This window comes from Engystomops pustulosus, chromosome 6 (assembly GCF_040894005.1).
Source record: "Engystomops pustulosus chromosome 6, aEngPut4.maternal, whole genome shotgun sequence".
In the NCBI taxonomy this organism is placed as follows: Eukaryota; Metazoa; Chordata; class Amphibia; order Anura; family Leptodactylidae; genus Engystomops; species Engystomops pustulosus.
The window spans coordinates 26,737,933-26,807,528 of NC_092416.1; the positions used below are offsets into that span (position 1 = coordinate 26,737,933).

The 69,596-nt window shown below is 47.5% G+C and overlaps 4 protein-coding genes across 7 annotated transcripts in view; 3 read left to right on the forward strand and 1 right to left on the reverse strand.

Moving 5' to 3' along the window:
• Positions 1-2,056: 2,056 nt before the first annotated feature.
• CAPZB (capping actin protein of muscle Z-line subunit beta) lies at positions 2,057-33,937 on the forward strand. Of its 2 annotated transcripts, XM_072155206.1 has the most exons (10): positions 2,057-2,225; positions 20,698-20,787; positions 25,317-25,438; positions 25,896-26,009; positions 30,239-30,380; positions 30,474-30,590; positions 30,674-30,739; positions 30,868-30,944; positions 32,275-32,382; positions 33,282-33,937. In XM_072155206.1, the coding sequence occupies exons 1-9, from the start codon at positions 2,223-2,225 to the stop codon at positions 32,375-32,377; spliced, it is 834 nt and encodes a 277-aa protein (XP_072011307.1). In that variant the 5' UTR covers positions 2,057-2,222; the 3' UTR covers positions 32,378-32,382; positions 33,282-33,937. The 2 variants fall into 2 exon arrangements, with proteins under 2 accessions (XP_072011307.1, XP_072011308.1); XM_072155207.1 differs by lacking the exon at positions 32,275-32,382 and having other exon boundaries at positions 2,059-2,225.
• Positions 33,938-39,536: 5,599 nt separating this feature from the next.
• SLC66A1 (solute carrier family 66 member 1) lies at positions 39,537-46,494 on the reverse strand. Of its 3 annotated transcripts, none has more exons than XR_011856376.1 (9): positions 46,348-46,494; positions 43,594-43,769; positions 42,915-43,044; positions 41,930-42,017; positions 41,682-41,827; positions 41,277-41,369; positions 40,571-40,756; positions 40,181-40,311; positions 39,540-40,020 (listed from the first exon to the last, which is right to left on the reverse strand). XR_011856376.1 is itself a non-coding variant. In XM_072155208.1 (8 exons), exons 2-8 carry the CDS (start codon positions 43,758-43,760, stop codon positions 40,231-40,233), a joined length of 891 nt encoding a protein of 296 aa, XP_072011309.1. In that variant the 5' UTR covers positions 43,761-43,769; positions 46,348-46,494; the 3' UTR covers positions 39,537-40,230. The 3 variants fall into 3 exon arrangements, 1 of the variants encoding a protein (XP_072011309.1); XR_011856375.1 differs by having other exon boundaries at positions 39,540-40,084; XM_072155208.1 differs by having other exon boundaries at positions 39,537-40,311.
• Positions 46,495-53,093: 6,599 nt separating this feature from the next.
• LOC140134708 (aflatoxin B1 aldehyde reductase member 2-like) lies at positions 53,094-57,163 on the forward strand. The gene is made up of 7 exons (XM_072155210.1): positions 53,094-53,374; positions 54,181-54,368; positions 54,645-54,749; positions 55,756-55,852; positions 55,994-56,093; positions 56,357-56,486; positions 56,872-57,163. Exons 1-7 carry the CDS (start codon positions 53,104-53,106, stop codon positions 57,031-57,033), a joined length of 1,053 nt encoding a protein of 350 aa, XP_072011311.1. The 5' UTR covers positions 53,094-53,103; the 3' UTR covers positions 57,034-57,163.
• A 3,697-nt stretch (positions 57,164-60,860) lies between these two features.
• The window catches only part of LOC140134709 (aflatoxin B1 aldehyde reductase member 2-like), a 17,125-nt gene continuing 8,389 nt past the window's right edge, over positions 60,861-69,596 (forward strand). The window contains exon 1 of the mRNA XM_072155212.1: positions 60,861-60,994. Coding sequence (XP_072011313.1) covers positions 60,983-60,994 — 12 coding nt within the window. The 5' untranslated portion in view covers positions 60,861-60,982. The remainder of the gene's footprint in view (positions 60,995-69,596) is intronic.

Consider the following 69,596-nt stretch of genomic DNA (forward strand, 5'->3'; position numbering starts at 1 on the left):
GTTTAGGGTAGTAAAAGGGAGTACAAGTAGCGCAAGGAAGGGGTCCTGAACAGAGTAGGGAAATAGCAGGAGTGTAACTTGAGGGGTGTAGGGGGCACATTTTTACATTGGCCAAGAAGTCTTGGGCGACCCATAGGGTGTCTCTTCCCGAGTCTCGACACATTATATGTGGCAACTTTAGAAAGCCTGTTAAGAGGAAGTGCAGGGTACAGAGAGAGCGCGTTGTGTCATTTTACATGAATGCGACCACACAATTTGTAAACCACAACCTCTTTTGGGGCACACAGCATGCTGACCACATAATAATATAACCAGCACATAAGGTGTCACATAGTAAATTTCCAACAATCCAGAAGGATGTGGGATCATCCGATGGTGCTGGGGGGGATCTGCTCTCTCTTCTGGGTCTCTGGGAGCATCCTGGATGTGTTAATATATGTGTATACAGCATTGTATAGAGTTTTTCTTTTGCATATTCTGGGGGTATGAGGAATTGAGAATATTTTCTGCATATGAGCTTTTTCACAACCAACATGTTGAGAAAAGACTGGTGCCCTATATACCAATTCTGGGCTCTTGGCTTAATCATATCGACCTACCCTGCCACCACCCTCCTCCAGGAAGTACTCAATGTATTTTCTTCTCTTGCGTTCACTCAACCTAAAGATAAGTGTGAACCCTGTGTCCTACTTCCTCTTGATTGTGCCGTGCTATGACTGTGCATCATTTACAGGACCGAGTTCACACGCTGCACTAGATACACCCCCATACATCCACTTTCCTTTACAAGAGGTGTGAGGGGCAAAAAGTCACAATTTCTAGTTGGTGATCCAGGAATTGTGACTTTTTCATGCCTTGTAGGTCCTGCATGTTACATAACTATTCAATGACCAATTTGACATGCTTGTGCAGCGCTGCGTAATCTGTGTGCGCTATATAAATAAAGAATTATTATTATTATTAATGAGTGGGTAGCACTTCTGCCTTGCAGCGCTGGAGTCCTGGCTTCGAATCCCACCCAGGTCAACATCTGCAAAGAGTTTGTATGTTCTCTCCGTGTTTGCGTGGGTTTTCTCCGGGTCCTCCAATTTCTTCCCACACTCCAAAATCATACTGGTAGATTGTTTAGATTGTGAGCCCCATGGGGACAGCAAACAATTTGACATGCTTTGTGCAGCGCTGCATAATCTGTGTGCCCTATATAAATAAAGAATTATTATTATTATGATGAGCATTATCATTAACCCCTGACTCTCCTCTCAATATTATAACATTATTATTCACATCGGACCTCTCATGTTACATTATAGTTAATGTATATAATTCTTATATAAATAGTTAGATTATAATTCGTATAATGATTTACCACTTTTTTGATCCTCAGTCTCCCTCATGGCCATGACGATGATATAAATGCTATTATCATCATGACACCTTCATTATATTATTTTGTTTCTCCGCGAGGTACCACGATTATTATTGTGAGAGTCAATATTTTACGGTGAATATTATGATATCTTCTAGTATGGCTAGCAGATATTTAAATTTATATTATATTTAATATTTAATTTTATATTATATTATGATTGCTGTCCCTCTCCTATTTGATTATTACAACATTATTTTAGTGATTATGATGTTATTGATACATTATAATAATGACATATATTATTTTATATTATTTATTTCCTGCTTATTATTATTGTATAGAGTATAATTATTCCCTGCCCCTCTCATATTGTTTTAGTGGTTATTATGATGTTATTGATACATTATAATGATGACATTTATTATTTGTTTATTTCCTGCTCATTATTATTGTATATAGTATAATTATTCCCTGCCCCTCGCATATATTATTGTAGTGGTTATTGTGTTGTTGGTATTACATTATAATTACAATGTCGGGGATGATTAGAGTTGCTGCTGGCTTTCTCTCTCTTATTACTATGAGGAGTCTGAGCCCCGCCCCTCTCCCGCTCAGCCGCTAGGCCCCGCCTCCCTGTCAGGTTACGTCACGCTCTCCATACTTGGTGATGGCTGGGAGGAGACGCTCTGATTGGCTGTCTGGGCCGTGCTGTAGGCGTGTCCAGAGCTGGGAGCCGCTGACCCGGATGTTCACTCCTAGGTCCTGAGGAAGTGGAGGCGCCGCCGGGCCTACGGGGCACAGCGATACCGAACCGTAACCGCACCGGAGAGCCCGGCCCTCACCCACCGCAGCCATGGTAACTGCAGGGGACGCCCTCTAGCGGGGGGAAGGGGGAACGCCCGCGGGTGAGAGCCCGGGATCTGGCTGTCACGCTGCGCCCGTGACGTCACCCTGCGGGCAACATGACGACACAGGGGATCCAGGGCGCGTTATAGGAGGCGCTGGAGGAGCCGCAGACTCGTATCATAACATCTGCGTGTGTACAACGGTCATATCTCTATATAACGCCCGGCCGCCTCCTCTGTACAGATCAGCACCTCTGTATTACCCCTGCTGCCTCCTCTGTAGAGATCAGGACCTCTGTATTAGCCCTGCCTCCTCCTCTGTAGAGATCAGGACCTCTGTATTAGCCCTGCCTCCTCCTCTGTAGAGATCAGGACCTCTGTATTAGCCCTGCCTCCTCCTCTGTAGAGATCAGGACCTCTGTATTACCCATGCCTCGTCTTCTGTAGAGATCGGGACCTTTGTATTACCCCTGCCTCCTGCTCTGTAGAGATCAGGACCTCTGTATTACCCCTGCCTCCTCTTCTGTAGAGATCAGGACCTCTGTATTACCCCTGCCTCCTGCTCTGTAGAGATCAGGACCTCTGTATTACCCCTGCCTCCTCTTCTGTAGAGATCAGGACCTCTGTATTACCCCTGCCTCCTCTTCTGTAGAGATCGGGACCTTTGTATTACCCATGCCTCCTGCTCTGTAGAGATCAGGACCTCTGTATTACCCTTGCCGCCGCCTCTGTAGAGATTAGGACCTCTGAATTAGCCCTGCCTCTTCCTCTGTAGAGATCAGGACCTCTGTATTAGCCCTGCCTCCTCCTCTGTAGAGATCAGGACCTCTGTATTACCCCTGCCTCCTCTTCTGTAGAGATCGGGACCTTTGTATTACCCCTGCCTCCTGCTCTGTAGAGATCAGGACCTCTGTATTATCCTTGCCGCCGCCGCCTCTGTAGAGATTAGGACCTCTGAATTAGCCCTGCCTCTTCCTCTGTAGAGATCAGGACCTCTGTATTAGCCCTGCCTCCTCCTCTGTAGAGATCAGGACCTTTGTATTACCCCTGCCTCCTGCTCTGTAGAGATCAGAACCTCTGTATTACCCTTGCCACTGCCTCTATAGAGATCAGTACCTCTGTATTAGCCCTGCCTCCTCCTCTGTAGAGATCAGGACCTCTGTATTAGCCCTGCCGCCTCCTCGGTAGAGATAAGGACCTCTGTATTAGCCCTGCCTCTTTCTCTGTAGAGATAAGGACCTCTGTATTAGCCCTGCCTCTTTCTCTGTAGAGATAAGGACCTCTGTATTAGCCCTGCTTCTTTCTCTGTAGAGATCAGGACCTCTGTATTAGCCCTGCCTCCTCCTCTGTAGAGATCAGGACCTCTGTATTAGCCCTGCCTCCTCCTCTGTAAAGATCAGGACCTCTGCATTAGCCCTGCCTCCTCCTCTGTAGAGATCAGGACCTCTGCATTAGCCCTGCCTCCTCCTCTGTAGATATCAGGACCTCTGTATTAGCCCTGCCTCCTCCTCCTCTGTAGAGATCAGGACCTCTGTATTAGCTGTGCCTCCTCCTCTGTAGAGATTGGGAGCTTTGTACCACCCCTTCCTCCTCTGTACTGCACGCTGTCCCTATGTAAAAATCATTATCTCTATAACGTCTTCCTCACTGGGACCCATGTATAATGTCCAGCTTCCTCCTTTATAGTGACCATGACCTCTGTATAACTCCCAGTACACCAGCCTCCTCTTCTGTATTACACCTCAATGTAATTCCCTGTCTATTCCTATATATAATTCAGGACCTCTGTATAACACTGTGCACTGCAACCTGGCCCAATTAAGAGATTATGTAGAGATCAGGGCCTCTGTATAACACTCTGTACATCATCCTGGCTTTTTATAGAGATAATGGCCTGTGTACAACACCCATGTCCTATATAGAGATCAGGACCTCTTTATAATGTCCAGCCTTCTTCTCTATAGAGATCAGGACCTCCATATAACACTCTGTACACTATCCTGGCCCTTTTTAAAGTGCAGGACCTCTGTATACAGAGAGGAGGCGAGCAAGACTGTGTGTCACCGGGCAGGGGGTGTAATATAACCCCTGTGCCCCACATGCCACCTGTCACCCTGTGCTTGGGTCACACTAGGCAGCTGAGGTCACGGTGGACAGGTGAGCTGACACTCACCAAGCGTTGGAGGGTCACTGATAATTTGTAACAAACCCTCAGCTTACCTTCCCACTCCCCACTAAGTTGAAACTTCCGTTTGCATCTGCTATGGATTTACCTGCCTCCTATAGCTTTATGTTACTAGCAGGTAGTGGCCGGCTATGACGTTTCGTCACAGTGTGTCAGGATCTCTCTCACTGGTTGCTACATTCTTGTTCTTGGCGTTGGTTTAATGTGACATGTTGTCTTCTTCATTGCTGTTCTTAGGACTTTGTTGTCTTTGTTTGCCACTCTGTTCCTGGCTGAGGGTTTGTTACAGTTGCATTCGACCTAAATGATCTAAATCAACTGTAGAAGTGTTAGTTTGCTGCAATGTATCTGAGCAGGGAAAAGTCATCAGTCTGGACTGTGTTTAGTGCACAGAGGATTGTGAAAACTAGATGCAACTGCAACTCCGCACAGTGTTTGTTACAATGTGCCAGGATAATGCATTTTCACAGGACTGATACAATGTTTCTCCGGACAGGAGAAAGATTTGCCATAATGATTAAATTCATTCATCAATGGATACAATGATAACAACTGCTCATCTATGTAAAGTATCGCCTCACTGTGTATAAACAAATGCTCTGTTCATTTACAGCAAGCAGAGATCTTCCGATTTGTGAGAATGGGAACGTTGTAGGATTTTGTAGGAGCACACCTCATGTATAAACTGATGGTTACATGAGTGGTATGGCCTCTGTGATTGGTTGTCCGGTACCAGGATGTGTATACAGGTGCAGGGCTCCTGTGATTGCTTGTCTTGCATTAGTGTTTGTGTATAGCGGTGCAGGACTGTAGTGATTGGTTGTCTGGTGTGTGTATATGCGTGCATGGCTGCTGGGATTGGTTGTCGTGAAGTAGTGTGTGTGTGTATATTGTGTATATGCGTACATGGCTCCTCTGATTGGTTGTCTGGTGGTAGTAGTAGTGTGTGTATATGCGTACATGGCTCCTCTGATTGGTTGTCTGGTGGTAGTAGAAGTGTGTGTATGCGTGCATGGCTGCTGGGATTGGTTGTCTGGTGGTAGTAGAAGTGTGTGTATGCGTGCATGGCTGCTGGGATTGGTTGTCTGGTGGTAGTAGGAGTGTGTGTATATGCGTGCATGGCTGCTGGGATTGGTTGTCTGGTGGTAGTAGTAGTGTGTGTTTATACGCGTGCATGGCTGCTGTGATTGGTTCTCTGGTAGTAGTAGTAGTGTGTGTATATGCGTGCATGGCTCCTGTGATTGGTTGTCGTGTAGTAGGAGTGTGTGTATATGCGTGCATGGCTCCTGTGATTGGTTGTCGTGTAGTAGGAGTGTGTGTATATGCGTGCATGGCTCCTGTGATTGGTTTTCTGGTAGTAGGAGGGTGTGTATATGCGTGCATGGCTCCTGTGATTGGTTGTCGTGTAGTAGTAGGAGTGTGTGTATATGCGTTCATGACTCCTGTGATTGGTTGTCGTGTAGTAGTAGGAGTGTGTGTATATGCGTGCATGGCTCCTGTGATTGGTTGTCGTGTAGTAGTAGGAGTGTGTGTATATGCGTGCATGGCTCCTGTGATTGGTTCTCTGGTAGTAGTAGTAGTGTGTGTATATGCGTGCATGGCTCCTGTGATTGGTTGTCGTGTAGTAGGAGTGTGTGTATATGCGTGCATGGCTCCTGTGATTGGTTGTCGTGTAGTAGGAGTGTGTGTATATGCGTGCATGGCTGCTGTGATTGGTTGTCGTGTAGTAGTAGGAGTGTGTGTATATGCGTGCATGGCTGCTGTGATTGGTTGTCGTGTAGTAGTAGGAGTGTGTGTATGTGCGTGCATGGCTGCTGTGATTGGTTGTCGTGTAGTAGTAGGAGTGTGTGTATATGCGTGCATGGCTCCTGTGATTGGTTCTCTGGTAGTAGTAGTAGTGTGTGTATATGCGTGCATGGCTCCTGTGATTGATTGTCGTGTAGTAGGAGTGTGTGTATATGCGTGCATGGCTCCTGTGATTGGTTGTCGTGTAGTAGGAGTGTGTGTATATGCGTGCATGGCTCCTGTGATTGGTTTTCTGGTAGTAGGAGGGTGTGTATATGCGTGCATGGCTCCTGTGATTGGTTGTCGTGTAGTAGTAGGAGTGTGTGTATATGCGTTCATGGCTCCTGTGATTGGTTGTCGTGTAGTAGTAGGAGTGTGTGTATATGCGTGCATGGCTCCTGTGATTGGTTGTCGTGTAGTAGGAGTGTGTGTATGTGCGTGCATGGCTCCTGTGATTGGTTGTCGTGTAGTAGGAGTGTGTGTATATGCGTGCATGGCTCCTGTGATTGGTTGTCGTGTAGTAGGAGTGTGTGTATATGCGTGCATGGCTCCTGTGATTGGTTGTCGTGTAGTAGGAGTGTGTGTATATGCGTGCATGGCTCCTGTGATTGGTTGTCTGGTAGTAGGAGGGTGTGTATATGCGTGCATGGCTCCTGTGATTGGTTGTCGTGTAGTAGGAGTGTGTGTATATGCGTGCATGGCTCCTGTGGTTGGTTGTCGTGTAGTAGTAGGAGTGTGTGTATATGCGTGCATGGCTCCTGTGATTGGTTGTCGTGTAGTAGGAGTGTGTGTATATGCGTGCATGGCTCCTGTGATTGGTTGTCTGGTAGTAGGAGGGTGTGTATATGCGTGCATGGCTCCTGTGATTGGTTGTCGTGTAGTAGGAGTGTGTGTATATGCGTGCATGGCTCCCGTGATTGGTTCTCTGGTGGTAGTAGTAGTGTGTGTATATGCGTGCATGGCTCCTGTGATTGGTTGTCTGGTAGTAGGAGTGTGTGTATATGCGTGCATGGCTCCTGTGATTGGTTGTCTGGTAGTAGGAGGGTGTGTATATGCGTGCATGGCTCCTGTGATTGGTTGTCGTGTAGTAGGAGTGTGTGTATATGCGTGCATGGCTCCCGTGATTGGTTCTCTGGTGGTAGTAGTAGTGTGTGTATATGCGTGCATGGCTCCTGTGATTGGTTGTCGTGTAGTAGTAGGAGTGTGTGTATATGCGTGCATGGCTCCTGTGATTGGTTGTCGTGTAGTAGTAGGAGTGTGTGTATATGCGTGCATGGCTCCTGTGATTGGTTGTCTGGTAGTAGGAGTGTGTGTATATGCGTGCATGGCTCCTGTGATTGGTTGTCGTGTAGTAGTAGTGTGTGTATATGCGTGCATGGCTCCTGTGATTGGTTGTCTGGTAGTAGGAGTGTGTGTATATGCGTGCATGGCTCCTGTGATTGGTTGTCTGGTAGTAGGAGTGTGTGTATATGCGTGCATGGCTCCTGTGATTGGTTGTCTGGTAGAAGAGTGTCTTGTATGTATATGGGTGCAGGGCTCTTTAAATGTTGTGTTGCTGTACATTATGAGGAATCCTATACGGTAACTTCCTGCAATGGGGGATGCTGGTAGGGCCGGGCGCTGTTCTTCCTCCTAGAACAGTGGTGGCGAACCTATGGCACTGGTGCCAGAGGCGGCACTCAGAGCCCTTTCTGTGGGCACCCGGACCATCACCCCAGACATGACTCAAAGAATCTTCCTGCAGTTCCAAGCAACTTAAAAGATGCTGCTTTCAGTCATATTTTGAAACTTACTTCGCTACTTGGGGCTGTAGGAAGAGGGAGAATGAATAGACAGGGCCGAATTGCTCCAGGACCTCTTGCTGGCCCCACGATTCTCTGTGTACAGAGGGACACTGGAAAGAAGCTAACATTTTCCATCTTTCTACTGTGTTGCTGTCCTCAGGAGGCCAGTATGATTGAAAATTGTTGAAGAACAGGGAGCAATAAGTTACTGCTTTAATTTTTGGTTGGCACCTTGCGATAAATAAGGGGGGTTTTGGGTTGCTTTTTTGGCACTTGGCTGCTAAAAGGTTCGCCATCACTGTCCTAGAACATGCTGGGGCAGAGCGAGGCCGAGTCCTGCAGTCAGAGCTGCATGTCTGCTCCTGCCTTCAGAGCCCCCAGCTATGTGCAGGACCTTCCTTCTGCGTGCCTCTTATTATGGTCACATGACCTAATCACTCCTCTCCCAGCTGTCGACATACACAGGGATGTGTCCTTACACTGCTGTTCTCTGTGCAATGAGTTGCATCACACGCAGGCTCAGCAGTGAGCTAAGAGCACAGCAGTGTGAGGAGAAGCTACAATCCAGGGATATACTGTATATACAAATGGGGGGGGGGGGGCTTTGCTGGGCAATATACTAATGGGGGGTGCTTTGCTGGGCAATATACTAATGGGGGGTGCTTTGCTGGGCAATATACTAATGGGGGTGCTTTTCTGGGCATTATACTAATGGGGGGGTACTTTGCTGGGCATTATACTAATGGGGGGTGCTTTGCTGGGCAATATACTAATGGGGGGTGCTTTGCTGGGCAATATACTAATGGGGGGTGCTTTGCTGGGCAATATACTAATGGGGGGGGGGTGCTTTGCTGGGCATTATACTAATGGGGGGTGCTTTGCTGGGCATTATACTAATGGGGGGGTGCTTTACTGGGCATTATACTAATGGGGGGGTGCTTTGCTGGGCATTATACTAATGGGGGGGTGCTTTGCTGGGCAATATACTAATGGGGGGTGCTTTGCTAGGCATTATACTAATGGGGGGGTGCTTTGCTGGGCATTATATTAACGGGGGGGTGCTTTGCTGGGCATTATACTAACGGGGGGGGTGCTTTGCTGGGCATTATACTAACGGGGGGGTGCTTTGCTGGGCATGATACTAATGGGGGGGGGTGCTTTGCTGGGCATTATACTAATGGGGGGGTGCTTTGCTAGGCATTATACTAATGGGGGGGTGCTTTGCTGGGCATTATACTAATGGGGGGGTGCTTTGCTAGGCATTATACTAATGGGGGGGTGCTTTGCTGGGCATTATACTAACTGGGGGGGTGCTTTGCTAGGCATTATACTAATGGGGGGGTGCTTTGCTGGGCATTATACTAACGGGGGGGGGGGGGTGCTTTGCTGGGCATTATACTAATGGGGGGTGCTTTGCTGGGCATTATACTAATGAGGGGGCCATTAGAGTAGTGTCTTCATTTCCCACACTAGGCTTATACTTGAGTCAATACGTTTTCCCATTTTTTTTTTTTTTTTTTTTTTTTATTTTGTGGTAAAATTAGGGGCCTCGGCTTATCCTGGAGTATATAAGGTAAATCCATTTTTCACAGTACTGCTGCTACTAACATAACTGTATGAGTACGCCGTGAGAATAACCTGCACTGGCAGCAGTACAGTATGTACAGTAACCCTATGCAATCCTCTGTACAGGTTCACATGAGGATCTGCGCCAAATTACCTGACGTCACATGACCTGATCAGTGAGCTAGGACAGGCCGGAACATAATTAGATACAAGATCTCTCTTGTATAATGAGCTAGGAAACCCGCTCGCTCATAACATGCGCACGTTAACCATTTAGAGTCCTGGGGCGCTGGGGTCACACCCCATTGCCTATAGATCCAGGTCGTCCCCTAATTTACATCAGTGTATCAGCATATGGATTGTAAGCTCTTGCGAGCAGGTCCCTCGCTCCTATTGTTTCATATACCAATGCTTTACCTCTGGTATATGTCCCCCATGATCTGTACAGCACTGCAGAATATGATGGCGCTATATGATAAAAGATTATTATCAGATTATTATTATTATTGCCAATCTCCTGCGTTGTTAGTTTGTTACAATGTATCACTGCCGTACGGTTACATAAGCCTGGTGTCTGATCCACTGTAACAAACTCCTATGGAATGGTTACATTATACATTCCGAATAATTATTTTTTATAGCGCCATCATATTCCGTAGCGCTGTACAGACAAAATAAGACAATAGGAATGAGGGCCCAGGTTACGTTTTTGGCGGTCACATGACTCCTGTGCAGTTAGTCACATGACTTTCCCCACAGGGGTCACTCTAGAGGTAGTGAATGGGGAGAGTCACCGGACTGTGCGGGATCCAGTCATCAGGTGTGACCCCTTGAGCTGGGGGGGCTGTATTGTTGGGATATATAAGGTTATATAGACATTTCGGTGCCCGGTGTGGTCTGGGTGTGCAGGGTGGCGTCGCCCTCCACATTCCATCACATTAGTGCTTTCACATCTGCCGTAACCCTATACCCCGGAGTCTCCGCTCTCGCCAGCTTCCTGCCACTTTCCATTCTGACCAGACAAAAATAGACGCGTTACGGAAAGGTGATGTGCGCCGGGCGGGGCCTGTACAAGTGCAACCAGAGGGAATAGGACTGTGCCGGATTATCCGATTTTTCTAGATGATCGGTATCTGGATCACGGAGCGACATGTATTTTCAGGTTTTGCAGTGTTTCCCCATTCGCCGCAGGGTCGTTTCCTCTTCTGCTTTTTCTCAGTATTGAAGGGCAGTGAGCTGGTGATTGTCAGCCGCAGCTTTAGATGTGACTGGTGGCGGACTCCTAATATGGAGGTACCCGATGCACCTGTGAGGGGCACTGCCTCCTTCTTGTGACTCATCTTGACTTAATTCACTGAACTCTGTACTACTGTTATTGTCTACTGCTACTCTAGTCACCTCCAAAGCTGCACTGGCATTTCTAGTTTCCTGTGTTGCAGGGTTAACATGTCAGTGTTGGCCCCTTGGGTCAAAGTTCATTGTGGGAGATGCTTGGAGAATATCGTCTTTGGTGACATTGGGTCTTCAACTCTAGTCACCTCCAGAGCTGCATTCAGAATTTTAATACCTCTGGCGAGGTGAGAGATGTAGTGTCTACTGAATTGTTTCTACTCCAGTCACCTCTAGAGCTGTATTCACAATTCATATGGCTCCCTATTAACTCTGATGTTAGAGGACCTAATCTACCACTTCTGACCCCTGCTTGGGAAATGTAATGTGCACTTCGTGTACCATTGAATGTAGTATTCGGTGACATTACGTCTTCTACTCTAGTCGCCTCCAGAGCTGCGTTCATAGATTTAATAGCCCCCTGCTATTCCTTGCTGCCTTTTTGTCTTCTGCATTTTATTATGGGAGGTGAAGTGTTGACACCAGAATTTCTTCTACTCCAGTCACCCCCAAAGCTGCATTTATAAATATAATTCTGTGATACAACATCTCAGTGCTGACCCCTGCTGGTTGATTGTTGCACAGTGCATTGTGGGAGATATGTGTTTCCCCATTTATTACATAATCTACATAAGTGCTGCCCCCTTCTGTTCCTATGTCCCATATAGTGACATTCCACATGTTCAGGCCCAGTATAGGGTGAAGTTATAGTAAATAGGGGAACATTGTAAGAACCTGCGGGTCGTTGATTATGTAACGCACAGATGGAAAAGCCTGCGCCACCGGTTTCCATGTGCCGCAGTAGCCCTCACATTCTTCTGGAGGCGCTATAAGCGGAGTGTCGCGATTTCGTAATAAAAGAATGCGGGCATCTCATCCCTGGAGATACAGTAGACATGGCTGATAACAGAGAACGATAGATTTAAAGGGGATCTAGAACCATAATTCACGGACACTCACTGATAGATTCAGGCACTGTGACTGTGGTAATCTTCTGACATTTGTTATCCATTGTCTCTTTCCTTCTAAAATCAACTTCCAAAATGATGCTAATGAGCCTGAAGGGCTTTGGGGGGGGGGGGGGCAGGCCTTACCAGAGCTTTTCAGGCAGCTACACTGTGCAGGAGCACTTTCCCCTCCCACTGTGAGAGTTTACTGCAGGCAGAGGGAGTGGGGAGGGGCGAGGAGTGTAACAGCCTGTGAATCTGCAGCACAGAGTGGTAACGTCCCCAGAGCTCTTGTGTGTCATTAGTATAATTTTAAAAGTTGATTTTCAAAAGAACAGACTCCACAGTCTGTGCCTGAATCTATGAGTGTCCCTGGATTGTGATGGTAGATCTCAGAGCCTGGGCCCCCCTCCGGTGTGTGATTACTTCCTAGCAGAAGGTCTTCACCAGTAGTGGTCAGTCACGTGATTTACGCCATGTTATAGGCCACGTGGGCGGACAGTGACCCCCACGAGAAGAGGGGCCTTGATGGGATTACCACCCTAAGTCCGCCAGCTCTGCATTTATCATCAGATCTGCTCCATTAGTTGCCGGCTGTTCTCCCAGAAGGGGGGGGGGAGCGCTGGGAACATAGACGTAGAGGAGACAGAAGGAGTGGCCCCGCTGCGGACCCTCGGGCTCTGACATTCCACACATCTCCCACATCCCTCACTTGCTCCAGTTCTTCAGCTGAAAGAGACATAAGATTTGGGTTATGTTTATTCATTATATGAATGATGTGAGTTATCGATTGATCGGTCTCCTGAACGAGAGGTTGGGGGCGATGGCTACTACATTGTGGGCCTGGGAGTGAAGCAACTTGGGGGGAAGCTGAGGCTAATGATGGTGGGGTACAGCACTGGAAGAGATGGCCTCCTTGCTGCTGTAGGGGGCTCATGGTCTTGCTGTGAGGCTCAGGGTTATGGAGGGGCAGCCCTGTGCACTGCTGGCCATGGCGGGCACCGTTGCTTTCACATCCACATACCCGGGCACATACCGCGGAGCTGTCGCCTCTCAGCTTTCACTGCTGTCCAGAGCTGCAGGGACAACCTGATACCTGACCGGCTCTGCTATTCCCAGCATCAGCACATTCCTGCATCCAAGGCCGAGGGGGAGGCACCGCAGGGAGCCGGGGTGGTACCAGCCTTAAAGGGCGGCTCCAGCTCCTCACATCACGGCCTTGACCTCCTACTACTGCGAGAGTGTATTGGGAGATGGATGTGGCCCTCTCTCCCGGAGTGGGGTGTATAGCGCTGACTTTGGGGAACCCTTTAATGTATGATTTATGAGCAGTTCAGAACTCGCCCTATCAACCATAAACCCAACAATATAAGTCCATTTTAATAGTCTGTTGTCTGCCAGTTACACGTTCTGTTGAGCTCACAGAGAATACAACTGTAACAAACCCTCAGCTGTGAGAAAGCAGTTTGTCTGTTTGTTATCCCCTGCGTACATCCAGGGACCCCTCTTATGCCCCCAATGAGATGGGATAGTCACAGAGCTGCAGGTTTGCATTCACTTAATTCATTTCTTCTCGGCAGGCTGTAACCTCTCTATGTGACCTAGTATTCTCTGTTATCAGCCATTTAAAGGAAACAGCAGCGCTGTAATGTATGGATTTCTCTTCCAGGATTGTTAAAACTGGGGTAGTTTGAGGAGGGATGTGTCCTCACACTGCTGTGCTCTGTGCAAGCAGTGTTATGTATTGGCCCTGGACAGATGTTTAACCGTACTTTTTGTGTGTTGTTAGTAGCAGCAGGACTGTGAAATATAGATTTATATTACAGTATTGTAGAACTGCGGGTGTGTCCTCACACTGCTGTGCTCTGTGCTCCATGCAGAGATTACGTATTGGCCCCGGAGAGATGTGTTCTGTTTCTAGCGGCAGGGCAGTGGTATATGGATTGATATGCTGGGATAGTAGTAGCACTGTACTAGGGGCGTATCCTCACACTGCTGTGCTCTCAGCTCTCTGTCTTGCGCTGTTTTACAGCAGATTCTGTTTAAATCGAGGTAAATGAGTGGTGCAGCTCTGGATGTGACTGGAGAAGTCGGGATGAAATCATTCCCCATACTGCAGGGAGAGCAGCAGGGTCGTTGTTTCTGTGCGTGACAATAGGGGGAACGTCTGGCGTCACTGGTGAATGTTTCCCAGCTGCTGACAGAGGCGAGCGCGTCCAGCCAGGATTCCGAAAATCGTCCAGAACGCATATTGCTCGCAGCGAGGCGTCCTGCCGACCTCAGCACGGAGGGGAGTGCTGGCAGCCGATGAAAGGGGAAGGCAGATTTCCTCACTGCCTTTAACTAGGGGAGAAAAATGATGCTTTAGAGATATAAACATCCCGTCCGTAAGATAAACATGGCGCTGTAATCGCTCGCCACACGTGCATGAGGCAGGGGGCGCCGCTGACACCCCCTCCTTCTGCCCTGTCATTGTAGTCTTGGTCCCGGTATCTGCCCCCCTGTATACAGCCCTGCTCTCAGTATCTGCCCCCCTGTATACAGCCCTGCTCTCAGTATCTGCCCCCCTGTATACAGCCCTGCTCTCAGTATCTGCCCCCCTGTATACAGCCCTGCTCTCAGTATCTGCCCCCCTGTATACAGCCCTGCTCTCAGTATCTGCCCCCCTGTATACAGCCCTGCTCTCAGTATCTGCCCCCCTGTATACAGCCCTGCTCTCAGTATCTGCCCCCCTGTATACAGCCCTGTGTATGGGAAAAATCACTAGGGCGCTTGTCAAATATCATTAAGTCTGAGCCTCCCCATCCATCACCACAGCACAGATCATAACCAGTGTATATACATTCCTGTCTTGTATATATATGGGCAGTGCACAGTACCACTTCTCCTGTCCTGTATATATATGGGCAGTGCACAGTACCACTTCTCCTGTCCTGTATATATATGGACAGTGCACAGTACCACTTCTCCTGTAATGTATATATATGGACTGTGCACAGTACCACTTCTCCTGTCCTGTATATATATGGACAGTGCACAGTACCACTTCTCCTGTCCTGTATATATATGGACAGTGCACAGTACCACTTCTCCTGTCCTGTATATATATGGGCAGTGCACAGTACCACTTCTCCTGTCCTGTATATATATGGACAGTGCACAGTACCACTTCTCCTGTCCTATATATATGGACAGTGCACAGTATCACTTCTCCTGTCCTGTATATATATGGGCAGTGCACAGTACCACTTCTCCTGTCCTGTATATATATGGGCAGTGCACAGTACCACTTCTCCTGTCTTGTATATATATGGGCAGTGCACAGTACCACTTCTCCTGTCCTGTATATATATGGACAGTGCACAGTACCACTTCTCCTGTCCTGTATATATATGGACAGTGCACAGTACCACTTCTCCTGTCCTGTATATATATGGACAGTGCACAGTACCACTTCTCCTGTCCTGTATATATATGGGCAGTGCACAGTACCACTTCTCCTGTCCTGTATATATATGGACAGTGCACAGTACCACTTCTCCTGTCCTGTATATATATGGACAGTGCACAGTACCACTTCTCCTGTCCTGTATATATATGGACAGTGCACAGTACCACTTCTCCTGTCTTGTATATATATGGGCAGTGCACAGTACCACTTCTCCTGTCCTGTATATATATGGACAGTGCACAGTACCACTTCTCCTGTCCTGTATATATATGGACAGTGCACAGTACCACTTCTCCTGTCCTATATATATGGACAGTGCACAGTACCACTTCTCCTGTCCTGTATATATATGGGCAGTGCACAGTACCACTTCTCCTGTCCTGTATATATATGGACAGTGCACAGTACCACTTCTCCTGTCCTGTATATATATGGGCAGTGCACAGTACCACTTCTCCTGTCTTGTATATATATGGGCAGTGCACAGTACCACTTCTCCTGTCCTGTATATATATGGACAGTGCACAGTACCACTTCTCCTGTCCTGTATATATATGGACAGTGCACAGTACCACTTCTCCTGTCCTGTATATATATGGGCAGTGCACAGTACCACTTCTCCTGTCCTGTATATATATGGACAGTGCACAGTACCACTTCTCCTGTCCTGTATATATATGGACAGTGCACAGTACCACTTCTCCTGTCCTGTATATATATATGGACAGTGCACAGTACCACATCTCCTGTCCTGTATATATATGGACAGTGCACAGTACCACTTCTCCTGACCTGTATATATATGGGCAGTGCACAGTACCACTTCTCCTGTCCTGTATATATATGGACAGTGCACAGTACCACTTCTCCTGTCCTGTATATATATGGACAGTGCACAGTACCACTTCTCCCATCCTGTATATATATGGACAGTGCACAGTACCACTTCTCCTGTCCTGTATATATATGGACAGTGCACAGTACCACTTCTCCTGTCCTGTATATATATGGACAGTGCACAGTACCACTTCTCCTGTCCTGTATATATATGGACAGTGCACAGTACCACTTCTCCTGTCCTGTGTATATATGGACAGTGCACAGTACCACTTCTCCTGTCCTGTATATATATGGACAGTGCACAGTACCACTTCTCCTGTCCTGTATATATATGGACAGTGCACAGTACCACTTCTCCTGTCCTGTATATATATGGACAGTGCACAGTACCACTTCTCCTGTCCTGTATATATATATGGACAGTGCACAGTATCACTTCTCCTGTCCTGTATATATATGGACAGTGCACAGTACCACTTCTCCTATCCTGTATATATATGGACAGTGCACAGTACCACTTCTCCTGTCCTGTATATATATGGACAGTGCACAGTACCACTTCTCCTGTCCTGTATATATATGGGCAGTGATCAGTACCACTTCTCCTGTCCTGTATATATATGGACAGTGCACAATACCACTTCTCCTGTCCTGTATATATATATGGACAGTGCACAGTACCACTTCTCCTGTCCTGTATATATATGGACAGTGCACAGTACCACTTCTCCTGTCCTGTGTATATATATGTACAGTGCACAGTACCACTTCTCCTGTCCTGTATATATATGGACAGTGCACAGTACCACTTCTCCTGTCCTGTATATATATGGACAGTGCACAGTACCACTTCTCCTGTCCTGTATATATATGGACAGTGCACAGTACGACTTCTCCTGTCCTGTATATATATGGGCAGTGCACAGTACCACTTCTCCTGTCCTGTATATATATTGGCGGTGCACAGTACCACTTCTCCTGTCCTGTATATATATGTACAGTGCACAGTACCACTTCTCCTGTCCTGTATATATATGGACAGTGCACAGTACCACTTCTCCTGTCCTGTATATATATGGACAGTGCACAGTACCACTTCTCCTGTCCTGTATATATATGGACAGTGCACAGTACCACTTCTCCTGTCCTGTATATATATGGACAGTGCACAGTACCACGTCTCCTGTCCTATAGATGTGTATGGGCTGTGTGTAGGTGTGGGAGCTGTACTATAGAGGTGTATGGACTGTGTGTAGGTGTGGGAGCTGTACTATAGAGGTGTATGGACTGTGTGTAGGTGTGGGCGCTGTACTATAGAGGTGTATGGGCTGTGTATAGGTGTGGGAGCTGTACTATAGAGGTTTATGGGCTGTGTATAGGTGTGGGAGCTGTACTATAGAGGTGTATGGGCTGTGTATAGGTGTGGGAGCTGTACTATAGAGGTGTATGAGCTGTACTATAGAGGTGTATGGGCTGTGTATAGGGTGTGGGCGCTGTACTATAGAGGTGTATGGGCTGTGTATAGGTGTGGGCGCTGTACTATAGAGGTGTATGGGCTGTGTATAGGTGTGGGAGCTGTACTATAGAGGTGTATGGGCTGTGTATAGGTGTGGGAGCTGTACTATAGAGGTGTATGGGCTGTGTATAGTGTGTATGAGCTGTACTATAGAGGTGTATGAGCTGTACTATAGAGGTGTATGAGCTGTACTATAGAGGTGTATGAGCTGTACTATAGAGGTGTATGAGCTGTACTATAGAGGTGTATGAGCTGTGTATAGGTGTGGGCGCTGTACTATAGAGGTGTATGGGCTGTGTATAGGTGTGGGAGCTGTACTATAGAGGTGTATGGGCTGTGTATAGGTGTGGGAGCTGTACTATAGAGGTGTATGAGCTGTGTATAGGTGTGGGAGCTGTACTATAGAGGTGTATGAGCTGTGTGTAGGTGTGGGAGCTGTACTATAGAGGTGTATGGGCTGTGTATAGGTGTGGGAGCTGTACTATAGAGGTGTATGGGCTGTGTATAGGTGTGGGAGCTGTACTATAGAGGTGTATGGGCGGTGTATAGGTGTGGGCGCTGTACTATAGAGGTGTATGAGCTGTACTATAGAGGTGTATGAGCTGTACTATAGAGGTGTATGAGCTGTACTATAGAGGTGTATGAGCTGTACTATAGAGGTGTATGAGCTGTACTATAGAGGTGTATGAGCTGTACTATAGAGGTGTATGAGCTGTACTATAGAGGTGTATGAGCTGTACTATAGAGGTGTATGAGCTGTACTATAGAGGTGTATGGGCTGTGTATAGGTGTGGGAGCTGTACTATAGAGGTGTATGGGCTGTGTATAGGGTGTGGGAGCTGTACTATAGAGGTGTATGGGCTGTGTATAGGTGTGGGAGCTGTATTATAGAGGTGTATGAGCTGTACTATAGAGGTGTATGGGCTGTGTATAGGGTGTGGGAGCTGTACTATAGAGGTGTATGGGCTGTGTATAGGGTGTGGGAGCTGTACTATAGAGGTGTATGAGCGGTGTATAGGTGTATGAGCTGTACTATAGAGGTGTATGGGCTGTGTATAGGTGTGGGCGCTGTACTATAGAGGTGTATGGCCTGTGTATAGGTGTATGAGCTGTACTATAGAGGTGTATGGGCTGTGTATAGGTGTGGGAGCTGTACTATAGAGGTGTATGAGCTGTACTATAGAGGTGTATGAGCGGTGTATAGGTGTATGAGCTGTACTATAGAGGTGTATGAGCGGTGTATATGTGTATGAGCTGTACTATAGAGGTGTATAGGTGTGGGAGCTGTACTATAGAGGTGTATGAGCGGTGTATATGTGTATGAGCTGTACTATAGAGGTGTATAGGTGTGGGAGCTGTACTATAGAGGTGTATGAGCTGTACTATAGAGGTGTATGAGCGGTGTATATGTGTATGAGCTGTACTATAGAGGTGTATAGGTGTGGGAGCTGTACTATAGAGGTGTATGAGCTGTACTATAGAGTTGTATATGTGTATGAGCTGTACTATAGAGGTGTATGGACTGTGTATATGTGTATGAGCTGTACTATAGAGGTGTATGAGCGGTGTATATGTGTATGAGCTGTACTATAGAGGTGTATGAGCGGTGTATAGGGTGTGGGAGCTGTACTATAGAGGTGTATGGACTGTGTATAGGTGTATGAGCTGTACTATAGAGGTGTATGAGCGGTGTATAGGGTGTGGGCGCTGTACTGTATAGGTGTGGGTGGTGTATAGTTGTGGGCGCTGCACTATGTGGGGGCATGATGCTGTGCAGGGGGTGTGGGGGCTGCACTTTCACGGGTCTCTCTGGTGCATTCCCTTCATATGATTATCGGGTCGGATCCGCTCCTCGGTGCTGCTCTAGTTCTTGTGTCCACACGATGGCTGTGAGATTAGAAGAAATTGTCCAGGAATGAACGCCCCATTTGATGACATAAGTGGCGGCAGCGGAGGGGGCACATACCACGGGCCGTGCACTTGGCAGGTCTGAGGGCTCCCGCTGCCAGGCCCTGGGGTCATCTACAGCAAGTGCTGACTCCAGACTATCCCAATCTTATCTCTGGAGCAAACCCCCCCCCCCCCCACTCCCCAAATCTTTCCAGGTGGCAAACCTCCATTGATTTTACTATTTACCCCAGATGAACAACCTACAGGGGCAGCGCTCATGACGTGGCCATCCAGCAGAACTGATGGCCAGATCTGTGTGATGTACGGTGGGCTCGGCTGCTCTGCTTGCCGTCAGGGGCTCACATTGTGTGTGGGGTGATAGTATTGGGGGACTTTTAATACTTTTTGTTCTTAAAGGACACCTGTCATCAGGTCTCTGCCACTTGTCCTGTCACCTCTACCTGTTGGAGCAGCTCACAAGGATCCCATCCCAGCCTTTATCTAGTTATTTCATACATTATTCATTGTAAAATCATCTATTCTTTATCATGTAAATGAGGCTGGTCACATGGTCAGAGGCAGTGATGTCACCCCTGTTCCCCCTCCCCTCTCCTCCCCCTGCTCATATCTGTGTGTAATGTATAGTAAAGCATTGCTAGTGTGTGTGCTGCATCTGCTGACATGCTGCATCCTCCTAATATACAGGTGAGAGACACAGACATCAGCTACACATGAATCTGACATGTCCTGCTGTAACATGGCTGCCTGGAGCTGCTGTATCTCTCCTAAACACACACACATGCACACACAGGCTGCAGGGGGCGTGGCCACCAGCAAGCACATCATTATACAGGCTGTCAGTCATGCACTGGGGGTGTGGCTGTGCCTCCCACTCATGAATAGAGTGGACAGCTTGAATATGCTAATGCTTCATTGGACATTTCACAGGTCATTTGCATACAGCTTTAGGACCTCATTGCTTAGGTTTACAGGCATGTAGAGGGACAATGAGGGGATAGAGGCAATGCTCTCTAATGGCAGTTTATGAAAATATATTTAGTTTAGGGGGGTTATTTTGCATGACGGGTTCTCTTTAAGTAATTAATATTTTTTTCATTTTTGTGTTTCAGAGTGACCAACAGTTGGACTGTGCCTTGGATTTAATGAGGCGTCTCCCTCCCCAACAGATTGAGAAGAACCTCAGTGACCTCATTGACTTGGTAAGAAGGTTTCTCTTTGTATATTATCCTATACTCAGATCCACTGCTCCAAGGTCTGGTTATAACCCGGTTATGGTTCCGGTCCACCCATCCTGTTGCTGGACCCTGGACCTTGCCCTTTGCACCATCTGTCTTTGGTGTAGTTGGTCTCCACATTTCCAAGTTCTGGATAAAGCCATGTGCTCCACCTGTGCCAGCTCTACTTTAGACCCCTCATGTTCTGAGTTTTTTTGCAGGCCCTCCACTTCCCTTTGTACAGGTCCTGTGCTCGGCCTGGCCACCCATTTTGGTCTATTCCAGGTCTCTTGTTTCTTTATATTGCAGTCCTATTCATTGTTCTACTAACCAGGTTCTTCTAGTAGGGTCTTCTCTCTGCTGCCCCCCTCAGGCAGGGCTTTGTAGTCCACCTATTAAGGAAGACGGTGAAAAGCCTGTAATACTATATGAGCCGCACCCCCCGCGCCGTATTCCCAGACTGTTGCGCATCATTAGCGGAGCCTCCTGGCGCTGCTGCCATCACGTTCCCATCGCTGATAATTAGATCACATTAGTCGCCCTGTCAGTCACACGTCGGCTCGGGCAGGGGCCAGGGCGAGACAGACTGGAATTAAGCCTGAGCGCTCACTCAGATCCTCTTAATGAAGCTGCGAGGAGTTGGGGAGGACCCCCAACCGTGACCTGATTACATGCGCCATGACATGTCCTAATGGCTTGTGTGGCCTTTTCTATACACATGAACAGATCTATGGATTATTCCTGCAAGTGCCATGGCCTCTACATTGCCTTCACAGACTCATCTGCCCCATTAACCGCTTGCCTTCCACAGTCTGATGTAAAATGCCCCCGGTGCACCCCCTGCTCCAGCTGTGCCCAGGTTTCTCTGCTCCTGACACCAGTCATGTAACTTTCCATCCTTAATAAAAATGATATTTTAACTCTCCTCTTCCAGCATTGCAGCTCCGATGTTCACTGATGACCTGCCATACTTCATAACTTGATGGGAGTTTGTTGTAGTGTTCCCCTTTTCCTGCTTGACCCCTCTCGTTCCCCTTTTCCTGCTTGACCCCTCTCGTCCCCCTTTTCCTGCTTGACCCCTCTCGTCCCCCTTTTCCTGCTTGACCCCTCTCGTCCCCCTTTTCCTGCTTGACCCCTCTCGTCCCCCTTTTCCTGCTTGACCCCTCTCGTCTCCCTTTTCCTCCTTGACCCCTCTCGTCCCCCTTTTCCTGCTTGACCCCTCTCGTCCCCCTTTTCCTGCTTGACCACTCTCATCTCCCTCTTCCTGCTTGACCACTCTCGTCTCCCTCTTCCTGCTTGACCCCTCTCGTCTCCCTCTTCCTGCTTGACCCCTCTCGTCTCCCTCTTCCTGCTTGACCCCTCTCGTCTCCCTCTTCCTGCTTGACCCCTCTCGTCTCCCTCTTCCTGCTTGACCCCTCTCGTCTCCCTCTTCCTGCTTGACCCCTCTCGTCTCCCTCTTCCTGCTTGACCCCTCTCGTCTCCCTCTTCCTGCTTGACCCCTCTCGTCTCCCTCTTCCTGCTTGACCCCTCTCGTCTCCCTCTTCCTGCTTGACCCCTCTCGTCTCCCTCTTCCTGCTTGACCCCTCTCGTCTCCCTCTTCCTGCTTGACCCCTCTCGTCTCCCTCTTCCTGCTTGACCCCTCTCGTCTCCCTCTTCCTGCTTGACCCCTCTCGTCTCCCTCTTCCTGCTTGACCCCTCTCGTCTCCCTCTTCCTGCTTGACCCCTCTCGTCTCCCTCTTCCTGCTTGACCCCTCTCGTCTCCCTCTTCCCGCTTGACCCCTCTCGTCTCCCTCTTCCCGCTTGACCCCTCTCGTCTCCCTCTTCCCGCTTGACCCCTCTCGTCTCCCTCTTCCCGCTTGACCCCTCTCGTCTCCCTCTTCCCGCTTGACCCCTCTCGTCTCCCTCTTCCCGCTTGACCCCTCTCGTCTCCCTCTTCCCGCTTGACCCCTCTCGTCTCCCTCTTCCCGCCTGTCCCCCCCCTCTTGCGTCTCCCTCTTCCCGCCTACCCCCCCCCTCTTGCGTCTCCCTCTTCCCGCCTACCCCCCCTCTTGCGTCTCCCTCTTCCCGCCTACCCCCCCTCTTGCGTCTCCCTCTTCCCGCCTACCCCCCCTCTTGCGTCTCCCTCTCCCCGCCTGAGCCCCCCCCTCTTGCGTCTCCCTCTCCCCGCCTGAGCCCCCCCCTCTTGCGTCTCCCTCTTCCCGCCTGGCCCCCTCCCCCCCCCCCCCCCCTCTTGCGTCTCCCTCTTCCCTCTGGCCCCTTTTCCTCCTCTTTCCTGACCACTGTGGAGCTGTCCGTCCATTACCCGCATTTCCTCTTCATGTAGTACACGAGGGGGGTCCACGTTCCCTCTTAACATGTTCCCTTCATCCATCAATGATGTACTTAAATGTTGTAGGAGGAGAGCGATTGTAAGAAACCTCAGGGGCTCCATTGTAAGGAGATGTAAGGATCCGTGTCTGAGCCCTCGCTGCACTTCCCACCTGTCAGCCGTGACCGCTTGGATGCTTTCATTTCCCTCTTGCTCCATATCCCGGCTCCCCATCTCTGCAGGTATCTGGTTTCTCCCCGGACAATGGCCGCAGTCTTGTGCAGTCGGTTTGGAAGTGGTTAAGTTTAATTAAGTTTTGTTCAGATACCTGATAGAGTGATGCGGGGAGGGGGCCGCGGCTCCAGGTACCACAAGAGAAACCTTGTTCCACACACGGCTATCAGAATCTCATTAACTTCTTTCAATTTGTCTTCTCTTTGTGATCCACCTCTTTGAATGTCCCCTAAAGACTTTCTGAAGTTTCATTGTTACACCCCCCCTCCTCCGCGCCGTCCACAGATTTCCGTACCGTCTACCAACCATTCTCCCAGCGCTGATAGCCGATCTGTCCACTCACAACACTCATACATGACCTGGACGTGATCTACAGCCCACCCAAGTGTAACCCCCACCCCCCACCCCAGAGCCAGGTGCTTACATCCAGTGTATAGAGAGAAGGAGCATTGTTTATTGGGTTATCAAACTCACTATTCTCCTGCGGGTGCAGTCACTGTGTACATACATGACATTACTTATCCTGTACTGATCCTGAGTTACATCCTATATTATACCCCAGAGCTGCACTCACTATTCTGCTGCTGGTGCAGTCACTGTGTATATACATGACATTACTTATCCTGTACTGATCCTGAGTTACATCCTGTATTATACTCCAGAGCTGCACTCACTATTCTGCTGCTGGTGCAGTCACTGTGTGCATACATGACATTACTTATCCTGTACTGATCCTGAGTTACATCCTGTATTATACTCCAGAGCTGCACTCACTATTCTGGTGCAGTCACTGTGTACATACATGACATTACTTATCCTGTACTGATCCTGAGTTACATCTTGTATTATACTCCAGAGCTGCACTCACTATTCTGCTGGTGGCGCAGTCACTGTGTACATACATGACATTACTTACCCTGTACTGATCCTGAGTTACATCCTGTATTATACTTCAGAGCTGCACTCACTATTCTTCTGCTGGTGCAGTCACTGTGTACATACATGACATTACTTATCCTGTACTGATCCTGAGTTACATCCTGTATTATACCCCAGAGCTGCACTCACTATTCTGCTGCTGGTGCAGTCACTGTGTACATACATGACATTACTTATCCTGTACTGATCCTGAGTTACATCCTGTATTATACTCCAGAGCTGCACTCACTATTCTGCTGCTGGAGGAGTCACTGTGTACATACATGACATTACTTATCCTGTACTGATCCTGAGTTACATTCTGTATTATACCCCAGAGCTGCACTCACTATTCTGCTGCTGGTGCAGTCACTGTGTACATACATGACATTACTTATCCTGTACTGATCCTGAGTTACATCCTGTATTATACTCCAGAGCTGCACTCACTATTCTGCTGCTGGAGGAGTCACTGTGTACATACATGACATTACTTATCCTGTACTGATCCTGAGTTACATCCTGTATTATACCCCAGAGCTGCACTCACTATTCTGGTGGAGTCCTATGTACATAGATGATATTGCATATCCCGTCCTGATCCTGACAGAATTATATATCTTCCTGTATAACAGAAAGAACAGTTGAGTGCCAAGTATTATACAAGATTTAGGAAGGGTTAAGCCTTCCCCCTTCACTTCTTCCAGACTGAGCTAATTAGGCATCTGCCCAGGACGGGGCAGGGAGCAGAGGAATGTGAGTGCGGGGCTCTGGGCTCGCTAATCGCAGAGCATTCCTCCTTTATTGGGAGCTGGAGGGAGCCGGTGGGCAGAGTGCCGGGGCCTTTGAAGTTTGTGCGCTGTACACAGATCAAAAAACCTAAACCCGCTATCGGTCTAGCAGCGCCCCCTGTGGACTCGGTCTGCCACTCTCTGTCCTTGTGAATGTCTGTCTATGTTTACAGTCCTGCTGCAAATCGGTCACCGGTTTATAAACGCAGTTGCTTTACTGCTTGCTGCAAAGTGTCACTGAGGATTGTGTGGTTTTCCTGCAGGTACCCAGTCTCTGTGAAGATCTCCTGTCCTCAGTCGACCAGCCCCTGAAGATTGCTAGGGATAAGGTGGTGGGCAAAGACTATCTGCTGTGTGACTATAACAGAGATGGCGACTCCTACAGGTAAGTCGGGATACCTTAAAGGGAATGTGTGCGCTGGTTTGTCCAGACAATGTTGGGTATTGATGCATAATAATACCTTTTGTGTTGTTAGTAGCAGCAGGATAGTGAAAAAATGCATTCATATTCCAGGATTGTAGCTTTTTTTGAGTGCATTTGGGACAAGCCCTCACACTGCTGTGCTCTGTGCTTTGGAATGCTCTACAATCGCTCATCTGTTCTGAGTTAAATTCGTACCAGGCTTTTAGTTAGATAACTCAGCAGGGTGATGCTGTTGAGCGGTTCAGTGCAGAGATCTAAGGGCACAGCAGGGTGAGGACACTGGAATGTAAAGGGCCACCACCTGACACGGTCTGCAGTACAGTTTGGTCATACTTGCTGACGGGTTCCCTGTAAGTTATCAGGTGTATTGATCTTCTCAGTCCCTTTGAATGGTCTCTAATCTGCCTCCCACCCACAGGTCACCGTGGAGCAATAAGTACGACCCGCCCTTGGAAGATGGAGCCATGCCGTCCGCTCGTCTGCGCAAACTGGAGGTGGAAGCCAACAACGCCTTCGACCAGTACCGAGACCTGTAGGTTCTCCTCCTCTTCTTCTCTAAGTGATGGGGGAGGGGGGGTCCGGAGCAGCTGCCTGCTCTGCTGCGTGGTATAGAGCCGAGCTCGGTGTGTGGGATGATGATTAAATCCAGATTCCTTTGTTTGGGACTCGAGCACCAGGGTAACACAGGAACGATGGGCTCGGGCCCGGCTCAGACAGTGTAATGTCATTATGAGGTCATGGCTCGCAGCGACCAGTGCGGTCTCCGCATCACACTCCCCCCTGCACATCGGACAAGCGTTTCTCCAGCTGCCTGGGCAGAGAGCGAGTGTTGTGCCCTGGGGAGAGGGCCGGGGTTAGGCAATGCTTTGTATTCATCATCGTCAGGCTCTTCTTCTTATTGTTTTTTGTTTCCTATGGAGATCTGAACACAACCTGCGGTTAGGAATCAGGCCACAGCTATGGGAATGACACAAGGGGAATAGGGGGGGTGATCATGTACCCCCAAATACTTGCCGGATGTCAGTAAGATCCATCCAATCCGCACTGGCAAATAAATTAAATCATAGATTTGTGTGAAAATAAGAAATGACACGAAGGGGAAAAAAGTATTGAACACGTGAAGAAAGTGCGGTGCAATAATCCATGGAAAGTCATGACACCAGCCGAAATCTGTAAGTAATTAGAAAGCAATAAAAAAATGAAATAAATGAAAAATATCAGCCGACGGCCTATAAAAAGGTGTCTCGTTACCAAGATGCCGCGCAAGAGACATCTCATGATGGGTAAACCAGAGCGATTGTCAACCTTGTCGCACCTTATGCTGAGCGCTACGGAATATGATGGCGCTATATAAGTAAAGATTATTATTATTATTATTGTGCTGATGGCATTGTGAAGATGGTCGGTTAAACGAATGGACCAAGAATTGCACCTGAGCAATGCACAGGACTGGTCTCTCCATACAGGAGACGTCTGGAAGCTTCATCACCAACAAAGGTTACTGTACAAAGTACAGTGACACCTCTATGAGCAGATGTCCCACTATTGCACATACAGCTGGTCTGCTCCTAGGGGGCGCCACTTCCACAGAGGATAATGGACATATGCAAATCAGACACCGAAAAATAACAGTCTTTTCTGAAGAGTCTTCTGGAGAGGTTTCACTTATACATACATTTCAGTAATGTGTTCAATGCTTCTTTCCTGTGTTATTTCTCATTGTTACACGTCATTTATAGACAGTGTATAAAAGTTGGAGACTTTTTCAGTACTTCTTTTACCCACTGTATATGTATGTATGTATATGTGTATATATGTGTGTGTGTGTGTGTGTGTGTGTATATATATATATATATATATATACACACCGGATCAGTACAGGATAAGTAATGTATATACACAGTGACTGCACCAGCAGAATAGTGAGTGCAGCTCTGGGGTATAGTACAGGATGTAACTCAGGATCAGTACAGGATAAGTAATGTCATGTATGTACACAGTGATTGCACCAGTAGCAGAATAGTGAGTGCAGCTCTGGAGTATAATACAGGATGTAACTCAGGATCGGTACAGGATAAGTAATGTCATGTATGTACGTAGTGACTGCACCAGCAGCAGAATAGTGAGTGCAGCTCTGGAGTATAATACAGGATGTAACTCAGGATCAGTACAGGATAAGTAATGTCATGTATGTACACAGTGACTGCACCAGCAGCAGAATAGTGAGTGCAGCTCTGGAGTATAATACAGGATGTAACTCAGGATCAGTACAGGATAAGTAATGTCATGTATGTACACAGTGACTGCACCAGCAGCAGAATAGTGAGTGCAGCTCTGGGGTATAATACAGGATGTAACTCAGGATAAGTACAGGATAAGTAATGCCATGTATGTACACAGTGACTGCACCAGCAGCAGAATAGTGAGTGCAGCTCTGGAGTATAATACAGGATGTAACTCAGGATCAGTACAGGATAAGTAATGTCATGTATGTACACAGTGACTGCACCAGCAGCAGAATAGTAAGTGCAGCTCTGGGGTATAATACAGGATGTAACTCAGGATCAGTACAGGATAAGTAATGTCATGTATGTACACAGTGACTCCACCAGCAGCAGAATAGTGAGTGCAGCTCTGGAGTATAATACAGGATGTAACTCAGGATCAGTACAGGATAAGTAATGTCATGTATGTACACAGTGACTGCACCAGCAGCAGAATAGTGAGTGCAGCTCTGGGGTATAATACAGGATGTAACTCAGGATCAGTACAGGATAAGTAATGTCATGTATGTACATAGTGACTGCACCAGCAGCAGAATAGTGAGTGCAGCTCTGGAGTATAATACAGGATGTAACTCAGGATCAGTACAGGATAAGTAATGTCATGTATGTACACAGTGATTCCACCAGCAGCAGAATAGTGAGTGCAGCTCTGGAGTATAATACAGGATGTAACTCAGGATCAGTACAGGATAAGTAATGCCATGTATGTACATAGTGACTGCACCAGCAGAATAGTGAGTGCAGCTCTTGGGTATAATACAGGATGTAACTCAGGATCAGTACAGGATAAGTAATGTCATGTATGTACACAGTGACTGCACCAGCAGCAGAATAGTGAGTGCAGCTCTGGAGCACCTGATACTGATCTTTTCTGGTGTAACCTTTGTGTATAGACAGTACAGAGCGTGTAGGATTTAGTGGTCGTGAGTCGGCTGCTCAGGTTTCGTTGTTCCTGTCTTGCTCGGATGTGCAGGTGTTTGGCCTTTGCTCTCTCTGTCCTTGTCATGTTGTCTGTGGGGGTGTATGGGAGCTGCACCTGCGCTGCCCTGATAGAATTTCATTGCTTTTACCTGATAAGGGCTGTTCTTAGTAGTAGCTGCTAGAGGGGGAAGTACCTAATGCATCCTGACCTAAGGGGAATTACATGCTGTAGCCGGGCTCTGTCTGCATTCAATAATGGATATGCTGGCACTGAGCAAGGATAAGAGAAGACTGACAGCTCACTACTGCTAGTGGTGTCAGATAGAAACACGCTGACACTTGGGGGACAGGGCAGGGACACGCTGACACTTGGGGGGACACTACAGGGTCACGCTGACACTTGGGGGGACAGGACAGGGACACGCTGACACTTGGGGGACAGGGCAGGGACACGCTGACACTTGGGGGCACAGGACAGGGACACGCTGACAGTTGGGGGGGACAGGACAGGGACACGCTGACACTTGGGGGACAGGGCAGGGACACGCTGACACTTGGGGGCACAGGACAGGGACACGCTGACACTTGGGGGCACAGGACAGGGACACGCTGACACTGGGGGGGACAGGGCAGGGACACGCTGACACTGGGGGGGACAGGGACACGCTGACACTGGGGGGGACAGGGACACGCTGACACTGGGGGGGACAGGGACACGCTGACACTTGGGGGGGACAGGGACACGCTGACACTTGGGGGGGGACAGGGACATGCTGACACTTGGGGGCACAGGGCAGGGACACGCTGACACTTGGGGGGGACAGGACAGGGACACGCTGACACTTAAGGTTCACTCTTAATGGAGGGGTAACCCCTTGTTACATAAATGCTGGGGTTGATGGGACTGATTGAATCTTTTTCTACTGTTACTCTTATATCTGTTTTTTGTTTTGTTTTTTTATAATGGTTAATTAAAAAGTTGCTGGGGTTCTGGGGACCCCTTCCCGTTCGCCCCTGTGTTATGTGGCGTTCCAGCAGTGAAGGGGTTGATGCGGCGCAGTGTCGGCTCTGCCATGTGGTTGCTGTTAGGTCTGGTCCCGGTCTCTCTCCGGGGGCTTTGTGCGGTTTCAGACATCGCTTTAGCACATTCCTCGAATACCCACAAAAGCCGTTATGTAAAAACTCATCAGCGGCGACCACATCAGACCCGCGCCGCTGTCCCCGCCTCTCCCCCGCGCCTCTCCTGTTGTTCCAAATGATGAAAGGTAGGACCAGAGCTGCAGCCGTTCCTGCTGGGAGCTGCGTGTAATGCGTCCCTTGGCAGGCGGAGGCCGTGCAGGCGCCGCACCACACCCCGCGCCCACACTTCAGGTTCAGCCTCCCCTATATTACACCATGAAGGGTCACACCATGCAGGTCCGTGCGGCAGCAAGGGGGATTCAGGAGGTTTGATGGAAGCCGTGGACCCTACTCTGATAATATCCATCTTATGTGTTTCTGCCTTGATATTGCGGTTTTGTTTTCGTGTCTTTGATCCCTTCTCTTGCACCCGCAGGTACTTTGAAGGTGGCGTCTCCTCCGTCTATCTCTGGGATCTGGACCACGGATTCGCCGGAGTGATCCTTATCAAAAAAGCTGGAGACGGTTCAAAGAAGATCAAGGGATGCTGGGACTCCATCCATGTGGTGGAGGTGCAGGTAACAGCTCCCCCCTGTGGCCGTGTGATGGGAGTGCAGATGAGGGTAGACCCTGGGGTGACTTTCTCATCCCTGATGTCTCTGTGTTCACAGGAGAAGTCGAGCGGCCGCACCGCTCACTACAAGCTGACCTCCACCGTCATGTTGTGGCTGCAGACAAACAAGAGCGGCTCAGGGACAATGAACCTGGGTGGAAGCCTCACCCGGCAGGTAAGTGGCTCTGCCTGTGGCACCATTGGCCATTCAAAAATATGACACAAATATTTACAGAATTTGTTTCTTCCCTCTTACAGATGGAAAAGGATGAGACTGTGAGCGACTCCTCCCCGCACATAGCAAATATCGGACGGCTGGTAGAGGTAAGTGTCTAGAGACTGAGGGGCAGTTACTGTGCCCATAGAGGGGCTTCTGTGAGATCCTAAGACTGCTGTATAGATGTGGGGGTTTTTATGGGCTTCTTCCTTAATAATCTGTTTTAATTTTTCAGGACATGGAGAACAAAATCAGGAGCACTCTCAATGAGATTTACTTCGGCAAAACCAAGGACATAGTCAACGGACTGAGGTATGGTATTGTGGTGCACGTGGTGCCGGGGCCCTCCAGCTGCGAGCCCATCCTCATACTTCATATCCATTATACCCTGTAACATCCCTTCCCCCTCTGTCTCCTCCATCACGTTTCTCCTTTCCCTCCTCAGTACTACCCTCCACTACTGCCTCCGCGGTCCCATTTCCACCTCCTTGGTTCCGTTTCTCCTCCTCCTCCACGCCCTCCTGGGTCCCGTTTCCCCTCCTCCTCCACCCCCTCCTGGGTCCCGTTTCCCCTCCTCCTCCACCCCCTCCTGGGTCCCGTTTCCCCTCCTCCTCCACCCCCTCCTGGGTCCCGTTTCCCCTCCTCCTCCACCCCCTCCTGGGTCCCGTTTCCCCTCCTCCTCCACCCCCTCCTGGGTCCCGTTTCCCCTCCTCCTCCACCCCCTCCTGGGTCCCGTTTCCCCTCCTCCTCCACCCCCTCCTGGGTCCCGTTTCCCCTCCTCCTCCACCCCCTCCTGGGTCCCGTTTCCCCTCCTCCTCCACCCCCTCCTGGGTCCCGTTTCCCCTCCTCCTCCACCCCCTCCTGGGTCCCGTTTCCCCTCCTCCTCCACCCCCTCCTGGGTCCCGTTTCCCCTCCTCCTCCACCCCCTCCTGGGTCCCGTTTCCCCTCCTCCTCCACCCCCTCCTGGGTCCCGTTTCCCCTCCTCCTCCACCCCCTCCTGGGTCCCGTTTCCCCTCCTCCTCCACCCCCTCCTGGGTCCCGTTTCCCCTCCTCCTCCACCCCCTCCTGGGTCCCGTTTCCCCTCCTCCTCCACCCCCTCCTGGGTCCCGTTTCCCCTCCTCCTCCACCCCCTCCTTGGTCCAGTTTCCCCTCCTCCTCCACCCCCTCCTGGGTCCCGTTTCCCCTCCTCCTCCACGCCCTCCTGGGTCCCGTTTCTCCTCCTCCTCCACGCCCTCCTGGGTCCCGTTTCTCCTCCTCCTCCACCCCCTCCTGGGTCCCGTTTCCCCTCCTCCTCCACCCCCTCCTGGGTACCGTTTCCCCTCCTCCTCCACCCCCTCCTGGGTCCCGTTTCCCCTCCTCCTCCACCCCCTCCTGGGTCCCGTTTCCCCTCCTCCTCCACCCCCTCCTGGGTCCCGTTTCCCCTCCTCCTCCACCCCCTCCTGGGTCCCGTTTCCCCTCCCCCTCCACCCCCTCCTTGGTCCCGTTTCCCCCTCCCCCTCCACCCCCTCCTTGGTCCCGTTTCCCCCTCCCCCTCCACCCCCTCCTTGGTCCCGTTTCCCCCTCCCCCTCCTGTCCCATGTTTTATCACAGTCTCATGCCGGCTTCTTCTCGCTTCTCTCTCTCCTAACCCCGGACATTATAGATCAATAGATGCAATCCCCGACAACGTTAAATTTAGGCAACTCCAGAGGGAGCTGTCTCAGGTGCTGACACAACGCCAGATCTACCTGCAGCCAGATAACTAGTCCAGGTACCCACTTGTCCGTCCATCCCGGTTCCTATGAGCCAGGAGCGGGTGGTCTCCGCATGGTGTGCCCGGAGGGGAGTCCTCACCACAGAGCTGCGCAGTGCATGGCAGCGGGCGCCTGGCGCAGCACCAGCCCCTCCCAGTATTGTGCATGCCATGAGATCATACCACCACCTACGCCCTCCTATAGGATAGCCCTGGTATCCGCAGCTTCTCGTGCCCGCTATGCAGTACTGCGCCAGGGTGATGGGTACCGATTCACACACGGGGGTGCATGGAGTGACTAATCCCGATGTGGAGTTCAAGATGCATGAAACCTAACAATGTTTAGTGTGTGTGGAGTGGGCAGCACAGGAGCATATACCCCAAGTGTACAGATCTACCCTTATACAGTGCCCTCTGCTGGCAACCACCAAACAGTACAGCCCCGGCCACTACCAAAATCATCATCATTCACCACCATTTCATCGTCTCCTGGTATTCCACCTCCTTACTGAGTGACAGGACGTGAGCAATGTGTGGTGACCGGCGTATAGCTCACAGCGCCCCCGAAGGCTGAGGGGATACCTGGAGGACTGCGCTGCAGAGCAGTGAGATGGGATCATCTATTACATAACCCGGGAGAGAAGGATCCACAAGTATATGTGTAGTGTCAGGCAGCTGCAGGTAAAGCCGTCACAACACACAGATTGAGTGGCACAAGGATGTGTGACGGGACGGACACTACTGCCCCCTACAGGGGGGATGCATTGTATCACAGTGCTCACTCCATAAAATTCAGTGGACGTCTTTTGTCTTTTGACCTGTCCATTGACTTCTATGTCGGCTTTCCCATCAGGCGGATGTCACAGCGCCCCCCACATCTAATACCCCCCCCCCTCTCTCTCTCTCGCCCCCTGCAGGTCCGTCCAAACGCTTGCAGACAAATCGAAACAGGAGGCTTTGAAGAACGACTTAGTGGAGGCTCTGAAGAGAAAGCAGCAAAGTTAAATGTCCCCCCCCCCTTTCCTTTTAATTTCTTATAATGTCTCCCGTTCAGTCCTGGACCCCCTCCCCCTCTCTATTTTTTGTTTCTTTTTGCCCCCCTCCCCCATCCGTTTGTTGTCCCGTCTCTTGTCTGCATCACTTACATAGCCATTCAGCACCGTCTGCTCCTATCCAATAAAGCTGTATGAACCCGTCACAGTCTGGGGCTCGTTTCTCCAGCTCCTCCTGCCCCCCACTTACTGCCCGGGCCCTGGCGTTACCCCGTTACATACTGCACAGCCCCCTCCACCCTCCGCAGCGCCAGCAATGGTTACTCCTATCGGAGATTACATGGATCTGCACCCAGGGTGGAAGAAGAGACTTGATGTTTTCATCATGGGATCCCCGTGGCCCCCCGACTTCTGCCCCCGATTCCCATTTTTTCCTGGTGATTGTCTGGGGAATGCGTAGGGTATGTTATTATTCTCATCCCTTTTTTTGTTTGGTTTTGTTATATATATATTTTTTGTAAAGCTTTAAGTCTTCTATATGAGCCTTCCTGTACTAACAATAAAATGATTCTAAATATCCAGCCCCCCGTGTGTGTGAGGTCTGAGACCCCCGAGTCTCCTTACTTTATGGATTACTAATGGGTGTGGCTTCTACTACAGTCACATCCAAAGCTGCAAGATAGAAGGGGATATCTAAACTGGATTGGGAGATAACAATCTGATTGGTGAGGGTACAACTGGCAATCATGAGAATTGGGGTCCTGTTCTCACCAATGGGTGGGAGCGACAGGTTTAAGTGTGTGTCACTCGATTCAGTACTATGGGAGTGTTGGATATGGCTGAGCACAGCGCTGGGATATCTCTTGCACTCTCCTAGACGGTGAATGGGGATAGTATTGGGGAAAGCTGTGATTAGAGATGTGCGGACCTGATGGTTGGGTCTGGTCGCCTGTCTTGGACACACTGGGGGCTATGATTGGCCAGGGGGACACCAGATATATTCGGCAATATGTCCGTGGCATGTGGCCGAACCCAACCATCAGGTCTGTTCATCTCTACTTTTGATGAGTGGGGGGTCCTAGCAGTCAGACCCCCCCCCCCCCACCAATCAGATTGTTATCCCTTATCCACCAGACAATAAAGTTTGGTACAACCCCTTTAATTGTGATCTGTTTGTAGGATGATGTATGTGTTTGCTGCCACCTGCTGGTTCCCTTCTTATACTGCACTGAAGATATGAAAGACAGTGTTAGGACTCAGGCTCTACCCTGGACTCTAATGCCTGCATTATTATCTGTATAGGTAGGGGAATCGGGGACGGCACCCAGACATTTTGGAGAAAGGAGACCCAGTTCTCTCGCCTCCATTTTAAAGGGGTTTCCTGGAATTACAATACTAAGGCCTGATGTCCATGCACAAGTGTGATGAGAGTTGCTTGTATCACACTAGTATCGTATATTCAGGCTCACTTACAATGTGAGTGGGCAATAGGACCCCTGCTGGATAGTCTGACACCTGTTACCTGTGCGTATTGCTGTGAGCACCACCATCCAGCTTCTAAGGACATCACATCCATCCAGTGAATGGGGATGAGTTGCAATACTTTGTACAGCCACTATACAATGTATGGCGCTGTGCTAGCTCTGTAGCAGACTCTCGTTGGATTGTCAGGAATAGGACCACCACTGATATTCATCGGCATTCATACAATCCATCAGAAAACTCTTTTTAGGAAACAATTAGCAGCTTCTTAAAGGAACGCTCCGGTCAAAGTCTGGAGGGAGGAGCATTGTATTGTAGAACCTGCTCCTCCCATCACGCTCGGCACCAGGTATAACTTAGTGTATCAGCGGTGACAGGAGTGTTCCTATAAGAACTGATCACTAGGGGTATGTTCACACGTTCAGTTTTTCAGATGCAGTTTTTGAATCCAAAGGCGGGTGTGGATCATAGTGGGTGAGGACTTATCATTGAGAGTTGCTGAGCCTCCTCTTGTTTTCACTCCACTCCTGGTTTGGGCATCAGAAACTGCACCTGAAAAACTGAACGTGTGAACGCGCCCTAAGCTTCCAGCTGAGAACAAACCCATCTCCTAAATGTAGGTGCAGGGCGACGCGTTCCTGTAATACCAGCCCTGTCCTTACCTTCCGTGAACGAGTTGCAGCATGAAAAAAAAATGGCCGCAGGGAAGAGAAATTGGGTTCTGCCCTTTTTAAAAATATTTTCCTGGTTGAAGTTTGGAAAGTTCTGTTACTTTCTAAACTTCTTAATTCAATTCCTCTCCGTTTTACAGTTGTCTCCTTGATCACCATAAGTAGAAAAAACCTGGTTTACGACCAGAAGGTCCTAACCTGGTCTTACAAAGAGGAGTTTGTTACAGTGTATCAGTGCAGTCTCTGTGATATTCTAAATGTCTGTTTAATGGCTCTTGGGTCTGAAGAATGGGATCCATCGCTTATGAGTTGTAGATTCCTCTTATTGTCTTGCAATTCATGAAATCTGCACTTGTAGTGATGAGAGGTGTGGATTAAAACCCCTTTAAATTGGTTGCATTTCAGGATTGTGCACTAGGTGCATGTCCTCACACTGCTGTGCTCCTAGGTCTCTGCACTGAGCTGCTTCACCATCCCTACCCTATGCTCTTAAGAGTTTCTGGGTGAATACTAGTGCAGTGTGAGAGGAGAGGAGCTGTGGAGGACATCTTTTTACAGTCCTGTAGCTATTAACATAGGCATAAATACAAATCTGGTGCAGTACTGCATGTTCAGAACAGATGACAGATTGCCCACTTTGCCCACTTTGCCCTTAGACACTTGCTGGGGTCATTTCATGAACCAATAACCTCACGTGGGGACCATCCACCCTACCCAGAATGGGAATCCTTACATCATAGTGATATGATACGAGGATTATCTGCTTCCACGCGGACAACTCTAAACATGATGACTGTGTTGGTGCTGCTGTTTAGCAGGGAAAAGGGGATTCTTTGGATCAGATATGCAATGATGTCTTAAAGATGAGATTCTTATCTTTAATATGACACCAGCAGCATGTTTCTAGGTGCTATAGAACTGATAATAGGTAGGTTTTTTTCTTAAAGAGAACCCGTCATGCAAAATAACCCCCCTAAACTAAATATATTTTCATAAACTGCCATTAGAGAGCATTGCATCTATCCCTTCATTGTCCCTCTACATGCCTGTAAACCTAAGCAATGAGGTCCTAAAGCTGTATGCAAATGACCTGTGAAATGTCCAATGAAGCATTAGCATATTCAAGCTGTCCACTCTATTCATGAGTGGGAGGCACAGCCACACCCCCAGTGCTTGACTGACAGCCTGTATAATGATGTGAGGCTGTATAATGATGTGCTTCCTGGTGCTGGTGGCCACGCCCCCTGCAGCCTGTGTGTGCATGTGTGTGTGTATATAGGAGAGATACAGCAGCTCCAGGCAGCCATGTTACAGCAGAACATGTCAGATTCATGTGTAGCTGATGTCTGTGTCTCTCACCTGTATATTAGGAGGATGCAGCATGTCAGCAGGTACAGCACTCATACTAGCCATGTGTATAGCAGAACATGTCAGATTCATGTGTAGCTGATGTCTATGTCTCTCACCTGTATATTAGGAGGATGCAGCATGTCAGAAGATGCAGCACACACACTAGCCATGCTTTACTATACACTCACCGGCCACTTTATTAGGTACACCTGTCCAACTGCTCGTTAACACTTAATTTCTAATCAGCCAATCACATGGCGGCAACTCAGTGCATTTAGGCATGTAGACATGGTCAAGACAATCTCCTGCAGTTCAAACCGAGCATCAGTATGGGGAAGAAAGGTGATTTGATGCCTTTGAACGTGGCATGGTTGTTGGTGCCAGAAGGGCTGGTCTGAGTATTTCAGAAACTGCTGATCTACTGGGATTTTCACGCACAACCATCTCTAGGGTTTACAGAGAATGGTCCGAAAAAGAAAAAACATCCAGTGAGCGGCAGTTCTGTGGGCGGAAATGCCTTGTTGGTGCCAGAAGTCAGAGGAGAATGGGCAGACTGGTTTGAGCTGATAGAAAGGCAACAGTGACTCAAATCGCCACCCGTTACAACCAAGGTAGACAGAAGAGCATCTCTGAACGCACAGTACGTCGAACTTTGAGGCAGATGGGCTACAGCAGCAGAAGACCACACCGGGTGCCACTCCTTTCAGCTAAGAACAGGAAACTGAGGCTACAATTTGCACAAGCTCATCGAAATTGGACAGTAGAAGATTGGAAAAACGTTGCCTGGTCTGATGAGTCTCGATTTCTGTTGCGACATTCGGATGGTAGGGTCAGAATTTGGCGTCAACAACATGAAAGCATGGATCCATCCTGCCTTGTATCAACGGTTCAGGCTGGTGGTGGTGGTGTCATGGTGTGGGGAATATTTTCTTGGCACTCTTTGGGCCCCTTGGTACAACGCCACAGCCTACCTGAGTATTGTTGCTGACCATGTCCATCCCTTTATGACCACAATGTACCCTGTAACATCTGATGGCTACTTTCAGCAGGATAATGCGCCATGTCATAAAGCTGGAATCATCTCAGACTGGTTTCTTGAACATGACAATGAGGTCACTGGACTCAAATGGCCTCCACAGTCACCAGATCTCAATCCAATAGAACATCTTTGGGATGTGGTGGAACGGGAGATTCGCATCATGGATGTGCAGCCGACAAATCTGCGGCAACTGTGTGATGCCATCATGTCAATATGGACCAAAATCTCTGAGGAGCTTCCAGCACCTTGTTGAATCTATGCCACGAAGAATTGAGGCAGTTCTGAAGGCAAAAGGGGGTCCAACCCGTTACTAGCATGGTGTACCTAATAAAGTGGCTGGTGAGTGTACATTTCACACAGACATGAGCAGGGGGAGGAGAGGGGAGGGGTAACAGGTGTGACATCACTGCCTCTGACCATGTGACCAGCCTCATTTACATGATAAAGAATAGATGATTTTACAATGAATAATGTATGAAATAACTAGATAAAGGCTGGGATGGGATCCTTGTGAGCTGCTCCAACAGGTAGAGGTGACAAGACTAGTGGCAGAGACCTGATGACAGGTGTCATTTAAAGGTAAACAGGTGAGTAGATTAATAGAGGAAAATCTGGCGACCGGTTCCCTTTAACCCCTTAACATAGTATGACATACATGTACGTCATAATGTTGTTAAGGGTGTATGCAAAGGGCTCAAGGGCTGAGCCTTCTTCATATAACAAGGGCATTGGTCGCATTATGCCAACAATTACCACCAAAAGCAGGTAAATACCTAAATCTTAGAAAAAAAAAAAGTAATCCTGAGAAAGGATATAAAAATTAAATAAACAAATACAATCATAAACATGTCTGATATTGCCACCTCCCAAAAGTTCAGATCCACCAAAATATAAAAACTTAATCCTGTGGTTGAATCTGTAACAGAAAATCGCGCCCAAATGTCCAAAACACCATTTTTTTTCCACTTTGCAACACATAAATGTAATAAAAATTGATCATAAGGTCGTACAGTCCCCAAAATTTTAGCAATGAAAACCTCATTGTGTCCTGCAAAATCCCCTTTCACAGGTTGTGTGAAAAAGTTATTGGTGCCTGAAAAGGTTTTGTACAAAAGGTTTTAATTTTTTTAAAGGGCATCTACCACCAGGATGGAGGTTTGTATGCAAATGAGCCTGAGGGGCTCCATAGTTGTTAATGGAGCCCCTCAGGCTCATTTGCATACACACCTTCATCCTGGTGGTAGATGCCCTTTAAAACTTATATAAAATTAGTTTTCTTACGATTGTACCGCCCCAAGGAATAAAGTAGAGGCGTCATTTGTTGTGCACAATGAAAGACGTAAAAACTGTGTCCACAAGAAAATGGCGCAAATGCGTTTTTTCCCCCTATAATTTAATTGCTTTTGGATCTTTTTTTCCAGCTCCCAAATAACCGGCAAAAATATGAAACGCCGGCACTAGGAAATACAGATTCTTAGGCAAAAAACAAGCCCCCATAAGGCTTTGTAAACGAAAAAATAAACGTTACGGAATTTTAAAAATGGGGAATGAAATACAAAATCACAGAAAACTATGTCCCGGTACGTCAAGGTTTATGCCAGTATTTACTCCACGTCTGAACACAGGTCTATGGAACAGAATTCACAGGATTTGTATCAGTAGATCCATTCAGCGATTTCATTGTAAATGTTAATTTATTACAACCTGTATGTTACACATTGTTTTCATAATTTAGTTTTTTTTTTTTTCATTTTAATTAAGATTAAATCCCTTTAAATGAACCATAATTAGCGTCCTGGTGAGGAGCAGCATCGCATAAAATAGTCACTTTCCCTTTAACAAGGTCGTCCCATAGATCCATAAAATGTTATTAAGACTAAATATCCCTTGTGACCTCAGAGGTCAATATCCCAACATATATTAAAAAAAAAAATATTTATAACTAACTTTGTTATAAAACGTCCATAATTAAGTTAAAGAAATTGCTTAAGTTTTTCGAACTGGAGGCTCCAGCGAATGTGACAGTGAACGGGTTAAAAGTCTAGTAAAGGGAGGTGATGTCTTTTAGGCTGGAACCATGGAAATTGCCCGATCCTCCCTGGGGGTGGAGCTATATCTCCCAATCCTCCCTGGGGGTGGAGTTATATATATCCCGATCCTCCCTGGGGGTGGAGCTATATCTCCCAATCCTCCCTGGGGGTGGAGTTATATAATCCCGATCCTCCCTGGAGGTGGAGTTATATAATCTCGATCCTCCCTGGGGGTGGAGTTATATAATCTCGATCCTCCCTGGGGGTGGAGTTATATATGCCGATCCTTTCAGGAGGTGGAGCTATGGCAGCAGCGGATCACTTTCTTCCACTATAGTGTCTCTTGATCCTTTAGCACCAAATATAAAGAACTGGGAGATTATCTGCTCAGATGTTAAGAAATAAAGAATGAAAATTTGATACATTTTTCATAGAACTTTAGAAAAAATTAGAACTTTTGCTATTTCAATTAGATCCACTAGATGGCGCTCTTTGTGCTGCTCTTATATAGATCGCCCTCTAGTGGCAGAGAGAGGAACGTGTTTGGGAAGATAAAGGAAAGATATGGTACAGCAGTGGTCACCAAACTTTAGGTATGTAGCAACCCAGGTAAGTGCCCCCTGCAGATAGAACAAAGGATACAATAACATCCAGACTCATGACCCCCAGACTCCCGATCAGCCAAGGCAGGTGGTGCTCGATGTAGTCGGCCTCGGACTGGCCCTGGTCCGGATTCTTCAGGAGAATGCTGAGACCGTACGTCAGGTTACCCAAAATGACCATGAAGAAGAGGGACAACGCAAGACCCTCCGTGGATCTTCTCCGAAACTACACAAAGACAGATAGAAGAGGAGTCTCTGATTACATCAGTATAAGGATCATTGCCGCCCAATGAAAAGTTCTGAAACTTGACTTATTACTAAAATGTGCAATCTCTGCTTGCTGTCAGTGAGTGGAGATAATCTTGTTTACATTCAGAGGCTGCAACCTGTCCTGCTCTTATACTTATTACACTGTAACAAACCCTCAGTTGTGTCCTCTGTGAGATAAGAAGCACCAATAGTTCCCTTGTGACAATGTATCAGTGCAGGTAAAATGTACAGAACTGGAGTTCTCATGACTTGATACAATTATAACAAACCCTCTGCAGTGAGCAGTCACAGCCATTTGAATTTGTTTCCTGTTTTTAATTTTTCCCATAGTAACAAGAAAATTCCTATTTACTGCCAGCAAGCAGAGGTCTTGAAAACAGAAGTTAGTATAACCTATAATTATTAACTTTAATCTATGGAATCCACAAGAAGGATTCTCTTGGACTATAAATGTATAGTCCCCCCCATCTTCTTACATTAGTGACGATCTGAGGAAGCCGGGAGCAGAGGTAGAACATGGAGGAGACTGATCCGATCGCACATCCGATGATTTCCTGGGTGGTAAAAGGCTGAAATATACAAGTATCAATACGATCACCCCTTTAACTTTGTGAGGGTCCAACACGAAGGAAGTCAGAAGCAACAATAAACAGCTCTTGTCACCACGTGGTGGCCGGGTCAGGTAACTGCAGCTTTGTGTCAATTCAAATAAATGGGAGCAGAGCTGCAGTAACATAACCTGACCACTAAGCAGAGGACAGAACTGTCCTATCACCAGAGGCTGAATTATGTGACCAGTGGGGTCCAGACCTGCACCCATCTGACGCATATGTATTTGGTGGAAAGCCCCTTTAAGTATCTTGCTTTTATCCAGCACTCACCTCGCTGTCGTCGGTGGAGAGCAGATGTCTGGTTCTGACTACGGTGGAGACGTCTGCCGCGGCCGGACCTGAACTCCTCAGCACCGGCAGCAGAGCGACAGAACCAAAGAGAGCGAATCCACAGACTGCGTTTATACTGAGAGTCGCTGCGCATGGAGGAAGGACAAACATGGTAATCGCATCATCATCATCATCACTGCCTAGGGGGGAGACTTCCCCTTTAAACATGTAGCACCCATATTACTCACCTCTGGACCCCTGGTTCCGGTACTTGTAGTACACATAGAGAGCGCACATGAAGAGGTCCGCCAGCACGTAATACACTGCAGTGTACGTCTATGGAAGAGAGGTGACACGGGTGACGTCAGGGGTCACACAGTTATATATGACAAGAAATGAGACACAGGTAACACTGTGGATAGGTCAGGGGTCACAGAGTTACATATGAGAGAAAAGGGTGATATAGGGGATAGGTCATGGGGTCACAGAGTTACATATGAGAGAAAAGGGTGATATAGGGGATAGGTCATGGGGTCACAGAGTTACATATGAGAGAAAAGGGTGATATAGGGGATAGGTCAGGGGTCACAGAGTTACATATGAGAGAAAAGGGTGATATAGGGGATAGGTCATGGGGTCACAGAGTTACATATGAGAGAAAAGGGTGATATAGGGGATAGGTCAGGGGTCACAGAGTTACATATGAGAGAAAAGGGTGATATAGGGGATAGGTCATGGGGTCACAGTTACATATGAGAGAAAAGGGTGATATAGGGGATAGGTCAGGGGTCACAGAGTTACATATGAGAGAAAAGGGTGATATAGGGGATAGGTCAGGGGTCACAGAGTTACATATGAGAGAAAAGGGTGATATAGGGGATAGGTCAGGGGTCACAGAGTTACATATGAGAGAAAAGGGTGATATAGGGGATAGGTCATGGGGTCACAGAGTTACATATGGGAAGAAGGGATATATCACACAATGACAAAGTTACAATTGAGAAGAGAGGACACATGTGACTCAGGGGAAAGGTCAGGGGTGGCACGGGTGAAGAAGAGAGGAAACATGGGTGACGCAGGGGAAAAGTCATGGGTGACACAGTTACATATGGGAAGAGGGGACATATTACGCAATTACAAAGTTACAAATGAGCAGAGAGGATACACAGGTGACACGGGAAAGGTCAAGGGTGACACGGTTACATATGATGAGGAGACATGAGCAGACATTACCTGTATGGGCAGCTGATGGGACAGAAAAGCCCCCACAAAGTTACAGGAGTCTCCCGCCAGCCACCCCATCAGGAACCAGATGGACAGCGCCTGGTCCATGTTCCCCGTCTTACAGGATTTGTAATATTGTCTGAAAAAAGAATCAGATACTGAGTGACAATGGGGTGGGGACCGGTTCACCCATCTTTCCACAGACCCTGAATGACATAAATTTGTACAGGATTTAGGGAGACAAACAGGATCTGTGAGTAGTAATACGGGTCCGGTCACTTCTGGATCTATGTAATTTATGTGTAGGACTCACAAGCAGCTGGACCAGTATTTCCCCCCTCCCCCCGCAATCTACATCCTACAAGACGGGCGAGTCCCTTTTATCATCACAATACAGAAGCAGCAGGGGGCCACACAGACCCAGAGGATTTCCCCTTATTCATTAGCATTGCCATTGAGTGTCAGTCTGCACTGTGGCACTGGTATTGTATTCCTGCACATGAGATTAGCATCCTGCAGCCTCGGCATCTTGGAGAAGTCGTGTCACGGGTCAGTGTGTGTGCAGGACGCGTCTGTGGTCTGACAATCGTCACCTCAGCACATGAGTCAGGCATGTCGTCAGCACAAACCCCGCATCCTCCGCACGTGGGGGAAGAGCTGACCCCCGGGAGAGGGAAGATGTACTCACGGGAAGGAAGCAGCCACAAAACACAAGATGGAGAAGAGGCCCAGGATGACGCTGGCGAGGTCCCAGCCGTCTGCCGCGCACTCATTGAACACGTTCCACACCCAGGCCGTGCCATTGGCGCAGTCCGAAAAGTTCTTGGGTGGAGAAGGGCTCCCCACACTGAACATGCTGCACCCCTAAAATAAAATAGATAGTAAATGTAATACAGCTCAGAACTTATCCTCCAATCGCATCCAAAGCTGCGGTTACAATTGAGCTACTTTCCCTCTAAATCCCAGTGTCTCACCGAGTAATTTTTTTGGGAAAAACCTGAGAACTGAATGTGATTATGTGACTGCACACGGCACTAGCAGAAATGTGAATGCAGTTTTATCTGTGACTGGAGCAGGTGACACTGGGATAGGTCAGGGGTCACACAGTTACATATGAGCAGAGAGGAGACATGGGTGACACGGGACAGATCATAGGGCGACACAGTTACATATGTGTAAATGTAATACAGCTCAGTAAAATCATAACTTATCCTCCAATCACAGCCAAAGCTGCGGTTATAATTGAGCTACTTTCCCTCTAAATCCCAGTGTCTCACCCAGAGTAATTTTTTTGGGAAAAACCTGAGAACTGAATGTGATTATATGACTGCACACGACACTAGCAGAAATGCAATTGCAGCTTTATCTGTGACTGGAGCAGGTAATATGCGCTGGGTAATACGTGAGGAATGTCGCCGATGTTATCATGTGTAGTGAGAATTCCGAGAAGATGGAAGGGATCCGCGGAAACTCGTTCTTCCCGTTCACACCATCATGTCACCTCCAAAATTAATAACCAGAAAAATGAAGCAGCTATGATCGACCTCTGCCCCTCCCTGAACGGAATAACAAGTATCTACCCCTATCTAGGTACCACATGTGGATATTCAGGATCACAGGATGTGGGCACATACATACAGCCGATCCATATGTACATTGTACATCAGAACCTCCCCCTGGACCGTACCGGGCCCCAGTCATCCCCAGCGAGAGGGATACACAAAAACACATCAACTAAACCCCGGCTACACGTACGTGTTCACACCTGACCTCTGCCCCCAGGCGTCACCTGATGTGTGATCTGACAGCTGTTCTGTACAGGACATCCTGCAGGATCTACTCCCCCTCCCCCAAATATCCACATAACAAGCAGAAACAATGTATGGACCCATCATATACATTGTAGCACAGAGACCCCCGGACACATCATATACACATACATTACATCCCAGAGACCCCCGGACACATCATATACACATACATTACATCCCAGAGACCCCCGGGCACATCATATACACATACATTACATCCCAGAGACCCCCGGGCACATCATATACACATACATTACATCCCAGAGACCCCCGGGCACATCATATACACATACATTACATCCCAGAGACCCCCGGGCACATCATATACACATACATTACATCCCAGAGACCCCCGGGCACATCATATACACATACATTACATCCCAGAGACCCCCGGGCACATCATATACACATACATTACATCCCAGAGACCCCCGGGCACATCATATACACATACATTACATCCCAGAGACCCCCGGGCACATCATATACACATACATTACATCCCAGAGACCCCCGGGCACATCATATACACATACATTACATCCCAGAGACCCCCGGGCACATCATATACACATACATTACATCCCAGAGACCCCCGGGCACATCATATACACATACATTACATCCCAGAGACCCCCGGGCACATCATATACACATACATTACATCCCAGAGACCCCCGGGCACATCATATACACATACATTACATCCCAGAGACCCCCGGGCACATCATATACACATACATTACATCCCAGAGACCCCCGGGCACATCATATACACATACATTACATCCCAGAGACCCCCGGGCACATCATATACACATACATTACATCCCAGAGACCCCCGGGCACATCATATACACATACATTACATCCCAGAGACCCCCGGGCACATCATATACACATACATTACATCCCAGAGACCCCCGGGCACATCATATACACATACATTACATCACATAGACCCCCGGGCACATCATATACACATACATTGTATCCCAGAGACCCCCGGACACATCATATACACATACATTGTATCCCAGAGACCCCCGGACACATCATATACACATACATTATACCACAGAGACCCCCGGGCACATCATATACACATACATTATATCCCAGAGACCCCCGGACACATCATATACACATACATTACATCCCAGAGACCCCCAGACACATCATATACACATACATTATATGCCAGAGACCCACGGACACATCATATACACATACATTACATCACATAGACCCCCGGGCACATCATATACACATACATTACATCCCAGAGACCCCCAGACACATCATATACACATACATTACATCCCAGAGACCCCCGGACACATCATATACACATACATTACATCACATAGACCCCCGGGCACATCATATACACATACATTACATCCCAGAGACCCCCGGACATATCATATACACATACATTATATGCCAGAGACCCCCGGGCACATCATATACACATACATGATATGCCAGAGACCCCCGGGAACATCATATACACATACATTACATCCCAGAGACCCCCGGACACATCGTATACACATACACCCCCGGGTGAGCGCCCCCTCTCCTGTCCGGGGGTCCCGGGTGAGCGCCCCCTCTCCTGTACTCACAGCTCCGCTCCGCACTGCCGCCTCCTCCTGCTGTCTGCTCCAGCACAACAATCCCTGCCCTCACATCACATGACCCGCAGTCACATGACACTCCCCGGATTCACTTCCGCCAGTAGCTGTGATTCCATTGTATGTGCTGCCCCCTGCTGTAATACTGAGGGACGTGCAAGTCACACTGAGCCCTGTATAATGGAGGAGGAGGAGGCTGTACACCTGTATAATGGAGGAGGAGGGGGCTGTGCACCTGCATAATGGAGGGGGAGGGGCCTGTGCATCTGCATAATGAAGGAGGTGGAGGCTGTGCACCTGTATAATGGAGGAGGGGGTGGGGGCTGTACACCTGTATAATGGAGGAGGAGGGGGCTGTGCACCTGCATAATGGAGGGGGAGGGGCCTGTGCACCTGCATAATGAAGGAGGTGGAGGCTGTGCACCTGTATAATGGAGGAGGAGGGGACTGTACACCTGTATAATGGAGGAGGAGGGGGCTGTACACCTGTATAATGGAGGAGGAGGGGGCTGTGCACCTGTATAATGGAGGAGGAGGGGGCTGTACACCTGTATAATGGAGGAGGAGGGGGCTGTACACCTGTATAATGGAGGAGGAGGGGGCTGTGCACCTGTATAATGGAGGAGGAGGGGGCTGTACACCTGTATAATGGAGGAGGAGGGGGCTGTGCACCTGTATAATGGAGGAGGGGGAGGCTGTACACCTGTATAATGGAGGAGGAGGGGGCTGTACACCTGTATAATGGAGGAGGAGGGGGCTGTGCACCTGTATAATGGAGGAGGAGGGGGCTGTGCACCTGTATAATGGAGGAGGAGGGGGCTGTGCACCTGTATAATGGAGGAGGGGGAGGCTGTACACCTGTATAATGGAGGAGGAGGGGACTGTACACCTGTATAATGGAGGAGGAGGAGGCTGTTCACCTTTATAACGGAGGAGGAGGGGGCTGTGCACCTGTATAATGGAGGAGGGGGAGGCTGTACACCTGTATAATAGAGGAGGAGGGGACTGTACACCTGTATAATGGAGGAGGAGGAGGCTGTTCACCTTTATAACGGAGGAGGAGGCTGCGCACCTGTATAATGGAGGAGGAAGGGGCTGTACACCTGTATAATGGAGGAGGAGGCTGCGCACCTGTACAATGGAGGAGGGACTGTGCACCTGTATAATGGAGAAGGAGGGGGCTGTGCACCTGTATAATGGAGGAGGAGGCTGTGCACCTGTATAATGGAGGAGGAGGCTGTGCACCTGTATAATGGAGGAGGAGGGGCTGTGCACCTGTATAATGGAGGAGGAGGGGGCTTTGCACCTGTATAATGGAGGAGGGTGGCGGCTGTGCACCTGTATAATGGAGGAGGAGGGGACTGTAAACCTGCATAATGGAGGAGGAGGCTGTGCACCTGTATAATGGAGGAGGGGGGGCTGTGCACCTGTATAATTAAGGAGGAGGCTGTACACCTGTATAATGGAGAAGGAGGAGCTGTGCACCTGTATTCTTGAGGAGGGGGAGGCTGTGCACCTGTATAATGGAGGAGGATGTACACCTGTATAATGGAGGAGGAGGGGGCTGTACACCTGTATAATGGAGGAGGAGGGGGCTGTACACCTGTATAATGGAGGAGGGGGAGGCTGTGCACCTGTATAATGGAGGAGGGGGAGGCTGTACACCTGTATAATGGAGGAGGAGGGGACTGTACACCTGTATAATGGAGGAGGAGGAGGCTGTTCACCTTTATAACGGAGGAGGAGGGGGCTGTACACCTGTATAATGGAGGAGGAGGGGGCTTTGCACCTGTACAATGGAGGAGGGTGGCGGCTGTGCACCTGTATAATGGAGGAGGAGGGGACTGTAAACCTGCATAATGGAGGAGGGGGAGGCTGTGCACCTGTATAATTAAGGAGGAGGCTGTACACCTGTATAATGGAGAAGGAGGAGCTGTGCACCTGTATTCTTGAGGAGGAAGAGGCTGTGCACCTGTATAATCGAGGAGGATGTACACCTGTATAATGGAGGAGGAGGCTGCACACCGGTACAATGGAGGAGGGACTGTGCACCTGTATAATGGAGGAGGAAGGGGCTGTGCACCTGTATAATGGAGGAGGAGGAGGCTGTGCACCTGTATAATGGAGGAGGAGGGTCTGTGCACCTGTATAATGGAGGAGGGGGCTGTGCACCTGTATAATGGAGGAGGGGGAGGTTGTGCACCTTTATAATGGAGGTGGGGGAGGCTGTACACCTGTATAATGGAGGAAGAGGGGGCTGTACACCTGTATAATGGAGGAGGAGGGGGCTGTACACCTGTATAATGGAGGAGGAGGGGGCTGTACACCTGTATAATGGAGGAGGGGGAGGCTGTGCACCTGTATAATGGAGGAGGGGGAGGCTGTACACCTGTATAATGGAGGAGGGGGCTGTGCACCTGCATAATAGGGGAGGGGGAGGTTGTGCACGTGTATAATGGAGGAGGGGAGGCTGTGCACCTGTATAATGGAGGAGGGGGCGGCTGTGCACCTGTATAATGGAGGAGGAGGGGACTGTAACCCTGCATAATGGAGGAGGAGGCTGTGCACCTGTATAATGGAGGAGGGGGAGGCTGTGCACCTGTATAATTGAGGAGGAGGGGACTGTAACCCTGCATAATTGAGGAGGAGGCTGTACACCTGTATAATAGAGAAGGAGGAGCTGTCCACCTGTATTCTTGAGGAGGGGGAGGCTGTGCACCTGTATAATGGAGGAGGATGTACACCTGTATAATGGAGGAGGAGGCTGCGCACCTGTACAATGGAGGAGGGACTGTGCATCTGTATAATGGAGGAGGAAGGGGCTGTGCACCTGTATAATGGAGGAGGGGGAGGCTGTGCACCTGTATAATGGAGGAGGAGGGGCTGTGCACCTGTATAATGGAGGAGGGGGCTGTGCACCTGTATAATGGAGGAGGGGGCTGTGCACCTGTATAATGGAGGAGGGGGAGGTTGTGCACCTTTATAATGGAGGTGGGGGAGGCTGTACACCTGTATAATGGAGGAAGAGGGGGCTGTACACCTGTATAATGGAGGAGGAGGGGGCTGTACACCTGTATAATGGAGGAGGAGGGGGCTGTACACCTGTATAATGGAGGAGGAGGGGGCTGTACACCTGTATAATGGAGGAGGGGGAGGCTGTGCACCTGTATAATGGAGGAGGGGGAGGCTGTACACCTGTATAATGGAGGAGGAGGAGGCTGTACACCTGTATAATGGAGGAGGAGGGGCTGTGCACCTGTATAATGGAGGAGGAGGGGGCTGTACACCTGTATAATGGAGGAGGGGGAGGCTGTACACCTGTATAATGGAGGAGGGGGAGGCTGTACACCTGTATAATGGAGGAGGAGGGGGCTGTACACCTGTATAATGGAGGAGGAGGGGCTGTGCACCTGTATAATGGAGGAGGAGGGGGCTGTACACCTGTATAATGGAGGAGGGGGAGGCTGTGCACCTGTATAATGGAGGAGGGGGAGGCTGTACACCTGTATAATGGAGGAGGGGGCTGTGCACCTGCATAATAGGGGAGGGGGAGGTTGTGCACGTGTATAATGGAGGAGGGGAGGCTGTGCACCTGTATAATGGAGGAGGAGGAGGCTGTGCACCTGTATAATGGAGGTGGAGGAGGCTATGCACCTGTATAATGGAGGAGGAGGAGGCTGTGCACCTGTATAATGGAGGAGGGGGCGGCTGTGCACCTGTATAATGGAGGAGGAGGGGACTGTAACCCTGCATAATGGAGGAGGAGGCTGTGCACCTGTATAATGGAGGAGGGGGAGGCTGTGCACCTGTATAATTGAGGAGGAGGCTGTACACCTGTATAATGGAGGAGTAGCTGTGCACCTATATTCTTGAGGAGGGGGAGGCTGTGCACCTTTATAATGGAGGTGGGGGAGGCTGTACACATGTATAATGGAGGAGGAGGGGGCTGTGCACCTGTATAATGGAGGAGGAGGGGGCTGTACACCTGTATAATGGAGGAGGAGGGGGCTGTACACCTGTATAATGGAGGAGGGGGAGGCTGTGCACCTGTATAATGGAGGAGGGGGAGGCTGTACATCTGTATAATGGGGGAGGGGGCTGTGCACCTGCATAATAGGGGAGGGGGAGGTTGTGCACGTGTATAATGGAGGAGGGGAGGCTGTGCACCTGTATAATGGAGGAGGAGGAGGCTATGCACCTGTATAATGGAGGAGGAGGAGGCTGTGCACCTGTATAATGGAGGAGGGGGCGGCTGTGCACCTGTATAATGGAGGAGGAGGGGACTGTAACCCTGCATAATGGAGGAGGAGGCTGTGCACCTGTATAATGGAGGAGGGGGAGGCTGTGCACCTGTATAATTGAGGAGGAGGCTGTACACCTGTATAATGGAGGAGTAGCTGTGCACCTATATTCTTGAGGAGGGGGAGGCTGTACACCTGTATAATGGAGGAGGATGTACACCTGTATAATGGTGGAGGAGGCTGTGCACCTGTACAATGGAGGAGGGACTGTGCACCTGTATAATGGAGGAGGAGGGGGCTGTGCACCTGTATAATGGAGGAGGAGGAGGCTGTGCACCTGTATAATGGAGGAGGAGGGGCTGTGCACCTGTATAATGGAGGAGGAGACTGTGCACCTGTATAATGGAGGAGGGGGAGGCTGTGCACCTGTATAATTGAGGAGGAGGCTGTACACCTGTATAATGGAGAAGGAGTAGCTGTGCACCTATATTCTTGAGGAGGGGGAGGCTGTACACCTGTATAATGGAGGAGGATGTACACCTGTATAATGGAGGAGGAGGCTGCGCACCTGTATAATGGAGGAGGATGTACACCTGTATAATGGAGGAGGAGGCTGCGCACCTGTATAATGGAGGAGGATGTACACCTGTATAATGGAGGAGGAGGCTGCGCACCTGTATAATGGAGGAGGAGGAGGATGTACACCTGTATAATGGAGGAGGAGGCTGCGCACCTGTATAATGGAGGAGGATGTACACCTGTATAATGGAGGAGGAGGCTGCGCACCTGTATAATGGAGGAGGATGTACACCTGTATAATGGAGGAGGAGGCTGCGCACCTGTACAATGGAATAGGGACTGTGCACCTGTATAATGGAGGAGGAGGGGGCTGTGCACCTGTATAATGGAGGAGGAGGCTGTGCACCTGTATAATGGAGGAGGAGGGGCTGTGCACCTGTATAATGGAGGAGGAGGAGGCTGTGCACCTGTATAATGGAGGAGGGGGAGGCTGTGCACCTGTATAATGGAGGAGGAGGGGCTGTGCACCTGTATAATGGAGGAGGAGACTGTGCACCTGTATAATGGAGGAGGGGGAGGCTGTGCACCTGTATAATTGAGGAGGAGGCTGTACACCTGTATAATGGAGAAGGAGTAGCTGTGCACCTATATTCTTGAGGAGGGGGAGGCTGTACACCTGTATAATGGAGGAGGATGTACACCTGTATAATGGAGGAGGAGGCTGCGCACCTGTATAATGGAGGAGGATGTACACCTGTATAATGGAGGAGGAGGCTGCGCACCTGTATAATGGAGGAGGATGTACACCTGTATAATGGAGGAGGAGGCTGCGCACCTGTATAATGGAGGAGGAGGAGGATGTACACCTGTATAATGGAGGAGGAGGCTGCGCACCTGTATAATGGAGGAGGATGTACACCTGTATAATGGAGGAGGAGGCTGCGCACCTGTATAATGGAGGAGGATGTACACCTGTATAATGGAGGAGGAGACTGTGCACCTGTATAATGGAGGAGGGGGAGGCTGTGCACCTGTATAATTGAGGAGGAGGCTGTACACCTGTATAATGGAGAAGGAGTAGCTGTGCACCTATATTCTTGAGGAGGGGGAGGCTGTACACCTGTATAATGGAGGAGGATGTACACCTGTATAATGGAGGAGGAGGCTGCGCACCTGTATAATGGAGGAGGATGTACACCTGTATAATGGAGGAGGAGGCTGCGCACCTGTATAATGGAGGAGGATGTACACCTGTATAATGGAGGAGGAGGCTGCGCACCTGTATAATGGAGGAGGAGGAGGATGTACACCTGTATAATGGAGGAGGAGGCTGCGCACCTGTATAATGGAGGAGGATGTACACCTGTATAATGGAGGAGGAGGCTGCGCACCTGTATAATGGAGGAGGATGTACACCTGTATAATGGAGGAGGAGGCTGCGCACCTGTACAATGGAATAGGGACTGTGCACCTGTATAATGGAGGAGGAGGGGGCTGTGCACCTGTATAATGGAGGAGGAGGCTGTGCACCTGTATAATGGAGGAGGAGGGGCTGTGCACCTGTATAATGGAGGAGGAGGAGGCTGTGCACCTGTATAATGGAGGAGGGGGAGGCTGTGCACCTGTATAATGGAGGAGGGGGAGGCTGTGCACCTGTATAATGGAGGAGGGGGAGGCTGTAACCTATATAATTTTATTGTTTTAATGTCCCCAGGGAGAGAAACATTAGGGACACAATGATTGGGGCTGATTGTTTTCTATTTTCAGTTTTCTGACTACAGCTTTGGATGTGAGTAGAGTAAATGCATAATGAACCTGTAAGATAAGTAGAGGGACATGTCATGTCAATGATTGTAATAAGTGACCAAGAACTTTTACCTATCTGAAAAGTGAAATAAAACTTTATTAACAGGTAATTTGCATATTAATTAATAAACAACCAAAGAAAATCGGGTCATGTGACTGTCAGACCAGGTGGTCTTCGCGCATGCGCGGGGCTGCCATGCTGTCAGTGTCTCTCCGGTGCGCTGCGCAGTCGGTATCGGTCGCTGTGCTCCGCTCCGCCATGTCTCGGTCTCTCCCGCTCCCGGGCACCGTCCTGGGCACCATGGAGTTCGGGCGCCGCATGGACACTGCGGGCAGCGGGGCGGCGGTGCAGGAGTTCCTCCTGCGCGGCCACAACGAGCTGGACACCGCCTTCATGTACGCGGACGGGGAGACCGAGAGGGTGCTGGGGGCGCTCGGCCTAGCTGCTGGAGGTAAAGGGGACACTTCCGGGGTCTGTGCGGGGCAAGCCTCGATCTCGATTTAGCTGTAGCCAATCAGCTATCGGTATTTGGGAGGGAGGCGCTGATTGACGGCTCAGGGATGTCATGTGATTTATCTGAGAAGAGAGGACGGCCCCCGAGGATTTGGACCCCTGGCCGAGGGCTACACAGAGAAGGAGAGGCAGGTGCTGGGGGCCTCTGAGCATTGGATCTCTAAGCTGAGGACAGACTTGAGAATGAGATCCCCGTTTGGAGGGTGTCCCCTGAGGATCAGAGCTGGGGGCCACATAGTCAGGCTACTGTTTAATTATCTTGGGCACATATTTAAGGAATAACTCCTGTCCAATATGTGGAAACTTGGGACCTGATAAGAATCCGGGTAACTACTGATTGCTCTATGGTCCCCTGTTTCCTGCAGTCCACCTGTAGAAGGGGTGGAGGTGCACACCTGGTGGTTGCCATCAGTCATTACATCCTGAGGAGCGGAGTGCTGCTGCTAAATGATAACCCACAGCCTGTGCCAGAGCTGGAGACGTGATGAATAAGTAACTTATAATTCTGTGAACTTTACACTTTTTAGAGATTAGGCACTAGTTTATCTAAACTGCAGTTTTAAAAATGCAATTTCAAGATCTCCGCTTGCTGTCAGTTAAACTGGAAAATTCCACTCTGGTGGATAGCTCTTGACGACATTGGTTACAATAGTAACAAAGCTGCAGCTGTGAATAGCAAGTGAAGGGTCCGGAATTAAAACACAGTTTTTAGATGCTGATTCCATATTTTGTCGGTTCTGGCAGTGAAGTTGGCGACTAAGGCGAATCCATGGGAAGGGAAGACGCTAAAACCGGAGAGTGTGCGTCATCAGTTGGAGACCTCGCTGCAGCGGCTGAACACGTCCAGTGTCCAACTCTTCTATCTCCATGCCCCTGACCACCAGAACCCTGTGGAGGAGACGCTGGCAGCCTGCCAGGAGCTGTACCAGGAGGTAATGCACATCCCTGTGCTTAGGCTGGTGTCCTGTCCACCATACTTTACACTGTAGCGAGTCAATGCTTGTTTTCATATCACAAAGTTACTGTGTATTTTTTTTTCTATACTGATAAAATGTAGCAAAGATTATGTAGACTGATTCCACTTGTATATGTGACAACATGGATGGATGCTTTTTATTCACCAGGAGTATGCAAAAAGTTAATAAAACATACAGATAATATGAAACCTTCTTATGTCGTGCGTTACTAGTTTTGTTATCTTCTTTTAGGGAAAGTTTAAGGAGCTGGGTCTGTCTAACTACGCGTCCTGGGAGGTGATGGAGATTTACTGCATCTGTAAACAGAAGAACTGGGTGCTGCCGACCGTCTACCAGGTGCTCTAGGGGTACAGTATGTGTACATTTTGCTCACTGTGATCATAAAAGTGAGTGCAGCTGTGGTGTATAATACAGGATGTAACTCAGGATCAGTACAGGATAAGTAATGTCATGTATGTACACAGTGACTGCACCAGCAGCAGAATAGTGAGTGCAGCTCTGGGGTATAATACAGGATGTAACTCAGGATCAGTACAGGATAAGTAATGTCATGTATGTACACAGTGACTGCACCAGCAGCAGAATAGTGAGTGCAGCTCTGGAGTATAATACAGGATGTAACTCAGGATCAGTACAGGATAAGTAATGTCATGTATGTACACAGTGACTGCACCAGCAGCAGAATAGTGAGTGCAGCTCTGGGGTATAATACAGGATGTAACTCAGGATCAGTACAGGATAAGTAATGTCATGTATGTACACAGTGACTGCACCAGCAGAATAGTGAGTGCAGCTCTGGAGTATAATACAGGATGTAACTCAGGATCAGTACAGGATAAGTAATGTCATGTATGTACACAGTGACTGCACCAGCAGCAGAATAGTGAGTGCAGCTCTGGAGTATAATACAGGATGTAACTCAGGATCAGTACAGGATAAGTAATGTCATGTATGTACACAGTGACTGCACCAGCAGCAGAATAGTGAGTGCAGCTCTGGAGTATAATACAGGATGTAACTCAGGATCAGTACAGGATAAGTAATGTCATGTATGTACACAGTGACTGCACCAGCAGCAGTATAGTGAGTGCAGCTCTGGAGTATAATACAGGATGTAGCTCAGGATCAGTACAGGATAAGTAATGCCATGTATGTACACAGTGACTGCACCAGCAGCAGAATAGTGAATGCAGCTCTGGAGTAATGTAAATGTCTGTGCAAACACAATGACTGTGTTTTAATTAAGTAATTCTGGTGCTGGGAGACTCACTTTAGCAAAAATAAATAAATGTTATTGATGTGATTATATGGTGACACTAGAATACACCTATTTCCCCTGCAGGGAATGTATAACGCCACTACCAGACAAGTAGAGACTGAGCTGTTCCCCTGCCTGCGCCAACTTGGAATTCGGTTCTATGCCTACAATCCATTGGCCGGTGAGTGTGTGGCACAATAAGTCAGTCCCCATAGGCAGCGCTCATCTACTCCGCACTGGTTTCCCACTATTTTTTGCAGAATTCACAACCCATCTTCATGCATAATGGCTTCTTCAAGACCGCCGCTGTCTTCTCTTACAGGGGGGCTGCTGACCGGCAAATACAAATATGAGGACAAGGAGAAGGAGCAGGAGCCCAGCAGATTTTTTGGAAACAATTGGGCGGAAACATACAGGAACAGGTGAGTCTAAGGGTGATGCCACAGATGGTGTTTTTAGTCATGCGTTTTCAGTCCATTAGAAAACGCATGCGTTTTTTTAGAAACTCATCCTTTTTTTGTCCGTTTTTAATTAAGATAATTTGGAAAACCGGATGAAAACGGATGCCTTTTCAAAAACGGACTGAAAAAGCATGCTTAAAGATGCCATGTGTGCCATCATTATTGGTATGTTTTTGCAGTTGTCACACTAATGGAGGGTTTCCTTTTCTTCCTCTACTCTTCAGATACTGGAAGAAGCATCACTTCCAGGCTATTGACTTGGTGCAGAGTGCGCTGCAGGAAGCGTACGGAGAGGATAGACCCAGCCTGACGTCTGCTGCTCTCCGCTGGATGTATCACCACTCCAAACTACAGGTGTGTGCACTGATCTGTACTGCACGTTTGTCTCTGATGAGGGTGCGTTCACACGTTGCATTTTGGGCTGAATTTTTTTTCGTGTGCATTAATGCATGTGCTAACAAACGTAAACAGGCAATGTTATTATTAAACACAACGTGTGAACGCGGCCTAAGGGCGCTATCCCACGTTGCGTACGCAGACGCAGACCAAACCACGCCGACTGGGGCGGTCCGCGGTCCGATCGCATTGGCGATTTCCATAGAAGCATAGAGAAACGCCGATGCGATTGGACCGCGGACCGCCCCGGTGGGCGCGGTTTGGTCTGCGTCTGCGTTTGCAAACGCAACGTGTGACCGCGCCCTAAAGGATCAGTAACAAAGCCTGATCTATCTTCTTTCAGGGCAGTCAGGGTGATGCTGTGATCCTGGGGATGTCCAGTAAGGAGCAGCTGGTGCAGAACCTGGATGGCGCCGAGGGTGGGCCGCTGCTTCCACCTGTAGTCGCCGCCTTTGATGAAGCCTGGAAATTGGTCGCCCACGACTGTCCAAACTATTTCCGTTAGAACGTTTCTGAGGATGAGTGATATCTTGTGATTTCTACTCAGGGTTGTCACCTCTCCAGATGTGTGCTGGAAGAGACATGAAACATGGCAACAAATTTTTGTAAATGATTTATTAAAAAAAAAAGTGTAATCTTGACTCTTCCTTATGGGACTAGAGGGAGATAGACTGAGTAGCAGTGTCAGAACAAGAGTCCATATGGCCCCAGGACAAAATTCCAAAATCACACTAATACACACACACCTACACACACCTACACACTCTTACACTTCTTTGGAATCATGAACATTTGTGCCGTTTTTCTGGCATGAAAGCTTGTTACAATTGACTTCATAGCAAACAATGACTATAACGAGGAGTATAAAAACCATAACCTAACACTTTTATCGCATCGGTTTTAAAAGAATTAATTACAAAGACAAAATACGCAGAAACGAGTCCACCACTGGTCAAATAACTAAATATACTTGGTAAATAAATCCCAGAAACCTGTATGGAAGGTCTAGTCCTCAGAATTTTAATTCTATTTAAACTGATGCAATTAAAGCTTATACTTATTGTTTCCTTCTGATGTGATCTATAGTTTTGGAACAATGTAATGAATTTAGTGGGGGGGAGGGGCTTTGCATCTGCGCCCCCTCTTACTTCAATTGGTGCATGTAATAATGCAGAACACTTGGTGCTCGTTCCAGAACACAAGCATTTGAGGGGAAATGCATATAGCCCCAAACCCTTGCATTTTCCAATGCAGACAAAACTTGTACTAAAACGAATCATGAACACGTGCACAAGGAGTTACTGCTTTTAGGCAAATGTGTGATGACAAGTTCCTTACAAGGCTACTTCATTTTGAAATGTAATTTAAACACAATGGGAAGGGGCTTTCACCAAAACACGTGCGATATGGAATGAGGAGAAGGGGGGGGGTCATTTATCTTAAATGACATGTACCACCAGGATGAATGACGGTATGCAAATGAACCTGAGGGGCTCCATTAAAACCTATGGAGCCTGGAGCTCCTCAGGCTCATTTGCATACAGTCCTTCATCCTGGTGGTAGGTGCCTGAAATGTGTGTCCAGTTTTGGGTCGTGTATTGCGTTTTAGTTGCGTTTTGAAACTCATTAAAACAGCGCAGAGTAGAATAAATTTACCAAATTGCTGTTTATATTTGGGTGTACAAAGTAATTTTGATGTTAACAGTAACATAGTTCCGCAAATCTCCTCTCCCCAGCTGTTTGTAATGTGTTTCAAAATGCAACGTGTGAATGCTGCCTTGGTGATTTCTGTAAGGTTTTGGGCTACCCTGAATTGGCTGATAAATGAGGCATGCAAGTCTTTTTTTTTTTGCAACTTGTGTCAAAAGTTTCAAATGTTCAAACAACCCCTTGCCTGCGCTCAACTGCAGTCTATTTGCGCCAAATATGTGGACTTCTTAGTGCAATTGTAACAAGATTTGCTCCTTTTTACAGACATTCACACCTAAAAACTTATGACATTTCTGGCACTCCACGGGAAAAAAAACATGACAAACTTAAAAAAAAAATGCCAGTAAAAGGCACAAAAACATGTGTTTTACATAGTTTCCTGGCAAAACGTGTGTTGATTGTTCCAGATCACATGAGTTTTTGTGGAAACGAATATACCATCAGACCAAGCCCCTGTATACCTGTGCAACACCCTCCTGCGGGGTCTAGCTTTCAGTAGCTGTAGACAGCCGGGCCTAGCCTTTTTTTTTATGGCTGGAGGCAGAATACCGGAGTGGCTGGCGGTTGCGGCCTAGGCATGCTGGTGTCACGGTGCTTGGTGTGGGGACCGGAGGGCTGTCCTACAGCCTGGCAGGTCTCCAGCAGGTGGTGTTGGCAAGAAATGATATAGAGGGAGAGGCTGTGGTGCTGGCTCTCCCTGGGGCAACCCCTGAGGTGTATAGGGATCCCTGGGTGATGAAGGATGAGGGAGCCCGTGAGGGTGAACTGCCTGATCCAGGGATCACACGGAGGCACTTTGTGCAAATCAACTCATGGTTCTTGATTGGAACTTGAACAGCAGGCAACGGCCTAACATCAGCAGCAGGCTCAGTAGGCTGGAAAGCTGGTAGGAGGTAGCTGGTCAGCAGGAAGGGTTGCTCTCAGCCTGGTAGTAACTACAGGCTGGGCAGGTGAAGATGGAACCAAGTCCAGACAGTGGACCTCTGCTCTGGGGCTTAGTCTCCTGACTTGCCCAAGGTGTCAGGCTGCTGCCCTGAGACACCTCTGCTGTCTGGTAGTGTGACACCTGCTTCTGCAGCACAGGCAGCTGCTGCACTCTCCTTTACTTCTGCTTAGACTGACTTAAAAATGCAGGACTCTCTGACTTTTAATCTCCTGACCATGTGCTCTCGCCCACAATGGGTTTTTATACTCCCTTAGTGAGGTGGCAGCTCTCACCAATCAGCTTCCAGCTTGCTTTACAGTAAAGAACACAGCATATCATTGGTTACAGGCAATAGAGATGTTAACTGTTGCCCTCCCAGCCAGCTGCAATTACACAGTATCCCACTTTTGGAGACCTGCTAGAGAGGTGATCAGTCTCCCTAGGTGGCTCTTAACATGGAGGGGCACTATTCGTGACAACTACCAACCCTATGCATCGGCAGGGTTTTTGCGCATTTAAAGGGAACCTGTCACCAGGGACCTCATTTTCACTAAAGCAGGTTGCAGGAGACCATTACCTGCATTGCAAATATGTCTTTCAACTTTCTCTAAGCATTTGCATTACAGTATAATTGTGTGTTCTAACTTACCTTGCACCCTGACAGAATCCTCTGTGTAGTCCCAGGGGTTGGGCTTTGATTTGGATGCATGCTAAAAAAACAACATGTGACTCCTCAAGCTCCCAGCCCCCACCTTTGTGCTTCTGTACAGCTCCTCACTCCCCCCACTGATGTCAGCTCACCAGGCTGGGACCTTTATGAAGGAGCAGGAGGGAGGAGCTGTACAGAAGCAGAAAGGTGGGGGCTGAGAGCTTGAGGAGTGAGCAGCACAGACAAGTCACATGTTTTTTTAGAATGCATCCAAACCAAAGCCCAACCCCTAGGACTACACAAAAGATTGTATCACGGTGCAAGGTAAGTTATAACACACAATTATATTGTAATGCAAATGCTTAGAAAAAGGCAGAAAGGCAGATGTGCACTGCAGCTGTAATGGGCTTCGGCAACCTGTCTTTAGTGAAAATGAGGTCCCTGGTGACAGATTCCCTTTACATTTTCTGTATACAGCATGCATAGGAGTATACAACACAAGTTGTCATAGGTCCTACATGTACACTATGCTTGTTGAGATATATTAATATGGAGGGGTATGGAGAGTCTTAGTTATGAGGAAAGATTAAAACAACTAGATTTATTTAGTCTGGAAAAGAGACGACTACGAGGGGACATGATTAATTTATATAAATATATGAATGGTCCATACAAAAAATATGGTGGTAAGTTGTTTCAGATTAAATCAAATCAAAAGACGAGGGGGGCACTGTCTCCATCTGGAGAAAACAAGGTTTAATCACCGGAGGCGACAGGGCTTTTTTACTATGAGAACTGTCAATCTGTGGAATAGCCTGCCTCAGGCGCTGGTCACAGCAGGGACAGCAGAGAGCTTCAAGAAGGGTCTAGATGCCTTTTTACACCTAAATAACATTGATGGTTATGTTATTAAAAATTGTTTCCCCTAAATCCCTTCCTCATCCAATCCCTTCCCTTCCTTGGTTGAACATGATGGACAAGTGTCTTTTTTCAACCGTATAAACTATGAAACTATGATATAAACTGTTCAGGCACACTGCAGACACCTATTTATTTATTGGCTATGAAGTTTCATGTCAGCTGAGTGCAGAGGAATCAGCGTCATGGGAAGGCAGCACAAGGAGACTCCCTCACTCACAGTTTCCGCTGGCTTCCTGTCCACACACGAGGATGTCACACCAGGTGAAGTATTTTTATCAGGGGGAGCTGTGCTGGGGGATAGGAGCTCTGCACATGTGCGTGCACGGGGAGGCTGCTGCAGGGTGCATCCAGCTTCGCTTTCATCCACTGCCAGGGACCCTGAGTAATTGAGAAGTCTTCTCCCCCAGATTTCAGGCCCCGTAGCCAGCAGCGCCCCCTGGCTGTCACAGATGACTAGAACGACCGTAATTGTTACGCCCTTGCTAAGCAAACTACTGCTTTGTATTTTTAGTAATAATAATAATTCTTTATTTATATAGCGCACACAGATTACGCAGCGCTGCAAAAAGCATGGCAAATTGGTCCCTGTCCCCATGGGGCTCAAAATCTAAGCAGTATGTTTTGGAGTGTGGGAGGAAACCGGAGTACCCGGAGGAAACCCACGCAAACACGGAGAGAACATACAAACTCTTTTGCAGATGTTGACCTGGATGGGATCCCAGGACCCCAGTGCTGCAAGGCAGAAGTGCTACTCACTCAGCCACCGTGCCACTCTTGTCTGGAGTCTGACGTGCACCATTTGAGGATACATATTACATAAGTCTCCTCTCCATATTACCTAGTGATGTAACTAGAAGCTGATGGGCCCCAGTACAAAGTCTGTGCCAGGCCCTGACTATAATGTATGGTTTATAGTAATAGTCTTCTCATATGGGAAAGCGACACCATAAGGGCCCCCTAAACCTCTTGGGCCCTGGTGCGACCGCAACCTCTGCACCCCCTAAAGTTACGCCCCTGATATTACCACAGTCCTTTCCATACCTCATAGCTGCCAGTATCTCTCTAGTGTGATGAGGACTTTATACTGCGGGGGGAGGGAGGGCTTGTACTATATATACGATACACTATGTACAATATAATAGTATTGTGATTGGAGTTCTGCATTTTGGTTGAGTGCCAAAATTTAAGGGGAGGGACTTGCCCAATTGCAGGTACGTGGGAAGAATTTATTTTGAGTCATTTTAAATACACATATTAAATATCTTAATATTCTCCCTGGTGTCCCGAATCTAATGACCGATTACACACCCCTGCCCGCCCGGGGATGCATCAGTTTTGTAGTGTTTATAGGCAAAACATGTTAAATTTGTTCCAGAGTTCTCAGAAATGTTGCAATGGAAATCCATTTGCGATTGGGCAAGCTCCTCCTTCGCAGAATTGCAACACAAATGTCGTGCGTGAATGCGACCAAACCGTTCAGTTTGGTACACCTCCGATATCTAGTATCCTGACATCGCAAGGGAAGAAGTTGAGGAAGGTGAGTACAATTTTTTTTATTTTACCTAGGACTGTTTATAGTTATTATGGGGGGTACATATAGTTATAATAGGGGGACTATATATAGTGAATTATTATAGGGGGGCTGTACAGGTGGTCCCCTACTTAAGAACACCTGACTTACATACGACCCCTAGTTACAAACGGACCTCTGCATTTTGGTAATTTGCTGTACTTTAGTCCTAGGCTACAATAAACAGCTGTAAGTTATCACAGGTGCCTGCAATTAAGCTTTATTGCTAATCCTGGTTCTTATGACAACCCAACATTTTTAAAATACAATTGTCACAAAGACCAAAAAAATTTGGACTGGAGTTACAATAATAAAGTATACAGTTCCGACTTACATACAAACTCAACTTAAGAACAAACCTACAGAACCTATCTTGTAGGTAACCCGGGGACTGACTGTATATAGTTAGTTATATTGGCGGCTGCATATACCGTTGTTATTACAGGGGGCAGTATATAATTATATGGGAACTGCATATAGTTAACGCTGTGGGACTGTATAAAGTCAATTCTGGGGGCTGTATATATTTAATGCTAGGGGGCTGTATATATTTATTATAGAGGTATTGTATATAGTTATTATGGTGGTGCTTATATTTATAATAGGGGGACTGTATATAGTTATAATATGGGAATGTATATAGTTAGTTATTATAGGGGGCTGTATATAGTTAATATAGGCGGACTGTATGTAGTTATAATATGGGAATGTATATAGTTAGTTATTATAGGGGGCTGTATATAGTTAATATATGGGGGTTGTATATAGTTGTTATAGGGGGACTGTATATAGTTAGTTGTTATAGGCGGCTGCAAATAGTTATTATAGGGGGCTGAATATACCATAGTTATTACAGGAGGCTATATATAGTTATACTGGGGGGCTGTATATATATATTAGGGGGATTTTATGTAGTTATAATAGATGGACTGTAAATAGTTATTATAGGGGTCTGTATATAGTTATTATAGGGGGTCTGTATATAGTTATTATAGGGGTTTTTTGTATAGTTATTATAGGGGACTGTATATAGTTATTACAGGGGCTGTATGTAGTTATTATAGTGGGCTGTATATATTTATAGGGGGACTGTATATAGTTATTATAGGGGGCTGAATGTATTTAATGGTGTGGGACTGTATATAGGTAATGCTCGGGGTCTGTATATAGTTAAGGCTGGAGGGCTGTATATAGTTATTACTGGGAGGCTGTATATAGTTATTGCTGGGGGCTGTATGTAGTGATTACTGGATGAGCTGCATACAGTGATTAGTGGGGGCTGTATATAGTTATTGCTGGGGGCTGTATGTAGTGATTACTGGATGAGCTGCATACAGTGATTAGTGGGGGCTGTATATAGTTATTGCTGGGGGCTGTATACAGTGATTACTGGGGGCTGTATATAGTTATTGCTGGGGGCCTGTATACATTACTGGGGGGGGGGGGCTGTATATAGTGATTATTGGGGGGCTGTATATAGGACTGATTTGGCAAGCTCGGTGAAGCACTGCATAATCTGTGTGTGCTATATAAATAGAGGAATTGTTATTTATTGCTCACAAACAACAATGTAGTCAGCTCACTCCGATGGAAAGGCTTGTAGCACCTGGGACCATCCACGCACGGATCACTCTGGCTTGAGAGCAGCAACTCGAGCAAAAAAGAAGGGGTAAGGGGAAACCACTTCACACGATCCAGCTATCAAGGAGACGCCAGGTAATAAAATCTTCAAGGCTTTATTCTTTAGTTAAAAAAACACACATAGTAGCCACGGGATACATATAACACAGCAGAGCGGTCTACGCGTTTCGGATATCACATATCCTTATTCATGACTACTTCTGGGATATATTCAAGGTAATAAATACTGGTTGGGTGGAAACACGTGATGGATTCCACACCAATCCTGATCATAGAACCTGATATATGCATGTAAAAACACGAGAACAAACACAGTTTTAACAATAGAATACAAATATTCAATAATGACAGATCATATCCAACCTTTTGTTCATGCCTTTTGGGACCCGAGTATCCAAGGTGAAGATCCAAAAGGTCTCGCGATTAAGCAACTTCCGTCTGTGATCTCCACCACGGACGGGTTTCCACGACTTCTCAATACCCATGAATGTGAAGGAACTACAATCCCCATGATGCATTGCTTGAAAATGACGTTATGTCCACATCCATAAAATCCTTTAGTGGATAACCATGTGCCTTTTGATTTTTGGGGAGTGGAGGAAAACAAGCTAGGCGAAAGGATTGAGTTTAGAGTGGGGGCTCTCCTAGAAACAAAATTGACTTTTTTTCCTAAGACTTTTGACACCTTATTATCCGTATGTAATAACGGTAGGTATTTTTGTATGATACACACCACATCCCTGTATTGGTTGCTATATGTGGTTGAGAAGACCACTGGTGCCTTATCTTTTGACCAATTCTTTTTTTGATTTTTTGTCTTGTATACAAGATCTTCTCTGTCAATGTTATCCACTGTGTGTCGTGCCCTATCTAACATCCATTTAGGATATTTCCTTTTTGAAAGTTTGCTGCATACTTTTTGACTTTCTGTATTATAGGTGACAGGGTTGGTACAGTTAATTTTTGTTCTTATTAATTCCCCAATGGAGACATTTTTAATTACATGAGGTGGGTGACATGATGTGGCCTCCAAAATCGAATTGGTGGCTGTAGGCTTAATATAAGGGGAAATTGAAATAGCTTCATCCCCTTTGAGATTGACGTCCAGAAAATTGATGGAATCCTTATTATGGGAAAACGTGAATTTTAAATTCATATCATTTTTATTAATGAATTCAACAAAATCTAGGATACCATCCTCCGGTCCCTCCCATATCAGGAGGAGATCATCGTTATAATGACCATACCACCTGACATGGGAGAGACACGGATTGGCTGAAGAAAAAAGAAAAAATTCTTCCCAATATGACATATAAATGTTCGCCAGGGAGGGAGAACACCTCCCCCCCCCATGGCTGCTCCACATTTCTGAACAAAGAATCTTTTGTCAAATAAGAAATAATTATTTTTAAGTAAAAAATCTATGGATTCCAACAAAAATTCCTTAGTCGCATTTGTGTCTTTGCTATACCTCTCCAGATGGTAACCCAAAGATTTAAGAACCATTGGACAATAGAATTAATTAACAACATCTCAAAATTAGAAAATGCCATAATGGAAACCAAAAAATCGAAGTTTAAAAGGGACACAGAAGATTATGCCTTGGACCAGGTCTTCACCTGGAAACGAAATCGCACCCTGAATGCCACTGCCAATGTGAAACCGATCCTAAAAAAGAAAAACCATCAAAGGAAAAAACAGAAAGTAAAGTGAGTTTCTCAGATGCGGATATCTCATCACCTGCGACTTCAGAAGATTTCTCAGATTCTTCTGTAGGCTCTTCACAAAAAAACAGCACTTCTTCATCGAAAAAAGCTGCAAATAATAATAATTCAAAAAACAAGAAAGCAAAATCGCCAAAAAACGAAGGAGAGCCGGACCGAAGCACAAAAAAAAAATCGATATCCTTTGAGACAACAAAAGTAGAGGAGGTTCCAATCTACAATTTATCCAGTTATGTTTTGTCATCAGAACAAATATCGGTTCTATCAAAAGGACTAGGATACTCACCCTCCTGTAACTTTGACTTATTCTCCACACTTCTAGATATAAACAAGTTTGCTAGATCCATAACATTACGTACGCATTTTGAACAAAATGTTTCTCTTGAAAGTGTCTCCCATGAAGATTCTGATAATACATATGTGTCTGAAAATGTGGAATTGAGTCTTAATAGTAATACTAACTCTTTTTCAGATCAACTACATATTGTTGAATTAAGACAGTTACAAAGTGAAGGAAGTATTAATGAATGTGATTTTGTTGATCTCAATATTTCCTTTAAGATGCCAAATCCTTTTTTCTACCCTGTTCAGTCTCGTCCTGAGATATTGAATTTGTTTCAGGACAGGGTGGAACAGGACTTGGTTTCCTTACAAAAAGATGTTTCGTTTCGTTTAAGATGAAGACTGCCATTAAAGATTTAAGTAAAAACGAGGACTTGCTGGTCCATCAGGCGGACAAAGGGGGTGGCATTGTTGTTATTGATGCAGGTTTGTACAAAAAATTAAATCTAGAGATTTTGGAGGACCAATTAGTTTATAGGGAAATTCCACATGATCCCACTAAAGATATTCAAGCCTCTTTGATAAAATTGTTGGAGGAGGGTGTTAATATTGGTGCCATTTCTAGCAGGATTGCAGAATATCTCAATGTTAAATTTCCTGTGGTCCCCATATTTCATTCCCTCTCTAAAATACATAAAGAAAAATTCCCTCCCCCACTCAGACCCATTGTAGCAGGCATAGGGTCCATTAACGAAAAATTAAGTGCATGGGTTGACCATTTATTACAGCCATTGGTTGTGTCTTTGCCAGGTCTATTAAAAGACACAAAGCTTTATGTTATCTCTCTTCTAGACGGTTACCCGTGGAATAAGTCCACCTCATTTTGGTTGTCATGTGATGTTATGGGACTTTATCCTTCATTAGAGCATTCAATGGTTCTTAAATCTTTGGGTTACCATCTGGAGAGGTATAGCAAATACACAAATGCGACTAAGGAATTTTTGTTGGAATACGTAGATTTTTTACTTAAAAATAATTATTTCTTATTTGACAAAAGATTCTTTGTTCAGAAATGTGGAGCGGCCATGGGGGGGAGGTGTTCTCCCTCCCTGGCGAACATTTATATGTCATATTGGGAAGAATTTTTTCTTTTTTCTTCAGCCAATCCGTGTCTCTCCCATGTCAGGTGGTATGGTCGTTATATCGACGATCTCCTCCTGATAGGGGAGGGACCGGAGGATGGTATCCTAGATTTTGTTGAATTCATTAATAAAAATGGTATGAATTTAAAATTCACGTTTTCCCATAATAAGGATTCCATCAATTTTCTGGACGTCAATCTCAAAGGGGATGAAGATATTTCAATTTCCCCTTATATTAAGCCTACAGCCACCAATTAGATTTTTCCATGTCACCGCATTACACACTTCGATCCCTCATAATAAAGCAGTTATGGCACTCAGATATCACCTATGTAAATACAGTAATTACAATGTCACATTACAGGATTATGTTATCTCGGTGCTTTCATTTTTGCTGTCAAACATCTTTTTTACCTTCAACAACACCTTTTATATCCAAAAACTTGGCTGCCCCATGGGTGCCATTTTTTCCCCCTCATTAGCCAATCTCTATATGACATATTGGGAGGAGCAATATCTATTCTCTTTTGATAATCCCTTCCTCACTTGCATTATCTGGTATGGACGGTACATAGATGACTGTCTCCTGGTCTGGAATTCCGACCAGGAGGCAGTCATCAACTTTCTTGCTTACCTCAACCATAACTCTCTCAATCTCAAATTTACCTTTTCTCATCATCCATATGATATGCCTTTCTTGGACATCATGTTACGTGCCAATACGCACACAAATACAGTCAATACTAAATTGTTCCGTAAATCTACTGCAGGTAATACTCTTCTACACGCTACCAGCTGTCATCCCTTACACACAGTCAAAAACCTTCCTATAGGAGAATATCTTAGGGCCAAACGCTCATGTACACTGGACAGTGACTACGCTGACGAAAGTAAAATAATCGAGAAAAGACTCACTTGGAGAGGATACACACGTAAACTCTGCAAAAGAGCCAAAAACATTGTAGACAAGAAAAACCGTACAACTTACTTAGAACCGAAACATAAGAACAATACATTCACGTGTCACTTTCAGCACCCAATTCAGTAAACAATTCCATAAAATAGTTGGTATCATTAGAAAACATCTTCCCATACTAGAACACAAACCTATCTTAAGAGCAATCCTCAGCAAGGGAGTGTCATTTGTGTCTACCAGAGCTCCCACTTTGGGAAACTTATTATCCCCTAATATATTCTCAGATATATCCCCCAAAAAACATTGGCTTCAAGCAAAGGGCAGCTACTGCTGTGGTGGCAGCCGCTGCAACCTCTGCAAGTACATGTTCAAAACCACATCTTTTTCTGCTGTTAGTACAGGTTTAAGTTACAACATATATTCATACATCAATTGTGAAACCACTCATGTAATTTATCTCGTACACTGCACCATATGCTCCCTCCAGTATGTGGGCTGTACGGCCCGTAAGCTCAAAGAACGCATCAGTGAGCACATTACAGGGGCAAACCCCCGCACTATAGCTACTACACGCAACCTATCTGGTATCTCCAAACACTATAAAGAAGTCCACTCCGGATCTATGAGTGGGATGCGAGTTATAGCTATCGAACAGGTTCCCAAACCTGCAAGGGGAGGTGATTGGAAGAAGGCACTGTTCTCCAGGGAAGCCTTCTGGATCCTCAATCTTGAAACCCGTTCGCCTAAAGGTTTAAATTTCAAACAAGATATTATGTACTTCTATTAATTTATTACTACGGTATGATGTATATTCACTCTGTTTACTGTACCATTGTTTGTTTTTCTTGCAATTTGTTTCACCTTGTATTATGGTCATTTCCTTGCTCGTACAGGGGGCGGAACTCATGAACTCACCGGAAACCTGACCGGAGTTACCACTTAAACTCCGCTTCAGGTATCTTGAGCTAGGTATGAGTAAGGACTAGGCTGCATTAGTCCGAAACGCGTTACCGCAAGCTCAGTTTTTTTTTTTGTGTCATGTCTTGAGTGTATCCATGTTCGTTTCCCTTGCACATGCCAGTGCTTTTTACCTTGGATTGAATAAATTCTTTTTGATACTTTTTAAACTACTTGGAATCTTCACCTTACTTGCTGGAGTCCCTCCTCTGTTTCTTTGTTCTTGAACTATAGCCTATGTGGCGGGACCTACACCGGATTGGACCCTTGGACTCCGTGCACACTGTCGTTTTGAGGCTGAATAGGATCGCTGTGGGGTGAGCTGTTTTCCACTATTTTTCTCCATTGCTAGATGGGGGGGGAGGTGTTCTCCCTCCCTGGCGAACATTTATATGTCATATTGGGAAGAATTTTTTCTTTTTTCTTCAGCCAATCCGTGTCTCTCCCATGTCAGGTGGTATGGTCATTATATCGATGATCTCCTCCTGATATGGGAGGGACCGGAGGATGGTATCCTAGATTTTGTTGAATTCATTAATAAAAATGATATGAATTTAAAATTCACGTTTTCCCATAATAAGGATTCCATCAATTTTCTGGACGTCAATCTCAAAGGGGATGAAGCTATTTC

Bases quoted from the DNA above. Each gene is read 5' to 3' on its own strand.
- CAPZB (XM_072155206.1), top strand. The intron at 20,788-25,316 runs GTAAGAAGGTTT...GTTTTCCTGCAG, and splicing joins TCAGTGACCTCATTGACTTG to GTACCCAGTCTCTGTGAAGA. The intron at 30,740-30,867 runs GTAAGTGTCTAG...TTAATTTTTCAG, and splicing joins ATATCGGACGGCTGGTAGAG to GACATGGAGAACAAAATCAG.
- SLC66A1 (XM_072155208.1), bottom strand. From the start codon at position 43,760: ATGTTCAGTGTGGGGAGCCCTTCTCCACCCAAGAACTTTTCGGACTGC. The intron at 43,045-43,593 runs GTGAGTACATCT...TTCTTTTTTCAG, and splicing joins TTTGTGGCTGCTTCCTTCCC to ACAATATTACAAATCCTGTA. The intron at 41,370-41,681 runs GTGAGTGCTGGA...TGTATATTTCAG, and splicing joins TCTCCACCGACGACAGCGAG to CCTTTTACCACCCAGGAAAT.
- LOC140134708 (XM_072155210.1), top strand. From the start codon at position 53,104: ATGCGCGGGGCTGCCATGCTGTCAGTGTCTCTCCGGTGCGCTGCGCAG. The intron at 53,375-54,180 runs GTAAAGGGGACA...CGGTTCTGGCAG, and splicing joins GCTCGGCCTAGCTGCTGGAG to TGAAGTTGGCGACTAAGGCG. The intron at 54,369-54,644 runs GTAATGCACATC...ATCTTCTTTTAG, and splicing joins GCCAGGAGCTGTACCAGGAG to GGAAAGTTTAAGGAGCTGGG.